The 72,089-nt window shown below is 42.4% G+C and overlaps 1 protein-coding gene across 1 annotated transcript; it reads right to left on the bottom strand.

The window, feature by feature from the left end:
* Nucleotides 1–17,259: 17,259 nt before the first annotated feature.
* On the bottom strand, nt 17,260–36,232 carry LOC115177967 (myosin heavy chain, fast skeletal muscle). Its single transcript, XM_029738969.1, has 41 exons — nt 36,179–36,232; nt 35,664–35,709; nt 35,302–35,529; nt 34,809–34,955; nt 34,442–34,598; nt 33,932–33,959; nt 33,559–33,667; nt 33,313–33,405; nt 32,814–32,874; nt 32,342–32,440; nt 31,914–32,017; nt 31,381–31,519; nt 30,999–31,117; nt 30,697–30,846; nt 30,432–30,602; nt 28,201–28,504; nt 27,399–27,463; nt 27,216–27,303; nt 26,982–27,099; nt 26,691–26,814; nt 26,117–26,253; nt 25,389–25,644; nt 24,936–25,178; nt 24,412–24,588; nt 24,170–24,315; nt 23,900–23,990; nt 23,205–23,594; nt 22,957–23,083; nt 22,653–22,771; nt 22,233–22,429; nt 21,913–22,096; nt 21,638–21,803; nt 21,346–21,470; nt 20,877–21,185; nt 20,562–20,765; nt 20,295–20,420; nt 19,986–20,156; nt 18,490–18,594; nt 18,301–18,396; nt 17,756–17,887; nt 17,260–17,392 (listed from the first exon to the last, which is right to left on the bottom strand). The coding sequence occupies exons 3-41, from the start codon at nt 35,515–35,517 to the stop codon at nt 17,372–17,374; spliced, it is 5,814 nt and encodes a 1,937-aa protein (XP_029594829.1). The 5' UTR covers nt 35,518–35,529; nt 35,664–35,709; nt 36,179–36,232; the 3' UTR covers nt 17,260–17,371.
* Between the last annotated feature and the right edge of the window lie 35,857 nt (nt 36,233–72,089).

Below are 72,089 nucleotides of genomic sequence, written 5' to 3' on the forward strand. Positions count from 1 at the left end.
CTGATCTGTGAATGAACATCAATCCAGGCATTGTGAGATCTGGCATGCTTCTCCAATGTAGTCAGCATAGAGGGGGGTCATTGTGTTTAAGAACCACAGATTTCACAAAACCTGCAACTAAAGTAATCTGACAGAGTAGGTAACTGCTCACTGCTCCATGACTGCCTTCTGACACCATGTATCTAGTCTGTGGTGGCTGACTGTTTGGCCTTCATTCCATCCTCTCCCGCCACTATGGATTCTATTTATAGCCTGCTCATAAAACTGTGAAGCCTCCGTTATGTGTTTGATAGGCCTATGCTGACAAAGATATCTAGCATCTAACTCATTGCAATTTGAACACTCTGGTAAATGTGGATAAGTGTAACATTACCGAACACATGAAATGCTTTTTTCCTAAACGGGTATAGACTTATTGCTTGTCTAATAATATATTATTGAATTATTGTAAGCAACCCTACGCAACAACCAAGCCACCCTCTGTGAAAAAGTATTGGTGTTGCCACTGCGTCACATGCTATCTACTCCTTTCAATACACCAATGGTAACGTATTAAAAATATTATCTTACCAAATTTAAATATCCACCACCTTGTAACCATCATCACTAGGTACTGTAGTCTACTGGTGTGAAAACCTGACTGTAGGGTGTTAGCAAAGATACTTTGCAAAGATAGCAAAGATACAGTGAGGGGGAAAAGTATTTGATCCCCTGCTGATTTTGTACGTTTGCCCACTGACAAAGAAATGATCAGTCTATAATTTTAATGGTAGGTTTATTTGAACAGTGAGAGACAGAATAACAACAAAAAAAATCCAGAAAAACGCATGTCAAAATTTGTATTAATTGATTTGCATTTTAATGAGGGAAATAAGTATTTGACCCCTCTGCAAAACATGACTTAGTACTTGGTGGCAAAACCCTTGTTGGCAATCACAGGTCAGATGTTTCTTGTAGTTGGCCACCAGGTTTGCACACATCTCAGGAGGGATTTTGTCCCACTCCTCTTTGCAGATCTTCTCCAAGTCATTAAGGTTTCGAGGCTGACATTTGGCAACTCGAACCTTCAGCTCCCTCCACAGATTTTCTATGGGATTAAGGTCTGGAGACTGGCTAGGCCACTCCAGGACCTTAATGTGCTTAATGTGTATGATCTAATGAATTCTGAAGGCGCTTTTATTTGTCTCACATTTCAGTTGGCTAAAACAGTCCAGTAGGATTATTGTGACTTACATAACATCATACCAGTATTTCAATCATCTTATCCACTCACATTGCTGACATCGATATAACTCCCTCAAACTTTTATTACACTCTGAAGTTCACCGCTTAGCAGCTGGGTTGGCTTCAATAAAACTGATATAAAATGATTAGTTACAATACAGTAACAAATTCTTTTACATCAGGGGAGGCTGCTGAGGGGAGGATGGCTCATAATAATGGCTGGAACGGAGCAAAGGGAATGGCATCAAACACATGGAAACCATATGTTGGATGTATTTGATACCATTCCACCAATTCCGCTTCAGCCATTACCACAAGCCCGTCCTCCCCAATTAAGGTGCCACCAACCTCCTGTGCTTTACACTTACAATACGTTTAAATGAATCCTTTACATTACAGTGTTTATATCCTTCTAAAAGACAGCTCTAGCAACTTGTAGAGAAATTGGTTTATATCATTTTTAATACATGTAATTGAACACATTTCACATTCTTCAATGTTGATCAATGTTTTCAAACCTTTGCATTTAAAATTGTTGTTTAAATGCACTTTGTGTCTAATATGGTGCAGCTAAATTAATCTTTAATATGGTGAAACCTCAGAGAACGTTCAGATAGAAATGGATTGTGAAGAACAGATATGACTGTCTGTCAGGTAGAACAAGGAATCATGTCAGCTCTATTCAATACATTTCTATCAGCAATGTTCAGAACATTTCACCTTCCTGAATACACCCTGTTTGTTCAGGTTCAGTGTCCACCCAACACATCAGTACAAGAAGCCCCATATCTGCTGGATACACAAGTTGAGCAGGGTGACCATCTGGAAGGACCCCATTAAGGCCTTTTCATTTCTTGGACTGTGCTCTCATCTTCACTGCAGCCAAGGTTTATTGTTTGGTATATCTGCCAACACAGCCTAATTCTGGCACCGATGCCACTGTTATTAGACAATATATTTACTTGTCGTGTTTGTGGGTGGAGGGAACATTAGCACCATGCAGATATTCAAGTTATTTTAATGTGCAAAGATCTTGCATGATATATGACCTGTGTTTTTGTATTTGAGGGACATGTTTAGCTCCAAACTTTCTCTGGGCAGAAGTTACCCTCCGGGATATAACTGACCTTAGATCAGTGTCAGAGGAATATGTACAGCTGTCATACCCAACTAGACAACTGTGCATTTCCCCCCAAAGACCTCAACTGACTTTACAGCCATGGTCTCCTCACAATGCAGTGATCACTGTATCGAGATCAGGGCTGGGGTCATTCCAGGTCAATTCAGGAAGCGAACTGAAATTATTTCTCATTTAAAAGCCTAGTGAACATTTTTTATTTCAGTTTACTTCCTGAATTAAATTAATTGTATTTCTTCCACTTCAGCACCAACATACTGGACCTTATTTCAAGTAATTAAGGGCCAAATTGAATATTATGGTCAGTTGTAAAATGAAGGAAGTATTAAGATGTTTTCTATAGAACTGACTGGTTTAGGATTTCTGCTGCCACCATGGCGCATTGGTCAGAATGAAATACCTCTGTAACCCTATAAAATGGAATCGGCCATTTCAAATCGAATCAAATTGTATTGGTCACATACACATGTTTAGCAGATGTTATTGCGGGTGTAGCAAAATGCTTGTGTTCCTAGCTCCAACAGTACAGTAATATCTAACAATTTCACAACAATACACACAAATCTAAAGTAAAGGAATGGAATTAAGAATATACACATATGTGGACGAGCAATGTCGGAGCGGCATAGACTAAAATACAGTGGAATAGAATACATATGAGATGAGTAATGCAAAATATGTAAACATTATTAAAGTGACTAGTGTTCCATTATTAAAGTGGCCAGTGATTTCAAGTCTATGTATTTCGGGCAGCAGCCTGTGGTTGTGGGCGGTGCAGTTGCCATACCAGGTGGTAATACATCCTGACAGGATGCTCTCAATTGTGCATCTGTAAAAATTTGTGAGGGTTTTCGGTGCCAAGCCAAATTTCTTCAGTCTACTGAGGTTGAAGAGGCGCTGTTGCGTCCTCTTCACCACACTGTTTGTGTGGGTGGACCATTTCAGTTTGTCAGTGATGTGTATCCCGAGGAACTTGAAGCTTTTCACCTTCTCCACTGCTGTCCCATCGATGTGGATAGGGGGGTGCTCCCTCTGCTGTTTCCTGAATTCCACGATCAGCTCCTTTGTTTTGTTGACATTGAGTGAGAGGTTATTTTCCTGGCACCAGACTCCCAGGGCCCTCATCTCCTCCCTGTAGCCTGTCTCGTCATTGTTGGTAATCAAGCCTACTACTGTTGTGTCGTCTATAAACTTGAGGTTTGAGTTGGTGGCGTGTGTGGCCACGCAGTCATGGGTGAACAGGGAGTACAGGAGGGGGCTGAGCACACACCCTTGTGGGGCCCCTGTGTTGAGGATTAGCGAAGTGGAGTTGTTTCTTACCTTCACCACCTGGGGGCTTTCCCGTCAGGAAATCCAAGACATAGTTGCACAGGGCGGGGATCAGACCCAGGTCCCCAAGCTTAATGATGAGCTTGGAGGGTACTATGGTGTTGAATAATGAGCTATAGTCAATGAACAGCATTCTTACATAGGTATTCCTCTTGTCCAGATGGGATAGGGCAGTGTGCAGTGCGAAGGTGATTGCATCGTCTGTGGATCTATTGGGGCGGTAAGCAAATTGAAGTGGGGGCTTAGTTCAGTTACCTTTGCTTTCTTTTGTACAGAAACAATGGTGCACATATTAAAGCATGTAGGGATAGCAGACAAGGATAGAGAGAGATTACATATGTCTGTAAACACTCCAGCCAGCTGGCCTGCACATGCTCTGTGGACGCGTCTATGGATGCCTTCTGGGCCGTCAGCCTTGAGGATTAACACGCTTAAATGTCTTACTCACGTCTGCCACGGAGAAGGAGAGCCCACAGTCCTTGGTAGCTGGCCGGTGTCACTGTGTTATCTTCAAAGCGGGCTAAAAAGTTGTTTAGCTTATCTGGAAGCATGACGTCAGTGTCCACGATGTGGCTGGTTTTCCCTTTGTAGTCTGTGATTGTCCCCACCACATACGTTTTGTGTCTGAGCAATTGAATTGCGACTCCACTTTGTCTCTGTACTGACATTTTGCCTGTTTGATTACATTACGGAGGGAATAACTACACTGTTTGTATTCAGCCATATTCCCAGTAACCTTGCCATGGTTAAATGCAATGGTTCGCGCATTCAGTTTTGCGCGAATACTGCCATCTATCCACGGTTTCTGGTGTGGGTAGGTTTTAATAGTCACTTTGGGTATAACATCTCCTATACATTTCCTGATAAACTCAGTCACTGTATCCGGTCGATATCATCAATATTACTCTGAGGCTACCCGGGAACGTATCCCAGTCCGTGTGATCAAAACAATCTTGAAGCATGGATTCCAATTGGTCAGACTAGTGTTGAATAGTCCGTAGCACAGGTACTTCCTGTTTTGGGTTTCTGCCTATAGGAAGGGAGGAGCAAAATATCGTGATCCGATTTGCCGAAGGGAGGGCGGGGGAGGGCCTTGTAGGCGTTTCAAGAAGTTGTGCAGCAGTAGTCCAATGTTTTCTCAGAGCGAGTGCTACAGTCAATGTGTTGCTAGAAATTCATTGGCGTTTTCTTCAGATTTGCTTTGTTAAAATCCCCGGCTACAATAAATGCGGCCTCAGGATATGTGTTTTCCAGTTTGCATAGAGTCCAGTGTAGTTCTTTGAGGGCCGTCATAGTATCGGCTTGAGGAGAAATGTACACGGATGTGACTTTAACCGAAGAAAATTCTCTTGGGAGGTAATACGGTCGGCATTTGATTGTGAGGTATTCTAGGTCGGGTGAACAAAAGGACTTGAGTTTCTGTATGTTATCACACTCACACCATGAGTTAATCATGAAACATATTGGAAGCCATCTTCCCTCATTCTGTTGGGCCATGTGCTGTGTGTCTGTGGTTTTACGTGTCATGTTGGAAGGTAGGCCTTAATTCATCTGCAATTCTATTTGTATGATTGAGATTCTGTAATCAATGTATCTAACATGTCTTGTCATTTTCTAGATGTTGATGAACACTTTGGGACAGACTTGAGAAGCCTTGTTAAAGTAAAGACGACCTATTTGTATGTTTTCAAGTAAACTTTGACAGCTTTATTGTGATTAATGGTAAAGCTTCTTAAGGCATATTTTGTTATTGGGTTGAAGATAAAAAGGCAACTCCAGCCACTGTTCTTTGTCCATTGTTTTTAGTATAGAAACATCCCACTGGGCACAAACTGGTTGAATCAATGTTGTTTCCAACGTAGTTTGCCAAAGTCATCAATGTAAACTGTTGTTTTGAGAGTGAAATTTTAACCACAGGATTAATTCATCATTGTAACCAATTTTCAATGGTTAGTGTTAGGACATAGACAGTCACACTGTCCAGGTTCCACACCATTTCCCCGGGGGGCAGCAGCAACCTTACCCATGTGCTGAGCTGGTTGATAAGCACATCAGGTGCTGCCAATAAATGGAGCTACATGTAGAATTGTTGCACTGTAATTTCAGAAAATCTCCATCGTGCAGTAATAGTGAAATGATAGTGTTTTAGAATCTTCTTTCACCTCAAAAATGTTTTGATCCAATACAAAATCTCCTTCAAAAATGCAGACGTTCTATTTGACAACAAAAGCCAGACCGGCTTCTAGATGGGAAAACGGCACCCTTCCACTGCACCCTCCCTCTCGGCATCATTAAAAGGCGTGGTCATCTCCTCCTCGAGCACAACGAACAATGGCAGACTGGGTCAAGCGGCGAATGTAGAAATCGCTCTGCCATTTTCTGGTTGCTAAAATTCTGCACCACTTGTCGAAAAGGGTCCATATTTTGGGGATATCTTTACATGACCCATTTTTGATATTGTAGAGAATACAGACCATTTCCAATGTATATCTGTAGTTTTGTGGATTTGCACTGTATCCTGACAAATTCTGAATACAGATGTCTTTTAGACATGTACAATACTGGGAATACTCCGAATATCACACATGGACATTTCCTATGGCCGGATATGGACTCATTCAATATCCTGAGATATGTGACATCCTATTTTCTCTCTTCATGTTGAAAAATACTGACTGTATACATAACATAGCTGTATTTTCTCTGCACATTCAACGTGCAAAGCTATATTGAGTCCAGATATGCTGAGGTTCATACCCGGATCTTGATAAACTAAAATAAGGACGATTTCTAATGCATTTCTGAGTTTTTAGCACATGCTCAATAATTTGACAAATATGAAATCAAAAAGGTCTACATAGTATATTTTCTCAGCACATGTACAATGCATATTCTCTTGGCTGAGGTCTATATCAGGATTTTGATATGCATTTTGATATGGTAGCTAGGCTTGATAAAAATGTTCTTCCCTGAAGGGAATTTCGATATTTGTTAGCTAGCTAGGCTACCAGGTAGCTATACCCCTGTATCAAGCCTAACAAATATCGAAATTCCCTTCAGGGAATAACATTTTTACCCTCTATCAACCCTCAAGGTGACAGCTAATGTTTTAAAACATTTAGGCGTATTTTGTATTACTGCTTAATATAGGTTAACTAGCTGGCAACTTGGCTAGCTAGCTAGTTCCAGTTAGTTTTCTTGTCATGAATGAAGCAGGTAACATAAACTCACCCCATTCCGTACAAATGTGCGAAACTGCGACATTCAAACGAGGCTGCAAAGAAAACTAATGGGACTGTAGCGACCGTGTTGACTTCAAAATCTAGAGTGTGATCTACATTTCTATTCAAGCGTTGTTCGACATGGTAATGGCTCTATAGTATTGGAGAAAAGTTGAAAAAACTGACCCTCCGTTACATCGTGACGTGTCATGCCATAACGTACAGCACGCATAAAGCAACTATTTCTGTCTTACAATCTCTCTCCACCAGGTATAGCACTTCTCTCATCGTTTAAAAACAAGAAAGGGACAGTGACGGGGTAAGGGGGGGATACCTAGTCATTTTTTGTGTCATCACTGTAAGCGATCATGACTCTCAAAGCCGCTGTTTACTTCTGAAGATCACTTTAGCACCGCCCTAAAAACTGATTCAAATTCGACACAAACCTTCAAATGGGTATGTAATGACACATTATATAAACTGTTTATAGTGTTTTATTTACATTTTAGAGGCGATAAGGTGATAAGTTGGACAGATCGAGTGAAAAAAAGTTGTTTTCCCACACATATCCTCTCCTCACTACCACGCATTAGTTTCGCTTCCCCACCCGCCATTTTTAAAAAGACCCGACGGAGCTCATTGCCTTCTTGAATAATGCAGAAACGGGCAGCTTGGAGGTCATGTCATTAAATTTGTTGGAAAGCCGAGAAATTGTGCTTTACAAAGGTATTGACATTACAGTTGGTCTGGAAGTATTACGTTTTTGGGACGCTAAAATAAGGTCAATTGTACGGACCAAGGCAATGTACAAAAGTGAGTGAGTTTACGTTAGCTACCTTGTGGTATGGTTATGTGAAAATACAATATTTTCTTTCAAAATTGACACATTTTGATTTATGATTTATACATTGGATTGTTTACGGACATATTCAAACTTTCCCTATCCCAGTCTATTGTCCCCACTTGCTTCAAGATGTCCACCATTGTTCCTGTATCCAAGAAAGCGAAAGTAACTGAACTAAATTACTATCACCACATAGCAATTCTGTCATCATGAAATGCTATGAGGGGCTAGACCATATCACCTACACCTTACCTGACACCCTAGACCCACTACAATTTGCATACCGCTCCAACAGATCCGCGGAATCGCAATTAGGTCATATGTCTGAACCCCTTCCTGTGCAACTGGGTCCTAGACTTCCTGATGGGCCGACCCCAGGTGATGAAGGTAGCAAACAATACCTCCACCACTTTGATCCTCAACACAGGGGCACCACAGCGGTGAGGTCTCAGCCCCCTCCTGTACCCTCACATGACTTTGTGGATACGCACGACTCCAACTTAATCATCTAGTTTGCTGACGACACAACAGTGGTAAGCCTGATTACCAATAACAACAAGAGTACAGGGACAAGGCGAGCGCCCTGGCAGAGTGGTAATTGGAAAATAACCTCTACAGGAGACCGCAAAGGGAGCCCGCCTCCAAATCGGCGGGCACATCACTGAGTACTGGAAATGGTCCCTCTACCGCTACACCAAATATTCGGCTTGGTTCCTAAGAACCTCACAAACTTCTACAGATGCACCATCGAGATTATTCTGTTGGGCTATATCACTCCTTGGTAAGGCAATTGCACTGCCCGCAAGCACAGGGCTCTCCAGAGGGTGGTGCAGTCAAACCAACGCATCACCGGAGGCACACTGCATGCCCTCCGAGACATCTACAGTACCCGGTGTCACAGGAAGGCCAAGAAGATCAAGGACCTCAGCCACCCGAACCAAGGCCTGCTCACCCTGCTACCATCTACAGTGCCTTCTGAAAGTATTCAGACCCGTTGACTTTTTCCACATTTTGTTATGTTACAGCCTTATTCTAAAATGGATTAAATAAATAGAAAATCAGAGCCTTTGCTATGAGACTCTGAATTGAGCTCAGCTGCATCCTGTTTCCATCGATCATTCTTGAGATGTTTCTACAACATGATTGGAGTCCACCTGTGGTAAATTCAATTGATTGGACATGATTTGGAAAGACACACACCTGTCTATATAAGGTCCCATCATTGACAATGCATGTCAGAGCAAAAACCAAGCCATGAGGTCGAAGGAATTGTCCGTAGAGTTTCGAGACAGGTTTGTGTTAAGGCACAGATCTGGGGAAGGGTAATAAAAGCAGCATTAAAGGTCCCCAAGAAAACAGTGGCCTCCATCATTCTTAAATGGAAGAAGTTTGGAACCACCGAAACTCTTCCTAGAGCTGGCCGCCGTGGCAGAGCTCTAGAGTTCCTCTGTGGAGATGGGAGAACCAGAAGGAAGCCACTCCTCAGTAAAAGGCATATGACAGCCCGCTTGGAGTTTGCAAAAAGGCACCTAAAGATTCTCAGACCATAAGAAACAAGATTCTCTGGTCTGATGAAACCAAGATTGAACTCTTTGGCCTGAATGCCAAGCCTCACGTCTGGATGAAACCTGGCACCATCCCAATGGTGAAGCATGGTGGTGGCAGCATCATGCTGTAGGGATGTTTTTCAGAGACAGGGACTGGGAGACTAGTCGGGATCGAGGAAAAGATGAACGGAGCAAAGTACAGAGAGATCCTTGATGAAAACCTTCTCCAGAGTGCTCAGGATGTCAGACTGGAGCAAAGATTCACCTTCCAACAAGACAACGGCCCTAAGCACACAGCCAAGACAATGCAGGAGTTGCTTCGGGACAAGTCTCTGAATGTCCTTGAGAGGCCCAGCCAGAGCCCGGACTTGAACCCAATGAAACATCTTTGGAGAGACCTGAAAATAGCTGTGCAGCGACGCTCCCCATCCAACCTGACAGAGCTTGTGAGGATCTGCAGAGAAGAATGGGAGAAACTCCACAAATACAGCTGTGCTAAGCTTATAGAATCATACCCAAGAAGACTCAAGGCTGTAATCGCTGCCAAAGGTGCTTCAACAAAGTACTGAGTAAAGGGTCTGAATACTTACGTAAATGTGATTTTTCAGTTTTTAATGTTGTGTAAATTTGCAACAACAAAAAAAAAACTGATTTTGCTTTGTCATTATGGTGTGCAGATTGATGAAGGAAAAAAACTATTTAATACATTTTAGAATAAGGCTGTAACGTTCAATATGTGGAAACAGGTAATACTTTCCGAAGGCAATGTGGGTTACATCAGTGACAACAAGGCAGTGGAGGCATAAAACATTTGTAAAAATATCAAAATACATTAAGTTGTCATTTATGTTGCTTTATAATGCTAAGTGTTTAACTACTATAACTGTAAAAAAATCCCCTTGGCTAACATATGGCTGGTTATCTTTCATTTGGACAGACGAACATCCCAGAAATCATACATTTTAGTCCCAAAACCATACTTGACATATTTTTCGATATATTAGATGTTCGGTAGTGACACTACTGAAAAATACATGAAGATTTACAAACTTGCTCACAAATGTTCTCCAAAATGTTGGCAGACACACTACTCACGATGTGGCTATGCTGGAGTTTGTTTCAGATGTCATTAAGCAGTTGAGTAAACTGTCATTATAAAACTTATTATACATTGTTTACATATTTTAGCAGAGTATTGGAAGGATTGGATAGTAACTCTTGATCCAATACATTTTAAGGGTGCTTTAAACGACTCTGTCTGTGCTCACAAAGTAGTTTTATCACCAGGAGTTTGACCTGAGACACCCCAGCGCCTTGGCTCACATCAGAATTATTTTCATGATTCAATCCATTCAAATGTCACAGCCAGTAAAAATCTAAAACTGGATATGAAATGTCACATGCTGTGCCATGGATCCACAAAACAACCAATCTTGGCTCGGATAATTCAGATCTTATTTCCCAGGTCACATGTCTCGCTGTAAATGTATTATGGTGTCAGCAATATGAGGACCTCATGGTCGACTAATAAGGTCAAAATAATGTGATGGCCTGTATCAGATATCTCAGTATAGGTATGAGGTCTTCACTTTTCAGCTTACGGTGTGAAGTTAATGGAGGGCTAAATGTAATATTAATCTAATACATTTACAAGGAGAAACACTTGGATCAGATGGGGAGCTGTTGATCTACAGATCAACTCCAGTGAGATCTACAGATCAACTCCAAAAGTATTACCCCCTGCCAGTGACCTTTTCCAAACATGGCCTTGTTCCAAAACTGGGTGTCAGAAATACATGCAGCCTAAAGTAGTTTGGGATTGATTCATGACCCTGCGTCATAGAGATGGTATCAAACAACATCTGCTGAACTGTTCTTGAAACTCCAATTTGATCCCATACAGTCGATGGTAAAGTTACAAGAAGAGTGCCAAAGCAACACATAATTTACAATCCCAATATGGCCATGTTCAAAAACGGGTGTGTCCGAAATACATCCAGCTTCCACAGCAATATATCTCAGGTAATTTGTCATTGGTTTATTGGCAGATCTGATGCCATTTGAGCCGTATACCAGAGGATAAGACCATATAAGAAACAGATGTATAACTGATATGGCCATTAAATGGACCAGTCAAATACTGGAAATCCCACAACCTCCCTTCAGCTGTAGCTGTTGGATCACAAGCGTCTGGGGGAGCAGGGGACTCATTCTAGCCAAGCCTTTTGAAAGGTCAGGACAAGTGACAGCCCAATCCACTATATCCACCAACGATCATTGTTTAGAACAGGGTTGTTAAAAGTCACAAATGTTCCAACTTTAATGAATTAATTATGTTCTAAGATATAAATGTCCAATATATGTCAACAATCCTTCCTCCAAAGGACCCTTCTATGGATTAAATTATTTGAAAATTCCCAAATCTGTATTTTGTTGTTCTAGTTTGGTGAGGAACCACCCCAATAGCTTTCTAATAGCTACAATAATGTGGCATACAGACTGTGACTTTCTAGTTAACCTTCCTTTCTCAAGTAGTTAATGTTTCCTCTTTCAGAACCTATTCATAATCCACTTCATTTTTACGTGTTGAACGCTAAATATGTTCAAAATCACATTGAAGTGACGTTAGTGTGGAACCAATGTGTCTGATCAACTTTACCTCACACTCCATGACCCTGGGACAGGATCTTTCTCTTTAGGTCATATTGGATCATGATTCCAGAGTCTCTTATTGGTTGCGTTGCATCAACATATGGTTGCGCGCCACGTCAGATTGCTAAAACATATGATGTGGTTAGCTGATATGTTAATGAACATCAATCCAGGCGTTCTGGGATCTGGCATGCGTCTTCAATGTAGTCAGCATGGAGGGTGGCCATTGTGTTTCAGAACCACAGATTACCACAGAACCACAGTAATCTGACAGAGTAGGTAACTGCTCACTGCTCCAAAAACGACCTTCTGACCCCATGTATCTAGTCTGTGTTTGCTGACTGTTTGACCTTCATTCCAACCTCTCCCGCCACTGTAATTTATATTTATAGCCTTCTCATAAAACTGGGAAGACTCTGTTACGTGTTTGATAGGCCTATGCTGAAAAAGCTATCTTGCCTCCAAGTCATTGTAATTTGAACCCTCTGGTAAATGTGGATAAGTATAACATTACCGAAGACATTAACTGTTTTTTTTCTAAACGGGTATGGACTTGTTATTGCTTGTCTGATAATATATTATTGAATTATTGCAAGCACCCCTACTCAATGACCAAGCCAACCCTCAGGGAAATATTCCTGGTGCCGCCACTGCGTCACATGCTTTCTGCTCCTTTTAATACACCAATGGTAACATTAAAAATATTATCTTAACAAATGTAAATATGCACTGCCTTGTAACCATCATCACATGTCCGCAGAAGGCGTTGCTTATGTAGCTAGCTAGTCTACTGGTGTGAAAACCTGACTGCAGGATGTTAGCAAAGATACTGGTTTCCCCATATCTGTGCTGAATGGTGTAGTCATCACTGATTCATGAATTTAAACACTGAGTAATGTTACACATATCATGAAATGTATATTTTCTCATTGAATTGCACAATCTCTGTAAATATTTACATGTGTAACCTTAATTTAACTAGGCAAGTCAGTTAAGAACACATTCTTATTTGCAATGACAGCCTAGCCCAGACAACACTGGGCCAATTGTGCACCGTCCTATGGGACTTCCAATCACAGCCAGATGTGATGCAGCCTGGATTTGAACCAGGGATTACAGTGAAACCTCTAGCACTGAGATGCAGCACCTTGGACCACTACACCACTCAGGATGTTTAAGTGTTTTTAATAGTTATATGTTTAGGTATTTTGTTTTTGGTAACATGTAGTTTTTATTGCATATATCTGGTGGTTTTCACCCACAGATTTGCAGATTGTCTGGCAGGTTAACTCTTTATTGACCTCCTCTCTTCTCCAGACCATTTTCGGAGACCTTCTCCCCTACCTCACCTCGCTCATCAACTCATCCTTGACCGCTGGATACGTCCCTTACGTCTTCAAGAGAGCGAGAGTTGCACCCCTTCTGAAAAAACCTACACTCGATCCCTCCCATGTCAACAACTACAGACCAGTATCCCTTCTTTCTTTTCTCTCCAAAACTCTTGAACGTGCCGTCCTTGGCCAGCTCTCCTGCTATCTCTCTCAGAATGACCTTCTTGATCCTAATCAGTCAGGTTTCAAGACTGGGCATTCAACTGAGACTGCTCTTCTCTGTGTCACGGAGGCTCTCCGCACTGCTAAAGCTAACTCTCTCTCCTCTGCTCTCATCCTTCTAGACCTATCTGCTGCCTTCGATACTGTGAACCATCAGATCCTCCTCTCCACCCTCTCCGAGTTGGGCATCTCCGGCGCGGCCCACGCTTGGATTGCGTCCTACCTGACAGCTCCTACCAGGTGGCGTGGCGAGAATCTGTCTCCGCACCACGCACTCTCACCACTGGTGTCCCCCAGGGCTCTGTTCTAGGCCCTCTCCTATTCTCGCTATACACCAAGTCACTTGGCTCTGTCATATCCTCACATGGTCTCTCCTATCATTGCTATGCAGACGACACACAATTAATCTTCTCCTTTCCCCCTTCTGATAACCAGGCGGCGAATCGCATCTCTGCATGTCTGGCAGACATATCAGTGTGGATGACGGATCACCACCTCAAGCTGAACCTCGGCAAGACGGAGCTGCTCTTCCTCCCGGGGAAGGACTGCCCGTTCCATGATCTCGCCATCACGGTTGACAACTCCCTTGTGTCCTCCTCCCAGAGTGCTAAGAACCTTGGCGTGATCCTGGACAACACCCTGTCGTTCTCCACTAACATCAAGGCGGTGACCCGATCCTGTAGGTTCATGCTCTACAACATTCGCAGAGTACGACCCTGCCTCACACAGGAAGCGACGCAGGTCCTAATCCAGGCACTTGTCATCTCCCGTCTGGATTACTGCAACTCGCTGTTGGCTGGGCTCCCTGCCTGTGCCATTAAACCCCTACAACTCATCCAGAACGCCGCAGCCCGTCTGGTGTTCAACCTTCCCAAGTTCTCTCACGTCACCCCGCTCCTCCGCTCTCTCCACTGGCTTCTAGTTGAAGCTCGCATCCGCTACAAGACCATGGTGCTTGCCTACGGAGCTGTGAGGGGAACGGCACCTCCATACCTTCAGGCTCTGATCAGGCCCTACACCCAAACAAGGGCACTGTGTTCATCCACCTCTGGCCTGCTGGCCTCCCTACCTCTGAGGAAGCACGGTTCCCGCTCAGCCCAGTCCAAACTGTTCGCTACTCTGGCACCCCAATGGTGGAACAAGCTCCCTCACGACGCCAGGACAGCGGAGTCAATCACCACCTTCCAGAGACACCTGAAACCCCACCTCTTTAAGGAATACCTGGGATAGGATAAAGTAATCCTTCTAACCCCCCCCTTAAAAGATTTAGATGCACTATTGTAAAGTGGTTGTTCCACTGGATATCATAAGGTGAATGCACCAATTTGTAAGTCGCTCTGGATAAGAGCGTCTGCTGAATGACTTAAATGTAATGTAATGTAATGTTATTGCTAGCAAGCTGTCTTATGTTTTTGTTTGAAATGCATCTGGACACAGTACCAGCTTCTTGTTTCACCTGGCTGCTGGTTCCTTCATTTGAGGAGTCACCTGAAGCTTGAGAGGAATAGGAACTCCGGTAGGAATGCAGTGCTGAGGCACAGGGCTCAGTGAGGACGACTGGCTACTACTCTGAACTGTATATGTGGTGAGCTTTCTGGCACCCAGAGCTGCTGAGGAATCACCAAAGTGGGTGCTACACATTGCGAAGGAGGAGAATTCCAGTGGCTACATGACTCAGGCTGGTTCCCAGAGTAGCCCTCTACAAGGTCGTCACTAGACTCCATCTTCATCAACCATCTCTCTGACCACCTTCCTCTGATCAAGCCAGGAACTGTCTCTCTCCATGCATGCACCAAAAGACTTGGCCTCTATTGGTTGACCTAGCTAGCTATAGCTAGGATACTCATGATTGGTTGACCTACCTATGATGTATTGGTTGACCTAACTATCTATAGCTAAGCTACTCATGATTGTGTATTGGTTGACCTAGCTAGCATAGCTATACTACTCATGATGATGTATTGGTTGTTTGTTTCTTGCTCTTGAAGCACCTTAAGATTTCTTTCTGTTGAAAAATCGCTATAGAAGTTTAATATATTATTATTATTATTATTATTCATAATTATTACCCCTTTGCACTGCTCATGCTAATTAAGATTTTAAAAAACTGGGTGGGAAAATAATTCAATTTCCTTCTATGCACACACGTACAGCGGTGATCCCCTGTCTGTTTCTTAAAGAGCACACACACCACGGTAGACCATAAATACTGCCAGCCAGCCTAGGGGAAGCCCTTGCTGAGTAAAGCCGTGATCCCCAGTTTCCTAAAACACTCACACATGTTGTCTATAAATATGCTAGCCAACCAACTGTCAGGGAAAGCCCTCACTACATGCTGACTCTCAGACAGTCAGGGTGGAGAGGTTAACAGTGGTTATTATTAACCGTTTGTTTTGGCAATGCTTCAGGCTCCTCCGATTCCACAATGCTTTAGGCTCCTCTGATTACCCTCCAGGATCTCTGTCAGACACCTCCAGAAACTTTGCAGTGGCAGGCAAAAAAAGGCCCGTCATGTAGCTTCTTCTAACCTTGGTGTTTTAGTGCCCTCTATTGGAGAATAGTTATACTACAGGTGTTTGGAGATACTTGTAGACACCATAGACTTCCAGTCATTGTGCTAACGCTAGTTGGCATTGTCTTGCGAAACTCTAAGTTCCTTTATACTGGATGTATAGACATATTAATGGTATCCATGAGTCATTTGACTCTGGGGAAGTAGACAAAGTGCCTCATTATCAAAATTCTGAAGTATCCCTTTAAGTTGAGGTTTAGGGTAAGGGCAGGGGTCAGTCTCAGGGTTTAAGGCTGGAGTCAAGGTCAGGATAATGGTAGGGGTCAAGGTCAGGTTTAGGGTAGGGAAGTCCCAAGGATCCCGGATAGCACTGGCCTAAATAAGGCCCATGAGCAAGGTCATGTTCATTAGGGCATGCAACGAAACACATCTTGAATCATTTTGCAATGGAAAACAATAATTAGAAGGCAAGACCACTAGATTTCCACTAGAATGCTTACTTACAAGCCCTTAACCAACAATGCAGTTGTAAGAAAAATACGTGTCAAGAAAGTATTTAAAATAACAGATTTAAAAAACAGATAAAAATTCACCTTATTGAACAGCGGGGACTGTGAAGCAACACAACCATTGTCACAGACACATGATAATAGATTTTGTGTTGTAGATATGTGGTAGTAGAGTAGTGGCCTGAAGGCACACAGTGTGTTGTGAAATCTGTTATGAATGTATTGTAATGTATTTCAAATTATATAACTGCCTTAATTTTGACGGATGCCAGGAAGAGTGGCTGCTGCCTGGGCAGGAACAAATGGGGATCCATAATAAATACAAGTACAAAATAAATGGCTGGGGGTAAGGCTCAAAATTGACATGCATATTTAGCCAGTGTCAGATTTTTACACACTAGAGTCATTATTTCCAATGGCAATCTACCAGCATTACCTTGTATAAAGAAGCAGCTTAAATGCAGAGGCTGGCTGAACTACATTGAATTCAATAAATGTAAGACTCAGCAAGAACAAACTTGCTGTCTTTGCCTCCATAGCTCAGTCTGAGAATTTGAGAGTGGTTCAATTTCTCCAGCCTCATTCCTCATCTGTTTACTCAAAAAACGGACTGCTTTGTCGGGGTGACTTTTGCTGTTGGAATCCCAGATTTCTCCATTAATTAAAGTACAATATTTTATGGTATTAAAAATCTGTTTGCTGAGTAATAAGTCCACAGTCACAAAGGAAGTGTATGTCGGCCTACATGTTTTTAATCAATGCTCAACATTTCACCATGAAAATCATATTTTATGGAACACAGGAAAATGGTAAGACTTTGATCTTCAATACTTTGGTCTTGTTTATTCAGCAACTTCTTTTCCCTGTAAGAAGAAAGATAGAATATAATGGAACAGTAATAATAATGAACATGATAAATATATGGATATAATATAATGGATCAGCAATAATAATGAACATGATAAATATATGGATAGACTTGGGCAGAATATAATATATCAAGTATTTAATGCTCAGTGCTCAGCTTGGATTTTCAATTTTGAACTACCAACAGAATTAACCTTTCTTTTTTAGCAATTCTTGAAATGTGCTGCTTGGTGATCTTAAATACAGCTGAACAAGTGTAAAAGGTCTGTATTGACCTCTGAGAAGACTGAATCATAGGTGGTGTTGATGTGTTCATATCTGAACATGAGTCAGGTACAGGTTTAGCAGCAGTTCTGTACCTTTCCAGAGTCACGGGTCTTGGCTCTGAGCTTGTTGACCTGAGTCTCAGCGATGTCAGCACGCTCCTCAGCCTCCTCCAGCTCATGCTGAACCTTCCTGAACTTAGACATGTGCTGGTTTGCTGCTTCCTCCTGGGTGAGGAAAAGAGAGGGAGAGCAGAACATCCGCATTTCAAGTTTGAAGCTTCAGGTAGTAAATTAAAATATTATTTTTCACAAAACACATATTGGCAGATTTAGGATAGCAATGTATATTGGGAGATAGAAGATACTGCAGAGAAAGTGAGTGTCAGAACTGGGGATCAAACCGCTGCTTCCAGCACTACCACTAGACCAGCAAATTCATATTCAACCCCCTCTCCTTTAAGTTAGTAACACATAGGCATAGGAGGCACTCAGAAATGTGTGTAATTTCTTCAGCAATTACTTGTAATATCAATTGAGTCATTGTTTACTGGTGTGCTGTAGTAACACTTCAGCTAAACTGTATGGACATTACGTTTTGTAGAGAAAAACTACATTTTCGATTGCCCTCTGTGACTCACCGCTTCCTCAGAATGCCTCTTGTAGGCCTTCACTTTCATCTGCAGCTTATCTACCAGGTCCTGAAGTCTGTTAACGTTCTTCTTATCCTCCTCAGTCTGTGGGAGAAGATCAAAGAATCAATGTCCCATAGTTATATACACAAACCTGTCTGTTAGTGTCAAGTGTGTGAAGAAGGCACTTTCTCTTACCTGGTAAGTGAGCTCCTTGACTCTGCGCTCATACTTGCGGACTCCCTTTACTGCGTCTACACCTCTTCTCTGCTCTGCCTCCACCTCAGTCTCGAGCTCACGCACCTTTGTGGAGAAATACATTTAGGCATTTGTTTGAGGTGGTGAAACAAATCTTTGTAAAACAGAGGTAGAGTCTTCTACTCAGTCAAGTCATTTTATTATTTTAATTGAAGGGGTCTGTAATAATAACATCAACTTTTCAATATCTGGGTCAGTGGTTCTCAAAGTAAATCTAAATTTCAATGTGTTTATGAATTTTTATAGCAAGAACAGATTAAACAGCCAGGGATCTTTCAAACGTTTAGAGGGTGCAATACTGTACAATGTAATATTATTAATCCACAATTTATGTTATTAACTCTTAGATAAACAACGGGCCTGGGAGGCTCACAACTCAATTCTTCTTGTATTTGTAACATGACTATTTATCGATTTTGTCATGCGTTTAGTGGTGTATGGTGCAGTACCAGTAAGGCGACTAGAGGCCGCCACTCGCATGTTTTAATGTTGGGACATTTCCTCCATTATAGAGCTCGCGCTATGGTAGTTGAGAGTAGTTTGACCGAGTGAGCCAACAGCAAGAGAGAAGCACCGACATAAACACATATGTATATCTTTATTTTGAAAGTAAGCGACTGGAAAAGCACCATATTTAAGACGGTAATGTTTCTGGAGTGTGTACATATGTTTGTTAAGATGTTATGTTGTATTTTCAGGTTTTATGAACTCATTAAAGTCCGCTAGCCTACAAGCTAATTCAGCCATTAGCCCGCTAGCTGGTAGCCCCGCATAGCAACGCTAGCTTCCCTAGCAACGGCCAGTGAATGAGACGTAACAAGAGAGAAATTATTACTATGACATTAATCGGATGAATGTATATTATATTGTGTGTTGATATTCATTGTGAATTATTATTATGAATGAAATGGCAGATTAGAAGAAGTCTGCTGAGACAACAATTTAAGCCTGAAGGAAGCAACTAGAGTAATACATTTGCGTTTATTTAAAGGTCTTGGATCAACTCCACTAAATAAGTGTAAAATTGTTATAATTGGTTTTGTTGTGATCATGAATGCACTGTAATGTAAGCTTTAAAACTGCAACATTTTCTCTCTGATGCAAAGAGGGGGGACTTAAAATGTTTATTTCCCAGGGCCTGAGACTTGATTAGTCCAGTCGTGCACTGCAGAAATCACAGTAAATCTGAGTGGATGCTATTTTTATTGCACTTTAAAGTAGAAGTTGTGTTATGATATAATGAGGGGGGTCCCTGATGAATTCGCTATCACAAAAGGGGTGGTCCCCGATGCAAAGAAGTTTGGGAACCCCTGATCTAGGTGGGTTATTGAGATAAAAAGTAATTACAAAATGCTCCAGTGTATTTTTACATGATCAAATACATTTCCAGCAATCAGTCTTTCAATCCACCCTAATCCCCCCTGCTGATAACTCACCCTGGACTCCAGTTTCTGGAGCTGCTTCTTGCCTCCCTTCATGGCCAGATTCTCAGCCTCATCCAGGCGGTGCTGCAGGTCCTTGACTGTGACCTCCAGGTTCTTCTTCATCCTCTCCAGGTGAGAGCTGGTGTCCTGCTCCTTCTTCAGCTCCTCAGCCATCATGGCCGCCTGGAATAGTAGTTTGTTTAATTTATGCACCAATTGGCACCGATCATAACGTTCCTCTGAGATCTTTGTTGTTCTTAACCAGCCCAGCTACCATTGGCCCTTAGGGACAAATCAAGATGATGTATTTCAAGGACTCACATCAGTGATTGCCTTCTTGGCCTTCTCTTCTGCATTCCTGGCCTCCTGGACGATGTCGTCTACCTCTCCCTGCACCTGCACCAGATCAGTCTCCAGCTTCTTCTTGGTGTTCAGAAGGCTGGTGTTCTGAAGAAGGAAACAAGATGTTTGTCTCTCAAGAGAACTTGCAAGTCACAAGGCTGAAATTAGGAAAATCTAAGACACATTCCAGGTGTGTTTAAACTGTATGCTTGGTTGAGTTTCATTAGAAATGGCTTTGACCCATACCTGGGAGTGCAGCAGTCCAACACGCTCGCTGGCATCTACCAGCTCAGTCTCAGCCACTTTGCGGCCTCTCTCTGTCTGCTCCAGAGCAACTCTGAGCTCCTCGATTTCAGCCACCATCAGACCGTTTCTGCGCTCCACCATGGCTGCCTGCTCCTTCATGTCTTCTGCGACACGGATGGCGTCATCAAGGTGCAATTGGGCATCCTGTGGTTCACAATGACATACGTTCATTAGGACTTGTGGGAGTAGGGGTGATTCACAAACAAATCCCTAGCCATGTTCAGGTTGTTGAGCCTGATGTCCCAGTCCCTTTACCTTGAGCTGTCCCTGGACGTTCCTCAGTTGTTTCTGGGCCTCAGCGGCCTGCCTGTTGGAGTGGCTCAGCTGGATCTCCATTTCGTTCAGGTCTCCCTCCATCTTCTTCTTCACCCTCAGGGCATCATTCCTGCTCCTGACCTCAGAGTCCAGGGTGCTCTGCATGGAGTCAACCATCCTCTGGCTGTTCCTCTTGATCTGCTCCATCTCCTCGTCCTTCTCAGCGATCTTCCTGTCCACCTCACCCTTGATCTGGTTCAGCTCCAGCTGCACACGCAGAATCTTGGATTCCTCGTGCTCCAGTGTTCCCTGGATAAACAGAAGCAGTCAGGAAAGTTTTGTTCAGTACATTTGGATGTAGGAATTAAATATATATGACTACAATAAACACCAATACAGAGAGCCTTTCACTGTAGCTGGCATTGGTTAGTTAACACTGCTTTTCCCATCAAACAGCTGTAGTTTGTACCTCAGCCTCCTCCAGAGCGGTCTGGATCTCAGACTTCTCTGTCTCCACGGTCTTCTTGGCCTTCTCCAACTCATGGATGCTCTTGCCAGTCTCTCCAATCTGCTCAGTCAGGTCAGAGATCTCCTCTGCACACACACACACACACACACGAGCAGTTTAGACTTGGGGGATTTTAAGTGGATATGTCAATGTACTGAAGTTGATATTGAATCATGATTACACTTATTTAATTAACAGCAATTCATCTTGCTAATCAAACATAAGCCAAATAGAATCGCTGTCAAATAATCACGTTGCAGGTTCTTGTTCTCTCTCTTCAGAGTCTCCAGATGATCCAGAGCCTCCTCGTAGGAGTTCTTCATCTTGAAGAGTTCAGTGCTCATAGAGCGAGCCTCCTTCTGAGCTCCTTCCAGCTCAGCCTGGCCCTCCTCATACTTCTGCTTCCACTCTGCCAGAACCTAGGGGAATCCATGGGATTTTCATCAGAAGTCTTTGGTGAAGAGTTTTGAATTATAAATATGCAACAATTATAAAATTGATAAAAAATATAGCTTAATTCATTTTCACCTTGTCAAAGTTCCTCTGCTTCTTGTCGAGGTTGGCGGCCAATGCGTTGGCTCTCTCAACATCAATCATGAGGTCCTCCACCTCTCCCTGCAGCCTCTGCTTGGTCTTCTCCAGGGAGGCGCACTTGGAGTTGGTCGCCTCAATGGTCTCCTCGGCATCCTGCAGACGCTGGGCCAGCTTCTTCCTGTTGCACAACAGAGGGTGGTTTTGTGGAGTGGGAGATATGTTACAATACATATTGATGTAACATTTTGTCAGAGCCACCTACCACCCTCACCATCCACACCATATCTGAGTTTTTTCTGTTGCGTGTGACTCACTTGGCCTCCTCCAGCTCCTCTGTGCGCTGGATGGCATCAGTTTCATACTTAGTCCTCCACTGAGCCACCTCACTGTTGGCCTTGGACATGCCGCGTTGCAGCTCTGCCTTGGCCTCCTGCTCCTCCTCAAACTGCTCCCTCAGGAGGTCACAGTCATGGCGGGCAGACTGGACACCGTGGGCCAGTGCGTTTTTAGCCTGTGAGAGAGAAATACAAAGAGAGATTAGAGAGATAGTCAAACAAATTATGGTCGAAGTCTCTGAGGGTGGAGAGAAAATAGGAGTCTCTGAGGGTGGAGAGACAGTAGGAGTCTCTGAGTGTGGATAGACATTAGGAGTCTCAGGGGGTGGCGTAGTCACCGTCTACATGAAGATATAGCTCTAAACTCTGTGGACGTGGAGTCCGTTTTGGGTCCCTTACCTTGACCTCCTCCTCAATAGCCCTCTTCAGCTCCTCCACCTGCTGAGTGAAGGCCTGTTTTCCTCTGGTCAGCTGAGACACCAGGGCTTCCTTCTCCTCCAGCTGGCGACCAAACTCACCTGCAGGGACAGAGGGACATTTTGTTAATAGGGTCTCTGTTCTCTAAGATTGAAAATCTATTTTGAGGTATTGTAGGGCAATTGGGCAGCGAATAGTACAGTAGAATCTGTGTGGATACAGCCCACAACAAGTTTTGTTTTCTACTAAAGGAAAGCATTGTCTTGTTGTTCATTGTTGATGGTACCATTTTCTGTCAGGAGTCTGGCTCTCTGTCCGCTGATGTCGTTGACCTGGCGAACATTCTCATCATTCTTAGTCTTGAGCTCGCTCAGCTGGTCCTCAAGAGTACGGCACATCTTCTCCAGATTGCCCTGTTAGTGAAACATGTACCATCATTACTTTATATATGTGACTCCTGTCAACTTCAGTTCACTTGAATGGTAATGTAGTTGACCATCCTCAACACTGCTTGATCAAAACATTACTACTCACCTTAGCCTTGGCGACGGCCTCCATGTTGCTGGAGAGGTCATCAATCTCCATCTTGTACTCGCTCTTCTCCTTCTCCAGCTTCTGCTTGACGCGCTGCAGGTTGTCGATCTGCTCCCCGAGCTCAGCCACACTGTCGGCCTGCTTCTTGCGCAGAGCGGCAGCTGTGGCCTCATGCTGCAGGGTGGACTCTTCAAGATCACGACGCAGCTTCTGGAACTCAGCCTCACGCTTCTTGTTCATCTCAATCTGAGCAGCAGTGGCGCCTCCGGCCTCCTCCAGCCTCTCGCTGATTTCCTCAAGTTCCCTGGAGAGATCAGCCCTCTGCTTCTCAACCTTAGCCCTAGCAGCACGCTCAGCCTCAATTTCCTCCTCCAGCTCCTCAATACGGGCCTAGAACAGGGGTAGGAGCAGGGGGATGAACACTACAATATAGTTGAAACAATTGAACTTCACAAAATAATAATAGTATGTATATTTTGCATAAATGTTGTTTAATACGAAGCCAGTTACACTAATATATTCAGTAGACAGTGTCCCATGCAGGAGCCAAAACCACAATGTCAAGAAACACCATCTTCCAACCTACTCAGCTATCAGAAGCCACCTGGAAAAATGTGTGGTACCAGAATAATGTTTTTCAAGAAATGATTCAAGTCTGTGCTTTTCTGTACTGGAGCTTATATCCTCTACTGTACCTGGAGTTCCTTGATCTTCTTCTGCAGCTGAGCTCCCAGAGACTGCTCATCCTCAACCTTGCTGAGGAGCTGGGTGGTCTCAAACTCCTTCCTAAGAAACACAAACACGTTGACTGCAGAGTTGGTTTTGCTTTGATAGTGAAATGGCAGAGGATCATACCATTCACTTTGCTTTTAAGAATCACATGTAAATGCTAATTCATAATTACAAGAATTAGTCAAGAACAACCATTATAGCAGCTAATACTGTAGTCATTTGTTTGTGTTTACTTCTTGATTTTCTCATCAGCTTGCTGCTTGTCATTCTCCAGGTCCATTATGGACTCCTGGGCCAGTTTCAGATCTCCCTCCAGCTTTCTCTTGGATCTCTCAAGGTCCATACGGAGCTTCTTCTCTTGCTCCAGAGAACCCTCAAGCTAGAAGATAAAAACACACATATTGTTCAAATCTAAATAACTGAAGATAATATCATCTTACATGCTATCATGGCCAAAATGTCAAACTTCACTCACGTCGTCCACTTGCTGTTCCAGCTTGGTCTTGGCCTTGGTCAGAGTGTTGACTTTGTCCTCCTCTGCCTGCAGGTCATCCAGTGTCTGCTGGTGGGCCTCTTGGAGGGCTTTCTTCTCCTTGGTCAGCTTGGCAACACTCTCATCCATAGACGCCATCTCCTCTGTCAGGTTTTTAACCTGAAAACGGCAAAATTTGTCTTTTGTCACTTCACCGTAAATGGGAGGTTTAGTTTAATATACCATATATTGCATTAATTTCATTTAAATTAGAAATGTGTCAACAGTTACTGTACTATAGATTCAACACTAGATGGAAGTGTACACCATGCCAGTGTACTGAATTGATGTCATAAATGTGGGCTAGCAGAACATACAATGAATGTGGGGAGTACCCCGCAACTGAAATTCCACTATTTTGTCAGAATTTTTTCTGCACCCACAATACAACTTGAATTCCATTTCTGTTAAGCTATGTTTCGAGTTGATTATTGTTTGGTTAGACTGCCTATGGTAAGACACAAGACCTTGTTTTCAGTGGCATGCTTCTCCTTCTCCACTTTGGCCAGGGTGAGCTCCAGGTCATCAATGTCCTTCTTCAGCTCAGAGCACTCATCCTCCAGCTTCCTCTTCTTGGCAGTCAACTCAGCATTGATCTCCTCCTCATCCTCCAGCCTCTCGGTCGTCTCTTTGAGTTTGGCCTCCTGCTGGATCTTGCTCTTGATGAGCCCCTCGCACCTTTCCTCAGCATCGTTCAGACTCTCTCCTTCCTGGTTTCAGAACAGGAGAAATAAATCAGAGGCCTCACTTTGTGTATTGAAGGTCAGAGTAAATCAATAGAAATTCATGGAATATATAACATGAGCAATAAAAATGTGTTAAACACATGCTTCACAGTGTGTTCATATGGGTTTGTATGTATGTCTGTGTGTGGATTTGTGTGTGTAGATGTGCCCTTATGAAGCTTGTTGCTGTCTCACAGATGCTACTTGGAGCGCCAGGTCGTTCTTCTCCTGCGTCAGGGATACCAACTTCTCCTCCATTTGCTTCTTTGTGGCCAGAGCCTTGGCCAGGTCTGCTGTCATCTTATCATAGTTCTCCTTCATGTTGGCCAGCTCCTTCTCAGTCTCAGCGCTCTGCAGCAGGGGCTTGATCTTGAAGTACAACTTCATCCATGGCCAGGTTTTCACATTCATGAATGAGCGGATGTTGTACTGGATGGCGTAAATTGATTCTCTGGTCGACAGAAAGGATACAGTAGCATGGTGAGTGACATGCTTAAAGGTACATTCTGTGACTTGAAGAACAACATAATGGGGCCCCACACCACTGTTTGTTTACAGCTGAGGAATGGGGCTAGGGAAATGTAACCCCTATTAAATTCATAGTGAGTGACCTAGATGCAACGACTGACAGTCATGCTAAGCTCATGAGACATTTTATATTCTTCAACAATTAATGGATCAATACCACAAATGTAAATGCCAATTGAACAGCTAAATCCCAAACTGCAACTATAAAGCTAGAATCCTTAGTTGCTACATCCATTTCTGGACTTATAAATGAATTAACCCAAAAGCTTTAGTAGACCATTATAAGACGTACTTTCTCATTCTGAACAGCTCACAGCATATACAGTACGTAATCATAATGCATTAGATACAGCTGGTTGACAGAAAGCTTTGCCAAGATGTCTACTATTCCTCACCTCCTCTCCATCATCTTGCTAAACTCTCTCCTCATGAGGAATCCACGGCTGAGAGCCTGGACCATGCCGACTAGAGAGGCCAGCTTCTCATCTCTCATCTCCTCCAGGACACCCAGCAGACCGGCTTTGAAGAACACCTGAGACACAGGTTACCATGGTCAATGGAACCACAGATGGTGACAGACAGAAATGTTGAATCAAAAGAGGGGAACAACACAACTAGATTGATTTAAACAACATTAACTTTGCAATAGTTGCAAACATACCATGGGATATGTTGTTTCTAAGTTGTTAGTTATTGTACAGTTGTAGATTAATAATGTACACGGATACAGATAACTGCAGCCATACCACTCTAACACAATGTACATGATAATGAGTTTAGTTTCTCTCTTGTGATGAATGACTGAAGAAAAAAAAACTACAATGTTTTTCCACCTTTTCCATTAGTGAAATGAATAAGAAAGAACAAAAGGATGGATAGATCACCTGGAGAGATTTTATATGGTACGGGTTTAAATTATCATTGAAGTTGTGTTATGTTGTCAGCTTTTATTGGGGGTATTTAACTGACCTTGGTGTGTCCAAACTTGTAATCCTCGTGATTCACATCAATGGATCCAAGCAGCTTCTCAGAAGCCTTCTTGTTGTCCATGAACTGGCCCTCAGGGATGACACTGGCATTCAGTACTTTGTACCTGAATGAGGACAAATGTGTAACATATGTCAAGTTGTTTTTGTTTGGTTATATTACGTAAAAGGTAAGCCTATTCTGATGCTGGGAAAACCCTTGGAGCAGATATTTCTGTGGTTGTGTATGTATGTGTGTGTGTGTGTCAGTGTCTGTGTATGTGCGTGCGTGTACCTCTGCTTGAAGTCAGCATAGATGATTCTGCTGGGGAAGCCCTTTCTGCAGATCCTGATACCCTCCAGTACACCATTACACCTGAGCTGGTGGATAACCAGGAAGTTCTCCATCAGACCTGGTAAAACAAAACAAGTCTCTTTTAATACTCATAAACAGGTTAAAGATTGGAATGGTTAAGGTTACTGGTACTGTACTGATAAGATGACATATTTAACTCAATATTTATTGTACCTGGAGTCTTTGATTCGTTGGGGATCAGGCAGCGCACAAAGTGAGGATGAGTGCTCCTCAAGTTGGTCATCAGCTTATGTAAGTTCTCCTGTAAGAGGGTTACAAACCATTTTCTCAGACATACTGTAATTTATGATAATTGCACCTTTTGAAGGACTGAATCTACACATTTCAAAAGCTCACCCTGAACTGGGAGGACACAGTCTGCATGGAACCACCCTTCTTCTTGCCTCCTTTCTTGGCTTTATCTGTTAAAATGGGGAAAAGTTAAAGATAACTAGAAAAGTACATTTCCTAGAGTGGGTGGAATAAATAGAATAATAACACGATTATGTAAGAAATCTAGAGTGGTCTTGTCTTCAGCAAGCACACTAATTATAAACCAGAGAATCTCTGGTTATGTCACGACTACCTCCGAAATCGGCTCCTCTCCTTGTTCGGGCGGTGTTCGGCGATCAACGTCACCGGCTTTCTAGCCATCGCCGCTCCATTTTTCATATTCCCATTTGTTTTGTCTTGTTCCATACACACCTGGTTTTCATTCCCTAGTCACACTGAATGTATTTAGTCCTCTGTTCCCCTCCATGCCTTTGTGTGAAATTGTTTTGATGTTATGTGGGTATTGTTATGCGCCAGACTTTTGTCTGTGTTCCGTGTTTTGGACACGTTATATGTACTTATGTGCTTTCGTTTGGACCGGAATAAAAAGTGTGCCTGTTAACTACACTCTGCTCTCCTGCACCTGACTTCGCTTCCAGTACACACCCTTAACAGGTTAACTTCACACTTATCTAGAGGCAAATGCTGCCAATGTCATTGTGTAAAATAACATCTATTGTATGATTTGAAAAAAACAAGTGTATGAATAAATTAACCTGGTGAAAACACCCTGAGAAATTGGTATACATTCAAAGACTTTAAAGAACATTCGGTCTAAGTTATAAGTAGTGCTTAATTAAATAATTTGACGCGATGCTATTCTTACCCTCGGGTGGGGGAGCAGGATACAGGGCAGCCAGAATTTTGACTCCGGACTTCTGGTACAGCTGACAAACTGAGTCGTTCAGGGGGTCCTTGTTCTTCTCCAGCCAGCCAGTGATGTTGTAGTCCACAGTTCCGGCGTAGTGCACCAGGGAGAAGTGGGCCTCTGCCTTGCCTTTGGCAGGCTTGGGCTTTTCAAACGCCTTTGTTTTGCCAAGATGCTGGGCGTACAGCTTGTCCTTGAAGGTAGTGTCTGAAGACTTGGGGAACATGCACTCCTCTTCAAGGATGGAGAAGATGCCCAATGGCTTTACGAAAAGAGATGTATAACAAATTAGTGATATTTACATTTAGTTAACATGCTATTATAGGATTATATTCATTTAGGGACCCATTATAGGAAATATATTGAGTTCTCAACAGTCAGTGGCATATATTAATGGGTGCCAAGGGAAGCGAGGTTTCCCACAAAAATTGACATATAATATAATGTATGTTTCGTCTCGCTTAGCAAGAGGCTGAATGTGTCTCACCAGGTAAAGCAAAACTGCGCTCCTCTGTCTCTGTATTTGTAGCCTTTCTATCTGATGCTGTCTGGTCAAAAAGAGTATGATATTGTAGCATTGAATGCAAGAGAAGCCAGAGAGCATTTGGCCTCCATTTATATTTTTTTAGGATGACATTTATTCCATTAGTAAACATGCTATTATAGGATTATATTATTTTAGGGACACATAATAGGAAACATATTGAGTTCTCAACAGTCAGATAACTTGTCAGTGGCATGTATTCATGGGTGCCAAGTGAAGCCAGGCTTCCCCCCAAAAAATGACACGTTATTTTATATATTTCGTCTCGCTTAGCAAGAGCCTGAATGTATCTCACCAGGTAAAGCAAAACTGCGCCCCGCTTTCTCTGTATGTGTAGCTCTTCTATCTGATGCTGTCTGTCAAAACTAATATGATATTGTAACATTGAATGCATGGGAAGAAGACGACGAACATTTGGCCTCCGTTGATATTTTTTTTATACAATAACAGCGAATCAGAGTTGAGCTAAACTGAGTGAGCTTATCTGTGAATGGTCCTGGTGCACCAAAAAATTTGTGAAATGAAGCCAGTTTGAATTTGGCTTCACATCAATCCAAACATCATTGACAAAAAGAAAAACTTTAATTGTTGCATCTCATTGTTGTTGTCCTCCGGTGGATAGCTTGCTAGCTAAAATGGGCCCTTTCCTAAATTAGCCATGGATAGAGATAGGGATTTGTACTCAAAGTATTACTTAATTTGCTGTCCTGGCCAATGATTTTAACAGCAATTCTGATCCAACCATAAATTCATACATTGTTCTTTTGGTCTGAGAGTATGGAAGTTCAATATGTAGCAAGGTGTAGAAGGCGAATGTTAACTAGCTGGCTAATCGTTGCCCAGGAAAGGAAGTTAGAATAGCGAGCAATGGTTTTAGCCAGGTAGCCTAGGACAACAAAAATGTAAAGCGTGTACTGTATGACAGAGACTGTTTCAGCAACATGAAAGAGAGGAGGATGGTATTGGCGTTTCTCTACAAGTAGGGTGAGTCAACATGTTTTTTCTACTCGCATAAATTAGTACCATGGACACCCACATAATATTTAGCTGACATTGATTGGAATAAACTCGTTTTTGGAATCTTTTAGTTGTCACTGTATTAGACTAAGCATAGGTTATTTGATGACATTGAAAGGTTGAAGTTGAAATGGTGCCAGAATAGTGGAGGGAGGCAGGTCCTGTTTTCTTTGCAACTTGCAGTAACTCTCCGTGGTTCTAAATCAATAGATGTTTAGTGGTCCGAAAATGGCAGAGAAATGTACTTGACTGACCATGCTGTAGGTCATGTAACTGTTTGTTACATGCATTATGCTTTGTGGACTCCACGGGACAGATGTTGCTCTCCGGTTTTGTGATGAATCAAAGATGTGGTTGAATTTATTCTGCCACTGTGTCTTCTTATTGTCTCAGCCTTAGGCCTATATATCATGGTGGCAAGGCATATAAACTAACAGGTTATAGAGCAAACAATGCAATTATCACAACACATAGGTTGCAATATGGATTTATTTTGACTGGTTTGGCTTTCCCAGTAATTTAAACGTTACGCTGCTACTGTACGTTGTACCACAGTGATAATATATCACACAGTGCTCCATATGAGCTTTGCTGTTATGGTCCATTAAAATCCCCACAGACAGCTTACCTTCTCAATAAGCTCAATGCAGGCAGCCAAATCCATGCCGAAGTCAATGAAGGCCCAGACGATTCCCTCCTTCTTGTACTCCTCTTGCTCCAGGACAAACATGGTGTGGTTGAAAAACTGTTGCAGTTTCTCATTGGTGAAGTTGATGCACAGCTGCTCCATGCTGTTGTACTGTTGATGGAGTTTTCAAAGGGATCATTTCATCATACAAGACTATAATCAATCTGAATCACAACTAATTGTCTTGTTCTGGTCTCATACTCACATCAAAGATCTCAAACCCGGCAATGTCAAGCACACCGATATAGAACTGCCTTGGATTCTTGGTGTCCAACATCTCATTGATACGGATGACCATCCACAAGAACATCCTCTCATAGATGGACTTGGCCAGAGCCGAGACTGAGTTATTAACCTGCAATGATAATACCTCAAATTAATATGTGAGATATTGACCATGTCTAGTGATAAGGTGATACAAGCTTTGGAAAAACAAAAACAATGCACTCGCCCCAACAATAATTCCGGTGCTCAGAAAATGGTAGATTCTGTGTTTGGCCGCCTTACCTGAGGCACAGTCTGTCCTTTGGTCACATACTCGTTGCCGACCTTCACTCTTGGGTAGCACAGAGCCTTCAACATCTCAGCTGAGTTCAGGCCCAGCAGGTAGGCGATTTTATCAGCCACTGGAGAGAGAACCAACAACAACAGACTCAGGGACACAAGATCACTTGTTTCTGATTTCACACTGACAAAATAGTTTGGTTAATTTCTTTGTGGCTTAGGTTTTGATTTACCCACATTTGTGGAGGTTGTAATTTGTTCTCCAAAAATGATCTCCTGCCTCACTTTCATGTGGCACTGTCTGTCTTAGGTGTTCTATTTCTATGTTGGGGACTGGGAATGGGACTAATGCTCTACATATTGTATATCTATGAGTGGGACTCACCCTCTGTGCCATCTGGCTCGGCCTGCTCCTCACGCTGCTTCTGCTTGAATTTCAAGTTTCCATGGTGCAATACAGCTCCTGTCAGCTTGTAGATGCCAATCTTCTCTTCATTAGTGAAGCCCAGGATGGTAATGGCATCCTGGCATTAAAGAGGAAGTACAACAGTGATGAACTGAACGGTAGTTTGCTCAGTTACACTACATTTCTGTGCTGCTCACTGCAGAACAAATGGGATGGATAGATTTGACTGGCTTCTCTGTTCCACATGATAACACTTGGCAAACACATTAGTAGATGGCAGCACAAAATTAGTTTTACACAGTTCCACAGGGCACTTAGTGGTGCTCTCTTGTGGAAGGCACGAAGAGTTCCTTGAGGCACATGCCTTAACTAACAAGACATTTAGTATCAAACAAAAACATACATGAACATTCACAGCTGCCACCAAGTTGGAATTGCACAGTACATTCGGTGTGTATGGTGGTCCTATCAATTCCATATCTAGAGTTTGTTTAACCCTTTGTTTTACTCACATCTGTGGCATCCAGCTCTTCATTGTCATTGATGCTGGCCACAGTGATCTGTCCCTGGCTGCACATGGGGAAGTCGTAGGGGTTAGTGGTGATGAGCGCCATTTCTGTGGACAACAGAGAACAGCTTGTCAGTTAAATCTCTTAGAATTCTGCTGTCCTACCTTTACAGTATCTCTCCCTCCTTTACTAAGTAGATGGACTCAATGATACATGTAGTATATATTGAAGTATATATAGCATCAAAAGAGGAGACTGAGACTTGTGGACTAGTGCATCACATTGATAGATCTTTCCCAAAGACCTTCCAAATGTCTAGATGCCTTGTTACCTTGGATGTACTCATTGTAATATTATTATTATTAGTGTGGATTATGAATATTGTATATATATTCCATAAATGGGGATGGGAATAATTTCCTCTGGCGTACCAACTAGCTCAGGTTTGTGGCCTGTCATCATCTGGAAGAAGATGTGGTAGCCTCTTTCATCGGGCAGCTGGAAGGACACTCTGGACTTCTCCAGCAGGTCTGAGGGAGAGGGAGAGAGCGTGAATGACACAAATAGAAAGAGTAGAGACAGAATGACACAAAGAGAAAGAGTAGAGAGAGAATGACACAGAGAAAGAGCAGAGAGAGAAGGACACAAAGTGAAAGAGTAGAGAGAGAGAGAGAGAGAGAATGAGAGAGAGAATGACACAGAGAAAGTAGAAAGAGAGAGAGACACAGAGAGAGACACAGAGGGAGAGAATGACAAAGAGGAAGAGTAGAGAGAGAGCGAGAGAATGACACAAAGAGAAAGAGTAGAGAGAGAGAGAATGAGATCATTTGTTGGATATCATTACATTTAAATGTATCTGTGTGAATTTAGGAAAGCATTGAGAAACAGTCAAAACCAACTCACAGGTTTCAATGTCAGCTTTAGCCAGTTTGCCAGCTTGGAAGTGAATCCTGATGAATTTACCCTATAGTTGAGCATGGGGGTTAGAAATAGGTCAACAAATAAATCTAACATTTTACTTTGATAGACCCCTTTAAATGTTACAGTTTGTTGGACAAATGTTGGATCTATTGATACAGATGTAGGATATTGATGTAGGATCCAGTTTGCTACAGCAGGAAAACAAATCCTGCAGCATCAGGAAATGTGAATTATTATGTGGATTATAAATAATGGATTTGATGGTTCTTTTGTAGGGGTTGATGAAACAAAAATAATACAGCAAATCAAATCTGACATTTTAAAGAGGAAATTGCAAACTTTAGAACCTTGAAAACACAACAAGTTTGAATTTCAAATTTTCAGCAATGGAAAATATCTTAAATGTGTATAACAATAGGGAACTACTGAATAATAATTTTCCAATATAAGGTAACTTCCACAGTATGCCCTTCATACTTACAAAGCGAGACGAGTTGTCGTTCCTCACTGTCTTGGCATTACCGTAAGACTCCAGCAGAGGGTTAGCTGCAATGATCTGATCCTCAAGAGACCCCTGATTGAGACAAACACAAGTTGCTCAAAAACTGGTAACATTGTCAAGTTAGTTTCTCTCAATTGCTTGAAAGAGGATTCACCCCTGGAAAACAAGTTTACACAGCCAACCAAACTGAAATGTGCTAAAAAGGCAAACATAACAACAACCTACCTGCATTTTGCCAGGTTCTGCTTCCTTCTTGGCCCCAGACACTGCAATGGTGGCAAAGTACTGGATGACACGCTTGGTGTTGACAGTCTTTCCTGCACCGGATTCTCCACTGGTTTATATGGCAGAGAAAGAGGGGTTTTAGTGAAAGCCAATCTGACACTCAAACATGTAACTAAGAAATAGCATAGAACAATACACTGTTAACCTTTGTTCTGACACAAGTCTTTAACAAATACTCCTTCTCATCGACTCGTTATTACACATATCCTAATGCTCTAATCCATTCATATTGTCATGTATTTCATCACACCAAGTGACCCAACTTATTACAATAGAAATACTTTCTCAAGTGACATTTTAGTAAACAACTTACGTAATCAGGACGGACTGGTTCTCCTTATCTGGAACCAAAAAACACATTGCTTATCATACTCAAGCAACATTATGGGGACATTATTTAAGTCATAGCATCATCATGAATTTCACTTTGGAACATTTTCCATTCAAGGGTTAGTGAGATCAGATTTTCCCAGCAAACTGTTCTAACCTAGACTAGAAAACAGTAGATACCTCTCAAAAGCATATTTGAAATTTTATTGATACATACATCCATCTATAAGCACTTATGGACTTTGAGATCCATGCGCATTTATGGACATTCATCCCTCCCTCCCTCCCTCCCTCCCTTCCTCCCTCCCTCCCTCCCTCCCTCCCTCCCTCCCTCCCTCCCTCCCTCCCTCCCTCCATCCAATCATCTGTCCATCCATCCATCTGTCCATGCCTCCCTCCATCCATCCAATCATCTGTCCCTCCATCCAACCAACCATCCATCCATCCATCCATCCATCCATCCATCCATCCATCCATCCATGAGATATCGTACCAATCATCATGAACTGAAAGGCGTTGTCAGAGACGGAGAAGATATGGGGTGGAGCCTCCACTCTCTTCTTCCCTCTGTAGGCGTTGACAACCTCTGCGTCGTACACTGGGAGCCATTTGTAGGGGTTCACCGTGGCACAGAAGAGCCCAGAGTAGGTCTGGATGAAAGAATAATTAAATTAGGAGATTAACAAAGTCAGATGTTCTTTTACCTGGATTTATGTGAGGATGTGGGTGTACTTTGGTATACTAATGTGGGTCTACTGTATTGATATGTTTTGGTTTCTACCATTCATTTATGTGTAGTACTGTATGTGTGTATTTCTTATGTTCATGTATGTGTGTGTTTGTATGTACAGGTTTCTTACATAGATCATCCATGCTGCATAACGCTCTTTGAGGTTATACAACACAGAGGCTTCATTCAGGTAGGTCATCATGGCCATGTCCTCAATCTTGTCGTACTTAGGGGGGTTCATCTCATAGATGTCTGCATCTTTGAACTCTTTTCCTTCCTGAAACAGTCAGAAATCTAGATTACACGCAGATCAAACTGGACATGACAGAATACTTTTTGCTGACAGAATGTATATCCACATTAATCCAACTACTTAGTTATCACCCACTGACACACAACTGGTGGTTCTTGACTAGTCAACATTCTATGTCATTTTTAATTAGCAGCAATAACAATGATGTGTTTGAAGGTTATATAATGTCTGCAAAAAACAATTAAATGCTTCTTTATATATTTTCTATTAGTGATTTCTTATTGCCTATAGACATTGTTTGGATCATTTCAATGATTTTTCAAGAATTAGAGTAATTGCACAAACTTGAAACTTTTCAGATCAGACTTACCTCCTTACTGCCGTCAGGGTTGGTAACTGTCACAGTACACTTCCCGTCTGCCCTGGCAGTGACTAAACCCTTAAGGTACAGCTCCACCTTGTCTGCCACATAGCAGGCGTTCTTTGAATCAAAGGGTGCGGCTTGTGCCTCCATCCTCTCCTTCTCAGATTTACGGAGGTATATGGCAGCCTTGCCGTAGATTTGCATCTCAGCGTCCGTACTCATGGTGACGGATAACTAGGAAAGAGATGAAACAAGAAACATGATTTGACTCTGTGGTGCTTCCTCCCCAGTCAACAGAGTTAGGTGAGTGGTATCTCTAACAGAATATTCACATCACTTTTTATGTGAAGACTCAAACCATGTCTCACCTTCTTTTTCCCCTCCTACAGATGAATGTGTACTTCTTGGAGGACCCTGTGAAACATGAGAGTGTTGTGAAAACACACATATCTAAAGCCTTATCATTTATCCCCTAAAGGGCTAGAAAACATTGAACTAAATAATTACCGCCGTGTCAAATTCAAATACAGGTGTAACTGATAACCTTCGTTTTCCAAGTGGCAACTCACTTTACTACACACTCTGTAAATAATTCAAATAAATACCCCTGAAAACCCAGTTACATTCCAGAACACCACCTCAATTTACAAACAAGTGCAGGAGCACCACTTTTGACCATAAATGGAAGTCACAGATTTAAGGTAAAAAATATGTCATTTTTTTAATTCTTTACTTATTAAACCAATGGCACTTGATTGCATATTGTCAAATCTTACAAGAGACATGCAGAAGTCAATTCAAACAGTGCAGTTAGCTGCTGCCTCAGTTGCTGAGTGCAAAGATGAGACAAATATACAACTTTAAGGAGGTGGAGAGGTCTTACCACAGAGGAAGAAGGTATCTGACTTATGGATGCTGGGGCCTCAGCCTCCTTATATCTGGTTGGAAGTGCCAACCAAGCAAAAGTTAATTATGGACCACTCTGGGAAAGGAAATGAATTGCAGGAGAGACCTCTGTGTATCTGTCTCACTAGCACCTCCCACTTCCAGGAGCACCACACTCCCATTACATTACTTTTTAATGTCATATTTGTCTCTGAATTGAATTTCACTGAACTTTACGTAAATGAGAGATATCATTACTAATAATTATGACAATATCAAAGTTTGATTCATCCCAATGTTACTTCTACTGAACCTCATATACTGTAATGGAGTGAGTCCATGTTGCCCCACTACAACTAAAATAGTTTTCATTAAATCTAATCTGACTTTATTTAGTTCCATTTTAGTGGCATTAATCCTCATCAACAACTTTATATATATGTTCACCAGTTATTTCTATTATTTAGCTTGTAAACACATCTGAACTGTCTCCTCACCTCATAACATAGATGGCCATTACCTCGTGCTTTGCTCACTTTGATTTATCACTCTGGTGGAACCATATTAAATTCATATTTAAAATCTAAAACAGAAACATTTAGGCTTTCAGTAACAGCTTATAAAACTGTTACATCTAATGTGTTATTTATCTACAGTATCATCTAATGAATTCTGGAGGCGCTTTTATTTGTCTCACATTTCAGTTGGCTAAAACGGTCCAGTAGATTCTTATTACTTACATAACTCCAGTACAGTATTTCAATAATCTTATCCACTCATATTGCTGACAGTGATATAGCTGCCTCAAACTTTTATTACACTTTAAAGTTAACCACTTAGAAGCTGAGCTGGCGTCAATAAAACTGATATAAAATGAATAGTTACAATAAAGTCATTCCTTTACATTTACAATACATTTAAATGAATCCGTTACATTACAGTGTTTATATCCTTCTAAAAGACAGCTCTAGCAACTTGTAGAGAAATTGGTTTATATCATTTTTAATACATGTAATTGAACAAGTTTCACATTCTTCAGTGTCGATCCCATGTCTTCTGCTTTCAAACCTTTGCATTCAAATCATTGTTTCAATGCTATTTGGGTCCAATATGGTGCAGCCAAATTCATCTTTAATATGGTGAATCCTTACAGGACAACATTCAGATAGAAATGTATTGTGAAGAACAGATATGACTGTCTGTTAGGTAGAACAAAGAATCGTGTCAGCTCTATTTAATACATTTCTATCAGCAATGTTCAGAACATTTCACCTCCCTGAATACACCCTGTTTGTTCAGGTTCAGTGTCCACCCAGCACATCAGTGCAAGAAGCCCCATATCTGCTGGATACACTAGTTGAGCAGGGTGACCATCTGGAAGGATCCCATCAAGGCCTTTTCATTTCTTGGACTGTGCTCTCATCTTCACTGCAGCCAAGGTTTATTGTTTGGTATATCTGCCAACACAGCCTAATTCTGGCACCGATACCACTGTTATTAGACAATATATTTACTTACAAATTCATGTTTGTGGGTGGAGGGAACATTAGCACCATGCAGACATTCAAGTTATTTTAATGTGCGAAGATCTTGCATGATATATGACCTGTGTTTTTGTATTTGAGGGACATGTTTAGCTCCAAACTTTCTCTGGGCAGAAGTTACCCTCTGGGATATAACTGACCTTAGATCAGTGTCAGAGGAATATGTACAGCTGTCATACCCAACTAGACAACTGTGCATTTTCCCCCAAAGACCTCAACTGACTTTACAGCCATGGTCTCCTCACAATGCAGTGATCACTGTATCGAGATCAGGGCTGGGGTCATTCCAGGTCAGTTCAGGAACCAAACTGAATTTTTTTTCTCATTTAAAAGCCTAGTGAACATTTTTCATTTCAGTTTACTTCCTGAATTAACTGAATTGTATTTCTTCATCTTCAGCACTAACATACTGGACTTGATTATGATCAGTTGTAAAATGAAGGAAGTATTAGGATGTTTTCTATAGAACTGACTGGTTTAGGATTTCTGCTGGAGTTGGGGCTTGTAAAGGAAACATATACAACACTCCTTCTGTGGCCTCCAACTGCTCTTAAACGCTAGTACAACCAGCTGCATGCTTTTCAACCGATCGCTGCCCGCCCGCCTGACTAGCATCACTACTCTGGACGGTTCTGACTTAGAATATGTGGACAACTACAAATACCTAGGTGTCTGGCTAGACTAAACTCTCCTTCCAGACTCATATTACACATCTCCAATCCAAAATTAAATCTAGAATCGGCTTCATATTTCGCAAAAAAGCATCCTTCATTCACGCCGCCAAACATACCCTCGTAAAACTGACTATCCTACCGATCCTCGACTTCAGCGATGTAATTTACAAAATAGCTTCCAATACTCTACTCAGCAAACTGAATGCAGTCTATCACAGTGCCATCCGTTTTGTCACCAAAGCCCCTTTTACCACCCACCACTGCGACCTGTATGCTCTAGTCGGCTGGCCCCCGCTACATATTCGTCGCCAGACCCACTGGCTCCAGGTCATCTATAAGTCTATGCTAGGTAAGCTCCGCCTTATCTCAGTGTAACCGATGTGAAATGGCTAGTTAGTTAGCGGTGGTGCGCGCTAATAGCGTTTCAATCGGGTGACGTCACTCGCTCTGAGACCGTCACTCGCTCTGCAAGGGCCGCGGCTTTTGTGGAGCGTTGGGTAACGATGCTTCGTGGGTGTCAGTTGTTGATGTGTGCAGAGGGTCCCTGGTTCAAGCCCAGGTTGGGGCGAGGAGAGGGACGGAAGCTATACTGTTACATCAGCTCACTGGTCACGATAACAACACCCACCCGTAGCAAGCACTGGTCACCCCCAAAGCCAATTATTCCTTTGGCCGCCTTTCCTTCCAGTTCTCTGTTGCCAATGACTGAAACGAATTGCAAAAATCACTGAACCTGGAGATTTATATTTCCCTCACCAACTTTAAGCACCAGCTGTCAGAACAGCTCACAGATCACTGCACCTGTACATAGCCCATCTGTAAATAGCCCATCCAACAACCTCATCCCCATACTGTATTTAGTTATTTATCTTGCTCCTTTGCACCCCAGTATCTCTACTTGCACATTCATCTTCTGCACATCTACCATTCCAGTGTTTAATTGCTATATTGTAATTACTTCGCCACCATGGCCTATTTATTGCCTTACCTCCCTTATCCTACCTCATTTGCACATACTGTATATAGACTTTTTTCTCCTGTATTATTGAGTGTATGTTTGTTTATTCCATGTGTAATTCTGTGTTGTTGTATGTGTCGAACTGCTTTGCTTTATCTTGGCCAGGTCGCAGTTGCAAATGAGAACTTGTTCTCAGCTAGCCTACCCGGTTAAATAAAGGTGAAATAAAAAAATTGTATAGGATACAGTATATACATATGAGATGGGTAATACAAGATATGTAGACATTATTAAAGTGACTAGTGTTCCATTTATTAAAGTGGCTAATGATTTCAAGTCTATGTATATAGGCAGCAGCCTCTATGTGCTAGTGATGGCTATTTAACAGTCTGATGGCTTTGAGTTAGAAGCTGTTTTTCACTCTCTCGGTCCCAGCTTTGATGCACCTGTACTGAACTCGCCTTCTGGACGATATAAATCTCTTGGCTGAGGTCTATATCCGGATCTTGATATGCTTTATGATATGCTGACAATGAGGAGGATTTCTGAGTTTTCAGCACATGCTCAGTAATTTGACAAATATGAAATCAAAAAGGTCTACATGGTATATTTTCTCAGCACAATGTACAATGCATATGCTCTTGGCTGAGGTCTATATCAGGATCTTGATATGCATTTTGATATGGTAGATAAGGACAATTTCTGCTGCTTATTTGAGTTTTGAGGACATGCTCAATAATTTGACAAATATTACATCCAAATCATTCCTTCTAGATAAAGGTGCACGCAAACCGCAAGCTATAAGCAATGTAACTGATTTATACATTGGATTGTTAACGGACATATTCAATCTTTCCCTATCAAAGTCTGATGTCCCCACTTCAAGATGTCCACCATCGTTCCTGTATCCAAGAAAGCGAAAGTAACTGAACTAAATTACTATCACCAAGTAGCACTTCTGTCATCATGAAATGCTTTGAGAGGCTAGACCATATCACCTCCACCTTACCTGACACCCTAGATCTGCCATTTGGTCCTATGTCTGAACCCCTTCATGTGCTACTGGGTCCTAGACTTGCTGATGGGCCGACCCCAGGTGGTGAAGGTAGGCAACAATACCTTCACCACGCTGATCCTCAACACAGGGGCACCACAGCGATGAGTTCTCAGCCCCCTCCTGTACCCTCACATGACTGTGTGGATACGAATGAATCCAACTCCAATCATCAAGTTTTCTGACAACACAATAGTGGTAGGCCTGATTACCAAAAACGGCAAGAGTACAGGGACAAGGTGAGCGCCCTGGCAGAGTGGTGCTAAGGAAATAATCTCTCCCTCAACATCAACAGAATGAAGGAGATGATCGTGGACTACGGGAGACAGCAGAGAGTGCAGGACCTGAAATGGTCCCTCAACCCGACACCAAAATTCGGCTTTGTTCCTACTCACAGACTTCTACAGATGCACCATCGAGATTATTCTGTTGGACTGTATCACTCCCTGGTACGGCAACTTCCCCTCCCGCAACCGCAGGGCTCTCCACACACCACGCATTTATATCCCAGACTCTGACATTGCTAGTTCTGATTTTTCTTTTTCTTTTTTTCCTTGGGATTATTTGTGTATTAGTATTGTACTGTTAGACATTTACTGCTGGAGCTAGAAACACAATCATTTACTGCACTGCTGGAGCAAGAAACACAATCATTTACTGCACTGCTGGAGCAAGAAACACAATCATTTACTGCTGGAGCTAGAAACACAATCATTTACTGCACTGCTGGAGCTAGAAACACAATCATTTACTGCACTGCTGAAACATAATAATTTACTGCGCTGCTGGAGCTAGGAACAAAAGCATTTCGCTGCACTTACTTAAGCATCTGCCAATTTGTGTACACAACAAATAAACTTAGATTTTCATTTGATGGGATTTAGAAGACAACGAAACCAAAACAAACATTTTTTTCCATTGGAATTTGGTTGTCCTTTTTGATGCATAGTGATAACACATTGGGAATTCAACAAAATTCTGTCTGTGTTTTAGATTGGGCGAAAAGAGGTTGAAATAGTGTTACTCGACACCGGTGTTACCGTCACTGGTGTTACACAATAGACCATTACACATATCTGTTTTAAAGTAAATTATTGCTAATCAAAACATTTTCTTAATATTATCATTAACCTTTTCTGTCTTTGATTATACAGTGCCTTTACGTTATAGCCTTATTCTAAAATTGATTAAATTGTCTTCCATTTAATAATGATGGAGGCCACTGTGTTCTTGGGGACCTTAAATGATGCAGACATTTTTTTGGTACCGTTTGCCAGATCTGTGCCTCGACAATCCGAGACAGGATAAAATGAAATTCTTAAATGGAATTGTTTTGGAACCACTAAGCCTCTTCTTAGAGTTGGCAGAGTTCCTCTGTGGAGATGGGAGAACAGTCCAAAAGGACACCCATCTCTGCAGCACTCCACAAATCAGGCCTTTATGGTAGGGTGGCCAGACAGAAGCCACTCCTCAGTAAAAGGCACATGACAGCCTGCTTGGAGTTTGCCAAAAGACACCTAAAGGACTCTCAGACCATGAGAAACAAGATTCTCATGTCTAATGAAACCAGGATTGAACTATTTGGCCTGAATGCCAAGCATCATGTCTGGAGGAAACCTGGCACCATCCCTACGGTGAAGCATAGTGGTGGCAGTATCATGCTGTGGGGATGTTTTTCAGAGGCAGGGACTGGGAGACTAGTCAGGATCGAGGGAAAGATGAACAGAGCAAAGTACATAGAGATCCTTGATGAAAACCTGCTCCAGACCGCTCAGGACCTCAGACTAGGGCGAAGGTTCACATTCCAACAGGACAACGACCCTAAGCACACAGCCAAGACAAAGCAGGAGTGGCTTCGGGATAAGTCTCTGAATGTCCTTGAGTGGCCCAGCCAGAGCCCGGACTTGAACCCAATCGAACACCTCTGGAGAGACCTGAAAATAGCTGTGCAGTGACACTCCCCATCCAACCTGACAGAGCTTGCAAGGATCTCTAGAGAAGAATGGGAGAAACTCCCAAAATATACGTGTGCCATACCCAAGAAGACTCGAGGCTGTAATCGCTGCCAAAGGTGCTTCAACAAAGTACTGAGTAAAGGGTCTGAATACTTATGTACATTTGATATTTCAGTTTTTTATATTGTATACGTTTTAAAAAGAACGTTTTTTTGCTTTGTCATTATGGGGTATTGTGTGTAGATTGATGAAGGAAAATAACAATTTAATCAATTTTAGAAAAAGGCTGTAAGGTAACAAAATGTTTTAAAAGTCAAGAGGTCTGAATACTTTCCGAAGGCACTGTAGGTTACATCAGTGACAACAAGGCAGTGGAGGCATAAAACATTTGTAAAAATATGAAAATGCATTATGCTTTCATTTATATTGTTTTCTAATGCTAAGTGATTAACTACTGTCATTTTGTAAAGAATCCACTTGGCTAACATACGGCTGGCTATCTTTCATTTGGACAGTTAAACATCCCAGAAAGCATACATTTTTTGTCCCAAATCCAATCTTGAAATATTTTTTTTAGATATATTAGATGTTCGGTAGTGGCACTACTGAAAAAAAACATGAAGATTTAACAACTTGCTCACAAATGTTCTCCACAATGTTGGCAGACAGACTACTCACGATGTGGCCATCCTGGAGAGGGATCAAATCCCATCACCTTTTGATATTTGTAGGGGCGTGGCTTAAGGCACATTCATTCGACAGTCTTTTAATGTTTGTTTCAGTAGTAACATCAAAAGGGGACAGCATTTTTTTTTTGAAATATGTTACTAAATAAACAAACTATTAATAAGATTAGTATCTTTCAATGTAATAATAGAACAGTCCTGTAGGAGTGGCATGACCCTTCACAACAGGTTGATTCAGTTGGAGCCGCTGTGTTAGTGCTGGGGTGGAACAAGAGCCCTGCACACCATGTAGATGGGCTGTCCAGAGCAGGAGTTGAAGGCCCCTGATATACTGTTAACTGCCAGATGTCATTAAGCAGTTGAGTAAACTGTCATTATAAAATTGTTATTGTACATTTCTTTACTTATATTAGGGTATTGGAAGGATTGGACAGTAACTCTTGATCCAATACATTTTTAAGGGTGCTTTAAACAACTCTGTCTGTGCTCACAAAGTAGTTTTATCACCAGGAGTTTGACCTGAGACACCCCAGCGCCTTGGCTCACTTCAGAATTATTTTCATGATTCAATCCATTAAAATGTCACAGCCAGTAAAAATCTAAATCTGGATATGAAATGTCACATGCTGTGCCATGGATCCACAAAACAACCAATCTTGGCTTGGTTAATTGAGATCTTATTTTCCAGGTCACATATCTCACTATAAATCTATTACGGTAGCAGCAATGTGAGGACCTGCTGGTCGACTAATAAGGTCAAAATAATGTGCTGGCCTGTATCAGATCTCACTGTGGTCTACAGTATAGGTATGAGGTCTTCACCTTCAGCATGCAGTGTGAAGTCAATAGAGGGCTAAATGTAATATTAATCTAATACATTTACAAGGAGAAACACTTGGATCAAATGCGGAGCTTTACAGATCTTTAGACAAACAACTCCAACATTATTACCCTGTCAGTAACCTTCTCCAAACATGGCCGTGATCCAAAACTGGGTGTCAGAAATACATGCAGCCTAAAGTCGTTTAGGATTGCTTTATGACCCTCCGTCATAGAGATGGTATCAAACCTGCTGAGCTGTTCTTGAAAGTCCAATTTGATCCCATACAGTCAAAGATAAAGTTTCAAGAAGCGAGCCAAAGTAAGACATTATTTAAAATCCAAATATGGCCATGTTGAAAAACGGGTGTGTCAGAAATACATCCAGCTTCCACAGCAATATATCTCAGGTAATTTGGCATTGCTTTATTGGCAGATCTGATGCCATTTGAGCTGTGCACCAGAGGATATGACCAAATACAAAACAGACTTATACCTGATATGGCTATTAAATGGACCAGTCAAATACTGGAAATCCCTCAACCTCCCTTCAGCTGCAGCTGTTGGAACACAACCGTCTCTGGGGGAGCAGGGGACTCGTCCTAGCCAAGCCTTTTGAAGAGTCAGGAGTGACAGCCCAATCCACTAGATGACCCCATCAACGATCAATGTTTAGAACAGGGTCGTTAAAACCTCTTGTGGGGGCCCCCCGAGTGGCGCAGCGCTCTACGGCACTGCATCTCAGTGCTAGAGGTGTCACTAAAGACCCTGGTTCGATTCCAGGCTGTATCACAACCGGCCGTGACTGGGAGGCTCATAGGGTTTAGTCGGGGAAGGCCGTCATTGTAAATAAGAATTTGTTCCTTACTGACTTGCCTGTTTAAATAAAATAAAAAGTCAGAATTTTCCAACTTTTATTCATTATTTATCAATTATGCTTTAAGATATAAATGTCAAATATATGTCAACAATCCTTCCTCCAAAGGACCCTTCTCTGATTTGAAAATTCCCAAATCTGTATTTTGTTGTTGTTGTTTGGTGAGGAATAACCCCAATAACATTCTAATAGCTACAATAATGTGGCATACAGACTGACTTTCTAGTTAACCTTCCTTTCTACATTACATTACATTACATTTTAGTCATTTAGCAGACGCTCTTATCCAGAGCGACTTACAGTTTCTCAAGCAGATAATGTTTCCTCTTTCAGAACCTGTTCATAATCCACTTCCCTCTTCCTATGTACATGTTGAACACTAAATCTGTTCAAATTCACAACATTGAAATGACGTCAGTGTGGAACCAATGTGTCTGATCAACTTTCCCTCACACTCCATGACCCTGGGGCAGGATCTTTCTCTTTAGGTTATATAGGATCATGATTCCAGAGTCTCTTATTGGTTGCGTTGCATCAATGAATGGTTAAGTGCCACGTCAGATTGCAATACCATATGACGTAGTTAACTGATCTGTGAATGAACATCAATCCAGGCATTGTGAGATCTGGCATGCGTCTTCAATGTAGTCAGCATAGAGGGGGGTCATTGTGTTTCAGAACCACAGATTTCACAAAACCTGCAACTAAAGTAATCTGACAGAGTGGGTAACTGCTCACTGCTCCATGACTGCCTTCTGACACCATGTATCTAGTCTGTGGTGGCTGACTGTTTGGCCTTCATTCCATCCTCTCCCGCCACTATGGATTCTATTTATAGCCTGCTCATAAAACTGTGAAGCCTCCGTTATGTGTTTGGTAGGCCTATGCTGACAAAGATATCTAGCATCTAACTCATTGCAATTTGAACACTCTGGTAAATGTGGATAAGTGTAACATTACCGAACACATGAAATGCTTTTTTCCTAAACGGGTATAGACTTATTGCTTGTCTAATAATATATTATTGAATTATTGTAAGCAACCCTACGCAACAACCAAGCCACCCTCTGTGAAAAAGTATTGGTGTTGCCACTGCGTCACATGCTATCTACTCCTTTCAATACACCAATGGTAACGTATTAAAAATATTATCTTACCAAATTTAAATATCCACCACCTTGTAACCATCATCACTAGGTACTGTAGTCTACTGGTGTGAAAACCTGACTGTAGGGTGTTAGCAAAGATACTTTGCAAAGATAGCAAAGATACAGTGAGGGGAAAAAGTATTTGATCCCCTGCTGATTTTGTACGTTTGCCCACTGACAAAGAAATGATCAGTCTATAATTTTAATGGTAGGTTTATTTGAACAGTGAGAGACAGAATAACAACAAAAAAATCCAGAAAAACGCATGTCAAAATTTGTATTAATTGATTTGCATTTTAATGAGGGAAATAAGTATTTGACCCCTCTGCAAAACATGACTTAGTACTTGGTGGCAAAACCCTTGTTGGCAATCACAGGTCAGATGTTTCTTGTAGTTGGCCACCAGGTTTGCACACATCTCAGGAGGGATTTTGTCCCACTCCTCTTTGCAGATCTTCTCCAAGTCATTAAGGTTTCGAGGCTGACGTTTGGCAACTCGAACCTTCAGCTCCCTCCACAGATTTTCTATGGGATTAAGGTCTGGAGACTGGCTAGGCCACTCCAGGACCTTAATGTGCTTAATGTGTATGATCTAATGAATTCTGAAGGCGCTTTTATTTGTCTCACATTTCAGTTGGCTAAAACAGTCCAGTAGGATTATTGTGACTTACATAACATCATACCAGTATTTCAATCATCTTATCCACTCACATTGCTGACAGCGATATAACTCCCTCAAACTTTTATTACACTCTGAAGTTCACAGCTTAGCAGCTGGGTTGGCTTCAATAAAACTGATATAAAATGATTAGTTACAATACAGTAACAAATTCTTTTACATCAGGGGAGGCTGCTGAGGGGAGGATGGCTCATAATAATGGCTGGAACGGAGCAAAGGGAATGGCATCAAACACATGTATTTGATACCATTCCACCAATTCCGCTTCAGCCATTACCACAAGCCCGTCCTCCCCAATTAAGGTGCCACCAACCTCCTGTGCTTTACACTTACAATACGTTTAAATGAATCCTTTACATTACAGTGTTTATATCCTTCTAAAAGACAGCTCTAGCAACTTGTAGAGAAATTGGTTTATATCATTTTTAATACATGTAATTGAACACATTTCACATTCTTCAATGTTGATCAATGTTTTCAAACCTTTGCATTTAAAATTGTTGTTTAAATGCACTTTGTGTCTAATATGATGCAGCTAAATTAATCTTTAATATGGTGAAACCTCAGAGAACATTCAGATAGAAATGTATTGTGAAGAACAGATATGACTGTCTGTCAGGTAGAACAAGGAATCATGTCAGCTCTATTCAATACATTTCTATCAGCAATGTTCAGAACATTTCACCTTCCTGAATACACCCTGTTTGTTCAGGTTCAGTGTCCACCCAGCACATCAGTACAAGAAGCCCCATATCTGCTGGATACACTAGTTGAGCAGGGTGACCATCTGGAAGGATCCCATCAAGGCCTTTTCATTTCTTGGACTGTGCTCTCATCTTCACTGCAGCCAAGGTTTATTGTTTGGTATATCTGCCAACACAGCCTAATTCTGGCACCGATGCCACTGTTATTAGACAATATATTTACTTGTCGTGTTTGTGGGTGGAGGGAACATTAGCACCATGCAGATATTCAAGTTATTTTAATGTGCAAAGATCTTGCATGATATATGACCTGTGTTTTTGTATTTGAGGGACATGTTTAGCTCCAAACTTTCTCTGGGCAGAAGTTACCCTCCGGGATATAACTGACCTTAGATCAGTGTCAGAGGAATATGTACAGCTGTCATACCCAACTAGACAACTGTGCATTTCCCCCCAAAGACCTCAACTGACTTTACAGCCATGGTCTCCTCACAATGCAGTGATCACTGTATCGAGATCAGGGCTGGGGTCATTCCAGGTCAATTCAGGAAGCGAACTGAAATTATTTCTCATTTAAAAGCCTAGTGAACATTTTTTATTTCAGTTTACTTCCTGAATTAAATTAATTGTATTTCTTCCACTTCAGCACCAACATACTGGACCTTATTTCAAGTAATTAAGGGCCAAATTGAATATTATGGTCAGTTGTAAAATGAAGGAAATATTAAGATGTTTTCTATAGAACTGACTGGTTTAGGATTTCTGCTGCCACCATGGCGCATTGGTCAGAATGAAATACCTCTGTAACCCTATAAAATGGAATCGGCCATTTCAAATCGAATCAAATTGTATTGGTCACATACACATGTTTAGCAGATGTTATTGCGGGTGTAGCAAAATGCTTGTGTTCCTAGCTCCAACAGTACAGTAATATCTAACAATTTCACAACAATACACACAAATCTAAAGTAAAGGAATGGAATTAAGAATATACACATATGTGGACGAGCAATGTCGGAGCGGCATAGACTAAAATACAGTGGAATAGAATACATATGAGATGAGTAATGCAAAATATGTAAACATTATTAAAGTGACTAGTGTTCCATTATTAAAGTGGCCAGTGATTTCAAGTCTATGTATTTCGGGCAGCAGCCTGTGGTTGTGGGCGGTGCAGTTGCCATACCAGGTGGTAATACATCCTGACAGGATGCTCTCAATTGTGCATCTGTAAAAATTTGTGAGGGTTTTCGGTGCCAAGCCAAATTTCTTCAGTCTACTGAGGTTGAAGAGGCGCTGTTGCGTCCTCTTCACCACACTGTTTGTGTGGGTGGACCATTTCAGTTTGTCAGTGATGTGTATCCCGAGGAACTTGAAGCTTTCCACCTTCTCCACTGCTGTCCCATCGATGTGGATAGGGGGGTGCTCCCTCTGCTGTTTCCTGAATTCCACGATCAGCTCCTTTGTTTTGTTGACATTGAGTGAGAGGTTATTTTCCTGGCACCAGACTCCCAGGGCCCTCATCTCCTCCCTGTAGCCTGTCTCATCATTGTTGGTAATCAAGCCTACTACTGTTGTGTCGTCTATAAACTTGAGGTTTGAGTTGGTGGCGTGTGTGGCCACGCAGTCATGGGTGAACAGGGAGTACAGGAGGGGGCTGAGCACACACCCTTGTGGGGCCCCTGTGTTGAGGATTAGCGAAGTGGAGTTGTTTCTTACCTTCACCACCTGGGGGCTTTCCCGTCAGGAAATCCAAGACATAGTTGCACAGGGCGGGGATCAGACCCAGGTCCCCAAGCTTAATGATGAGCTTGGAGGGTACTATGGTGTTGAATAATGAGCTATAGTCAATGAACAGCATTCTTACATAGGTATTCCTCTTGTCCAGATGGGATAGGGCAGTGTGCAGTGCGAAGGTGATTGCATCGTCTGTGGATCTATTGGGGCGGTAAGCAAATTGAAGTGGGGGCTTAGTTCAGTTACCTTTGCTTTCTTTTGTACAGAAACAATGGTGCACATATTAAAGCATGTAGGGATAGCAGACAAGGATAGGGAGAGATTGCATATGTCTGTAAACACTCCAGCCAGCTGGCCTGCACATGCTCTGTGGACGCGTCTATGGATGCCTTCTGGGCCGTCAGCCTTGAGGATTAACACGCTTAAATGTCTTACTCACGTCTGCCATGGAGAAGGAGAGCCCACAGTCCTTGGTAGCTGGCCGGTGTCACTGTGTTATCTTCAAAGCGGGCTAAAAAGTTGTTTAGCTTATCTGGAAGCATGACGTCAGTGTCCACGATGTGGCTGGTTTTCCCTTTGTAGTCTGTGATTGTCCCCACCACATACGTTTTGTGTCTGAGCAATTGAATTGCGACTCCACTTTGTCTCTGTACTGACATTTTGCCTGTTTGATTACATTACGGAGGGAATAACTACACTGTTTGTATTCAGCCATATTCCCAGTAACCTTGCCATGGTTAAATGCAATGGTTCGCGCATTCAGTTTTGCGCGAATACTGCCATCTATCCACGGTTTCTGGTGTGGGTAGGTTTTAATAGTCACGGTGGGTATAACATCTCCTATACATTTCCTGATAAACTCAGTCACTGTATCCGGTCGATATCATCAATATTACTCTGAGGCTACCCGGGAACGTATCCCAGTCCGTGTGATCAAAACAATCTTGAAGCATGGATTCCAATTGGTCAGACTAGTGTTGAATAGTCCGTAGCACAGGTACTTCCTGTTTTGGGTTTCTGCCTATAGGAAGGGAGGAGCAAAATATCGTGATCCGATTTGCCGAAGGGAGGGCGGGGGAGGGCCTTGTAGGCGTTTCAAGAAGTTGTGCAGCAGTAGTCCAATGTTTTCTCAGAGCGAGTGCTACAGTCAATGTGTTGCTAGAAATTCATTGGCGTTTTCTTCAGATTTGCTTTGTTAAAATCCCCGGCTACAATAAATGCGGCCTCAGGATATGTGTTTTCCAGTTTGCATAGAGTCCAGTGTAGTTCTTTGAGGGCCGTCATAGTATCGGCTTGAGGAGAAATGTACACGGATGTGACTTTAACCGAAGAAAATTCTCTTGGGAGGTAATACGGTCGGCATTTGATTGTGAGGTATTCTAGGTCGGGTGAACAAAAGGACTTGAGTTTCTGTATGTTATCACACTCACACCATGAGTTAATCATGAAACATATTGGAAGCCATCTTCCCTCATTCTGTTGGGCCATGTGCTGTGTGTCTGTGGTTTTACGTGTCATGTTGGAAGGTAGGCCTTAATTCATCTGCAATTCTATTTGTATGATTGAGATTCTGTAATCAATGTATCTAACATGTCTTGTCATTTTCTAGATGTTGATGAACACTTTGGGACAGACTTGAGAAGCCTTGTTAAAGTAAAGACGACCTATTTGTATGTTTTCAAGTAAACTTTGACAGCTTTATTGTGATTAATGGTAAAGCTTCTTAAGGCATATTTTGTTATTGGGTTGAAGATAAAAAGGCAACTCCAGCCACTGTTCTTTGTCCATTGTTTTTAGTATAGAAACATCCCACTGGGCACAAACTGGTTGAATCAATGTTGTTTCCAACGTAGTTTGCCAAAGTCATCAATGTAAACTGTTGTTTTGAGAGTGAAATTTTAACCACAGGATTAATTCATCATTGTAACCAATTTTCAATGGTTAGTGTTAGGACATAGACAGTCACACTGTCCAGGTTCCACACCATTTCCCCGGGGGGCAGCAGCAACCTTACCCATGTGCTGAGCTGGTTGATAAGCACATCAGGTGCTGCCAATAAATGGAGCTACATGTAGAATTGTTGCACTGTAATTTCAGAAAATCTCCATCATGCAGTAATTGTGAAATGATAGTGTTTTAGAATCTTCTTTCACCTCAAAAATGTTTTGATCCAATACAAAATCTCCTTCAAAAATGCAGACGTTCTATTTGACAACAAAAGCCAGCCTGGCTTCTAGATCGGAAAACGGCACCCTTCCACTGCACCCTTCCTCTCGGCATCATTAAAAGGCGTGGTCATCTCCTCCTCGAGCACAACGAACAATGGCAGACTGGGTCAAGCGGCCAATGTAGAAATCGCTCTGCCATTTTCTGGTTGCTAAAATTCTGCACCACTTGTCGAAAAGGGTCCATATTTTGGGGATATCTTTACATGACCCATTTTTGATATTGTAGAGAATACAGACCATTTCCAATGTATATCTGTAGTTTTGTGGATTTGCACTGTATCCTGACAAATTCTGAATACAGATGTCTTTTAGACATGTATAATACTGGGAATACTCCGAATATCACACATGGACATTTCCTATGGCCGGATATGGACTCATTCAATATCCTGAGATATGTGACATCCTATTTTCTCTCTTCATGTTGAAAAATACTGACTGTATACATAACATAGCTGTATTTTCTCTGCACATTCAATGTGCAAAGCTATATTGAGTCCAGATATGCTGAGGTTCATACCCGGATCTTGATAAACTAAAATAAGGACGATTTCTGATGCATTTCTGAGTTTTTAGCACATGCTCAATAATTTGACAAATATGAAATCAAAAAGGTCTACATAGTATATTTTCTCAGCACATGTACAATGCATATTCTCTTGGCTGAGGTCTATATCAGGATTTTGATATGCATTTTGATATGGTAGCTAGGCTTGATAAAAATGTTCTTCCCTGAAGGGAATTTCGATATTTGTTAGCTAGCTAGGCTACCAGGTAGCTTTACCCCTGTATCAAGCCTAACAAATATCGAAATTCCCTTCAGGGAATAACATTTTTACCCTCTATCAACCCTCAAGGTGACAGCTAATGTTTTAAAACATTTAGGCGTATTTTGTATTACTGCTTAATATAGGTTAACTAGCTGGCAACTTGGCTAGCTAGCTAGTTCCAGTTAGTTTTCTTGTCATGAATGAAGCAGGTAACATAAACTCACCCCATTCCGTACAAATGTGCGAAACTGCGACATTCAAACGAGGCTGCAAAGAAAACTAATGGGACTGTAGCGACCGTGTTGACTTCAAAATCTAGAGTGTGATCTACATTTCTATTCAAGCGTTGTTCGACATGGTAATGGCTCTATAGTATTGGAGAAAAGTTGAAAAAACTGACCCTCCGTTACATCGTGACGTGTCATGCCATAACGTACAGCACGCATAAAGCAACTATTTCTGTCTTACAATCTCTCTCCACCAGGTATAGCACTTCTCTCATCGTTTAAAAACAAGAAAGGGACAGTGACGGGGTAAGGGGGGGATACCTAGTCATTTTTTGTGTCATCACTGTAAGCGATCATGACTCTCAAAGCCGCTGTTTACTTCTGAAGATCACTTTAGCACCGCCCTAAAAACTGATTCAAATTCGACACAAACCTTCAAATGGGTATGTAATGACACATTATATAAACTGTTTATAGTGTTTTATTTACATTTTAGAGGCGATAAGGTGATAAGTTGGACAGATCGAGTGAAAAAAAGTTGTTTTCCCACACATATCCTCTCCTCACTACCACGCATTAGTTTCGCTTCCCCACCCGCCATTTTTAAAAAGACCCGACGGAGCTCATTGCCTTCTTGAATAATGCAGAAACGGGCAGCTTGGAGGTCATGTCATTAAATTTGTTGGAAAGCCGAGAAATTGTGCTTTACAAAGGTATTGACATTACAGTTGGTCTGGAAGTATTACGTTTTTGGGACGCTAAAATAAGGTCAATTGTACGGACCAAGGCAATGTACAAAAGTGAGTGAGTTTACGTTAGCTACCTTGTGGTATGGTTATGTGAAATTACAATATTTTCTTTCAAAATTGACACATTTTGATTTATGATTTATACATTGGATTGTTTACGGACATATTCAAACTTTCCCTATCCCAGTCTATTGTCCCCACTTGCTTCAAGATGTCCACCATTGTTCCTGTATCCAAGAAAGCGAAAGTAACTGAACTAAATTACTATCACCACATAGCAATTCTGTCATCATGAAATGCTTTGAGGGGCTAGACCATATCACCTACACCTTACCTGACACCCTAGACCCACTACAATTTGCATACCGCTCCAACAGATCCGCGGAATCGCCATTAGGTCATATGTCTGAACCCCTTCATGTGCAACTGGGTCCTAGACTTCCTGATGGGCCGACCCCAGGTGATGAAGGTAGCAAACAATACCTCCACCACTTTGATCCTCAACACAGGGGCACCACAGCGGTGAGGTCTCAGCCCCCTCCTGTACCCTCACATGACTTTGTGGATACGCACGACTCCAACTTAATCATCTAGTTTGCTGACGACACAACAGTGGTAAGCCTGATTACCAATAACAACAAGAGTACAGGGACAAGGCGAGCGCCCTGGCAGAGTGGTAATTGGAAAATAACCTCTACAGGAGACCGCAGAGGGAGCCCGCCTCCAAATCGGCGGGCACATCACTGAGGACTGGAAATGGTCCCTCTACCGCGACACCAAATATTCGGCTTGGTTCCTAAGAACCTCACAAACTTCTACAGATGCACCATCGAGATTATTCTGTTGGGCTATACCACTCCTTGGTAAGGCAATTGCACTGCCCGCAAGCACAGGGCTCTCCAGAGGGTGGTGCAGTCAAACCAACGCATCACCGGAGGCACACTGCATGCCCTCCGAGACATCTACAGTACCCGGTGTCACAGGAAGGCCAAGAAGATCAAGGACCTCAGCCACCCGAACCAAGGCCTGCTCACCCTGCTACCATCTACAGTGCCTTCTGAAAGTATTCAGACCCGTTGACTTTTTCCACATTTTGTTATGTTACAGCCTTATTCTAAAATGGATTAAATAAATAGAAAATCAGAGCCTTTGCTATGAGACTCTGAATTGAGCTCAGCTGCATCCTGTTTCCATCGATCATCCTTGAGATGTTTCTACAACATGATTGGAGTCCACCTGTGGTAAATTCAATTGATTGGACATGATTTGGAAAGACACACACCTGTCTATATAAGGTCCCACCATTGACAATGCATGTCAGAGCAAAAACCAAGCCATGAGGTCGAAGGAATTGTCCGTAGAGTTTCGAGACAGGTTTGTGTTGAGGCACAGATCTGGGGAAGGGTAATAAAAGCAGCATTAAAGGTCCCCAAGAAAACAGTGGCCTCCATCATTCTTAAATGGAAGAAGTTTGGAACCACCGAAACTCTTCCTAGAGCTGGCCGCCGTGGCAGAGCTCTAGAGTTCCTCTGTGGAGATGGGAGAACCAGAAGGAAGCCACTCCTCAGTAAAAGGCATATGACAGCCCGCTTGGAGTTTGCAAAAAGGCACCTAAAGATTCTCAGACCATAAGAAACAAGATTCTCTGGTCTGATGAAACCAAGATTGAACTCTTTGGCCTGAATGCCAAGCCTCACGTCTGGATGAAACCTGGCACCATCCCAATGGTGAAGCATGGTGGTGGCAGCATCATGCTGTTGGGATGTTTTTCAGAGACAGGGACTGGGAGACTAGTCGGGATCGAGGAAAAGATGAACGGAGCAAAGTACAGAGAGATCCTTGATGAAAACCTTCTCCAGAGTGCTCAGGATGTCAGACTGGAGCAAAGATTCACCTTCCAACAAGACAACGGCCCTAAGCACACAGCCAAGACAATGCAGGAGTTGCTTCGGGACAAGTCTCTGAATGTCCTTGAGAGGCCCAGCCAGAGCCGGACTTGAACCCAATGAAACATCTTTGGAGAGACCTGAAAATAGCTGTGCAGCGACGCTCCCCATCCAACCTGACAGAGCTTGTGAGGATCTGCAGAGAAGAATGGGAGAAACTCCACAAATACAGCTGTGCTAAGCTTATAGAATCATACCCAAGAAGACTCAAGGCTGTAATCGCTGCCAAAGGTGCTTCAACAAAGTACTGAGTAAAGGGTCTGAATACTTACGTAAATGTGATTTTTCAGTTTTTAATGTTGTGTAAATTTGCAACAATAAAAAAAAACTGATTTTGCTTTGTCATTATGGTGTGCAGATTGATGAAGGAAAAAAACTATTTAATACATTTTAGAATAAGGCTGTAACGTTCAATATGTGGAAACAGGTAATACTTTCCGAAGGCAATGTGGGTTACATCAGTGACAACAAGGCAGTGGAGGCATAAAACATTTGTAAAAATATCAAAATACATTAAGTTGTCATTTATGTTGCTTTATAATGCTAAGTGTTTAACTACTATAACTGTAAAAAAATCCCCTTGGCTAACATATGGCTGGTTATCTTTCATTTGGACAGACGAACATCCCAGAAATCATACATTTTAGTCCCAAAACCATACTTTACATATTTTTCGATATATTAGATGTTCGGTAGTGACACTACTGAAAAATACATGAAGATTTACAAACTTGCTCACAAATGTTCTCCAAAATGTTGGCAGACACACTACTCACGATGTGGCTATGCTGGAGTTTGTTTCAGATGTCATTAAGCAGTTGAGTAAACTGTCATTATAAAACTTATTATACATTGTTTACATATTTTAGCAGAGTATTGGAAGGATTGGATAGTAACTCTTGATCCAATACATTTTAAGGGTGCTTTAAACGACTCTGTCTGTGCTCACAAAGTAGTTTTATCACCAGGAGTTTGACCTGAGACACCCCAGCGCCTTGGCTCACTTCAGAATTATTTTCATGATTCAATCCATTCAAATGTCACAGCCAGTAAAAATCTAAAACTGGATATGAAATGTCACATGCTGTGCCATGGATCCACAAAACAACCAATCTTGGCTCGGATAATTCAGATCTTATTTCCCAGGTCACATGTCTCGCTGTAAATGTATTATGGTGTCAGCAATATGAGGACCTCATGGTCGACTAATAAGGTCAAAATAATGTGATGGCCTGTATCAGATATCTCAGTATAGGTATGAGGTCTTCACTTTTCAGCTTACGGTGTGAAGTTAATGGAGGGCAAAATGTAATATTAATCTAATACATTTACAAGGAGAAACACTTGGATCAGATGGGGAGCTGTTGATCTACAGATCAACTCCAGTGAGATCTACAGATCAACTCCATAAGTATTACCCCCTGCCAGTGACCTTTTCCAAACATGGCCTTGTTCCAAAACTGGGTGTCAGAAATACATGCAGCCTAAAGTAGTTTGGGATTGATTCATGACCCTGCGTCATAGAGATGGTATCAAACAACATCTGCTGAACTGTTCTTGAAACTCCAATTTGATCCCATACAGTCGATGGTAAAGTTACAAGAAGAGTGCCAAAGCAACACATAATTTACAATCCCAATATGGCCATGTTCAAAAACGGGTGTGTCCGAAATACATCCAGCTTCCACAGCAATATATCTCAGGTAATTTGTCATTGGTTTATTGGCAGATCTTATGCCATTTGAGCCGTATACCAGAGGATAAGACCATATAAGAAACAGATGTATAACTGATATGGCCATTAAATGGACCAGTCAAATACCGGAAATCCCACAACCTCCCTTCAGCTGTAGCTGTTGGATCACAAGCGTCTGGGGGAGCAGGGGACTCATTCTAGCCAAGCCTTTTGAAAGGTCAGGACAAGTGACAGCCCAATCCACTATATCCACCAACGATCATTGTTTAGAACAGGGTTGTTAAAAGTCACAAATGTTCCAACTTTAATGAATTAATTATGTTCTAAGATATAAATGTCCAATATATGTCAACAATCCTTCCTCCAAAGGACCCTTCTATGGATTAAATTATTTGAAAATTCCCAAATCTGTATTTTGTTGTTCTAGTTTGGTGAGGAACCACCCCAATAGCTTTCTAATAGCTACAATAATGTGGCATACAGACTGTGACTTTCTAGTTAACCTTCCTTTCTCAAGTAGTTAATGTTTCCTCTTTCAGAACCTATTCATAATCCACTTCATTTTTACATATGGTTGCGCGCCACGTCAGATTGCTAAAACATATGATGTGGTTAGCTGATATGTTAATGAACATCAATCCAGGCGTTCTGGGATCTGGCATGCGTCTTCAATGTAGTCAGCATGGAGGGTGGCCATTGTGTTTCAGAACCACAGATTACCACAGAACCACAGTAATCTGACAGAGTAGGTAACTGCTCACTGCTCCAAAAACGACCTTCTGACCCCATGTATCTAGTCTGTGTTTGCTGACTGTTTGACCTTCATTCCAACCTCTCCCGCCACTGTAATTTATATTTATAGCCTTCTCATAAAACTGGGAAGACTCTGTTACGTGTTTGATAGGCCTATGCTGAAAAAGCTATCTTGCCTCCAAGTCATTGTAATTTGAACCCTCTGGTAAATGTGGATAAGTATAACATTACCGAAGACATTAACTGTTTTTTTTCTAAACGGGTATGGACTTGTTATTGCTTGTCTGATAATATATTATTGAATTATTGCAAGCACCCCTACTCAATGACCAAGCCAACCCTCAGGGAAATATTCCTGGTGCCGCCACTGCGTCACATGCTTTCTGCTCCTTTTAATACACCAATGGTAACATTAAAAATATTATCTTAACAAATGTAAATATGCACTGCCTTGTAACCATCATCACATGTCCGCAGAAGGCGTTGCTTATGTAGCTAGCTAGTCTACTGGTGTGAAAACCTGACTGCAGGATGTGAGCAAAGATACTGGTTTCCCCATATCTGTGCTGAATGGTGTAGTCATCACTGATTCATGAATTTAAACACTGAGTAATGTTACACATATCATGAAATGTATATTTTCTCATTGAATTGCACAATCTCTGTAAATATTTACATGTGTAACCTTAATTTAACTAGGCAAGTCAGTTAAGAACACATTCTTATTTGCAATGACAGCCTAGCCCAGACAACACTGGGCCAATTGTGCACCGTCCTATGGGACTTCCAATCACAGCCAGATGTGATGCAGCCTGGATTTGAACCAGGGATTACAGTGAAACCTCTAGCACTGAGATGCAGCACCTTGGACCACTACACCACTCAGGATGTTTAAGTGTTTTTAATAGTTATATGTTTAGGTATTTTGTTTTTGGTAACATGTAGTTTTTATTGCATATATCTGGTGGTTTTCACCCACAGATTTGCAGATTGTCTGGCAGGTTAACTCTTTATTGACCTCCTCTCTTCTCCAGACCATTTCCGGAGACCTTCTCCCCTACCTCACCTCGCTCATCAACTCATCCTTGACCGCTGGATACGTCCCTTCCGTCTTCAAGAGAGCGAGAGTTGCACCCCTTCTGAAAAAACCTACACTCGATCCCTCCCATGTCAACAACTACAGACCAGTATCCCTTCTTTCTTTTCTCTCCAAAACTCTTGAACGTGCCGTCCTTGGCCAGCTCTCCTGCTATCTCTCTCAGAATGACCTTCTTGATCCTAATCAGTCAGGTTTCAAGACTGGGCATTCAACTGAGACTGCTCTTCTCTGTGTCACGGAGGCTCTCCGCACTGCTAAAGCTAACTCTCTCTCCTCTGCTCTCATCCTTCTAGACCTATCTGCTGCCTTCGATACTGTGAACCATCAGATCCTCCTCTCCACCCTCTCCGAGTTGGGCATCTCCGGCGCGGCCCACGCTTGGATTGCGTCCTACCTGACAGGTCACTCCTACCAGGTGGCGTGGCGAGAATCTGTCTCCGCACCACGCACTCTCACCACTGGTGTCCCCCAGGGCTCTGTTCTAGGCCCTCTCCTATTCTCGCTATACACCAAGTCACTTGGCTCTGTCATATCCTCACATGGTCTCTCCTATCATTGCTATGCAGACGACACACAATTAATCTTCTCCTTTCCCCCTTCTGATAACCAGGCGGCGAATCGCATCTCTGCATGTCTGGCAGACATATCAGTGTGGATGACGGATCACCACCTCAAGCTGAACCTCGGCAAGACGGAGCTGCTCTTCCTCCCGGGGAAGGACTGCCCGTTCCATGATCTCGCCATCACGGTTGACAACTCCCTTGTGTCCTCCTCCCAGAGTGCTAAGAACCTTGGCGTGATCCTGGACAACACCCTGTCGTTCTCCACTAACATCAAGGCGGTGACCCGATCCTGTAGGTTCATGCTCTACAACATTCGCAGAGTACGACCCTGCCTCACACAGGAAGCGACGCAGGTCCTAATCCAGGCACTTGTCATCTCCCGTCTGGATTACTGCAACTCGCTGTTGGCTGGGCTCCCTGCCTGTGCCATTAAACCCCTACAACTCATCCAGAACGCCGCAGCCCGTCTGGTGTTCAACCTTCCCAAGTTCTCTCACGTCACCCCGCTCCTCCGCTCTCTCCACTGGCTTCCAGTTGAAGCTCGCATCCGCTACAAGACCATGGTGCTTGCCTACGGAGCTGTGAGGGGAACGGCACCTCCATACCTTCAGGCTCTGATCAGGCCCTACACCCAAACAAGGGCACTGTGTTCATCCACCTCTGGCCTGCTGGCCTCCCTACCTCTGAGGAAGCACGGTTCCCGCTCAGCCCAGTCCAAACTGTTCGCTACTCTGGCACCCCAATGGTGGAACAAGCTCCCTCACGACGCCAGGACAGCGGAGTCAATCACCACCTTCCGGAGACACCTGAAACCCCACCTCTTTAAGGAATACCTGGGATAGGATAAAGTAATCCTTCTAACCCCCCCCCCCTTAAAAGATTTAGATGCACTATTGTAAAGTGGTTGTTCCACTGGATATCATAAGGTGAATGCACCAATTTGTAAGTCGCTCTGGATAAGAGCGTCTGCTAAATGACTTAAATGTAATGTAATGTAATGTTATTGCTAGCAAGCTGTCTTATGTTTTTGTTTGAAATGCATCTGGACACAGTACCAGCTTCTTGTTTCACCTGGCTGCTGGTTCCTTCATTTGAGGAGTCACCTGAAGCTTGAGAGGAATAGGAACTCCGGTAGGAATGCAGTGCTGAGGCACAGGGCTCAGTGAGGACGACTGGCTACTACTCTGAACTGTATATGTGGTGAGCTTTCTGGCACCCAGAGCTGCTGAGGAATCACCAAAGTGGGTGCTACACATTGCGAAGGAGGAGAATTCCAGTGGCTACATGACTCAGGCTGGTTCCCAGAGTAGCCCTCTACAAGGTCGTCACTAGACTCCATCTTCATCAACCATCTCTCTGACCACCTTCCTCTGATCAAGCCAGGAACTGTCTCTCTCCATGCATGCACCAAAAGACTTGGCCTCTATTGGTTGACCTAGCTAGCTATAGCTAGGATACTCATGATTGGTTGACCTACCTATGATGTATTGGTTGACCTAACTATCTATAGCTAAGCTACTCATGATTGTGTATTGGTTGACCTAGCTAGCATAGCTATACTACTCATGATGATGTATTGGTTGTTTGTTTCTTGCTCTTGAAGCACCTTAAGATTTCTTTCTGTTGAAAAATCGCTATAGAAGTTTAATATATTATTATTATTATTATTATTATTCATAATTATTACCCGTTTGCACTGCTCATGCTAATTAAGATTTAAAAAAACTGGGTGGGAAAATAATTCAATTTCCTTCTATGCACACACGTACAGCGGTGATCCCCTGTCTGTTTCTTAAAGAGCACACACACCACGGTAGACCATAAATACTGCCAGCCAGCCTAGGGGAAGCCCTTGCTGAGTAAAGCCGTGATCCCCAGTTTCCTAAAACACTCACACATGTTGTCTATAAATATGCTAGCCAACCAACTGTCAGGGAAAGCCCTCACTACATGCTGACTCTCAGACAGTCAGGGTGGAGAGGTTAACAGTGGTTATTATTAACCGTTTGTTTTGGCAATGCTTCAGGCTCCTCCGATTCCACAATGCTTTAGGCTCCTCTGATTACCCTCCAGGATCTCTGTCAGACACCTCCAGAAACTTTGCAGTGGCAGGCAAAAAAAGGCCCATCATGTAGCTTCTTCTAACCTTGGTGTTTTAGTGCCCTCTATTGGAGAATAGTTATACTACAGGTGTTTGGAGATACTTGTAGACACCATAGACTTCCAGTCATTGTGCTAACGCTAGTTGGCATTGTCTTGCGAAACTCTAAGTTCCTTTATACTGGATGTATAGACATATTAATGGTATCCATGAGTCATTTGACTCTGGGGAAGTAGACAAAGTGCCTCATTATCAAAATTCTGAAGTATCCCTTTAAGTTGAGGTTTAGGGTAAGGGCAGGGGTCAGTCTCAGGGTTTAAGGCTGGAGTCAAGGTCAGGATAATGGCAGGGGTCAAGGTCAGGTTTAGGGTAGGGAAGTCCCAAGGATCCCGGATAGCACTGACCTAAATAAGGCCCATGAGCAAGGTCATGTTCATTAGGGCATGCAACGAAACACATCTTGAATCATTTTGCAATGGAAAACAATAATTAGAAGGCAAGACCACTAGATTTCCACTAGAATGCTTACTTACAAGCCCTTAACCAACAATGCAGTTGTAAGAAAAATACGTGTCAAGAAAGTATTTAAAATAACAGATTTAAAAAACAGATAAAAATTCACCTTATTGAACAGCGGGGACTGTGAAGCAACACAACCATTGTCACAGACACATGATAATAGATTTTGTGTTGTAGATATGTGGTAGTAGAGTAGTGGCCTGAAGGCACACAGTGTGTTGTGAAATCTGTTATGAATGTATTGTAATGTATTTCAAATTATATAACTGCCTTAATTTTGACGGATGCCAGGAAGAGTGGCTGCTGCCTGGGCAGGAACAAATGGGGATCCATAATAAATACAAGTACAAAATAAATGGCTGGGGGTAAGGCTCAAAATTGACATGCATATTTAGCCAGTGTCAGATTTTTACACACTAGAGTCATTATTTCCAATGGCAATCTACAAGCATTACCTTGTATAAAGAAGCAGCTTAAATACAGAGGCTGGCTGAACTACATTGAATTCAATAAATGTAAGACTCAGCAAGAACAAACTTGCTGTCTTTGCCTCCATAGCTCAGTCTGAGAATTTGAGAGTGGTTCAATTTCTCCAGCCTCATTCCTCATCTGTTTACTCAAAAAACGGACTGCTTTGTCGGGGTGACTTTTGCAGTTGGAATCCCAGATTTCTCCATTAATTAAAGTACAATATTTTATGGTATTAAAAATCTGTTTGCTGAGTAATAAGTCCACAGTCACAAAGGAAGTGTATGTAGGCCTACATGTTTTTAATCAATGCTCAACATTTCACCATGAAAATCATATTTTATGGAACACAGGAAAATGGTAAGACTTTGATCTTCAATACTTTGGTCTTGTTTATTCAGCAACTTCTTTCCCCTGTAAGAAGAAAGATAGAATATAATGGATCAGTAATAATAATGAACATGATAAATATATGGATAGACTTGGATAGAATATAATGGATCAGTAATAATAATGAACATGATAAATATGTGGATAGACTTGGACAGAATATAATATATCAAGCATTTAATGCTCAGTGCTCAGCTTGGATTTTCAATTTTGAACTACCAACAGAATTAACCTTTCTTTTTTAGCAATTCTTGAAACGTGCTGCTTGGTGATCTTAAATACAGCTGAACAAGTGTAAAAGGTCAGTATTGACCTCTGAGAAGACTGAATCATAGGTGGTGTTGATGTGGTCATATCTGAACATGAGTCAGGTACAGGTTTAGCAGCAGTTCTGTACCTTTCCAGAGTCACGGGTCTTGGCTCTGAGCTTGTTGACCTGAGTCTCAGCGATGTCAGCACGCTCCTCAGCCTCCTCCAGCTCATGCTGAACCTTCCTGAACTTAGACATGTGCTGGTTTGCTGCTTCCTCCTGGGTGAGGAAAAGAGAGGGAGAGCAGAACATCAGCATTTCAAGTTTGAAGCTTCAGGTAGTAAATTAAAATATTATTTTTCACAAAACACATATTGGCAGATTTAGGATAGCAATGTATACAGGGAGATAGAAGATACTGCAGAGAAAGTGAGTGTCAGAACTGGGGATCAAACCGCTGCTTCCAGCACTACCACTAGACCAGCAAATTCATATTCAACCCCCTCTCCTTTAAGTTGGTAACACAGGCATAGGAGGCACTCAGAAATGTGTGTAATTTCTTCAGCAATTACTTGTAATATCAATTGAGTCATTGTTTACTGGTGTGCTGTAGTAACACTTCAGCTAAACTGTATGGACATTACGTTTTGTAGAGAAAAATTGATTGATTTCGATTGCCCTCTGTGACTCACCGCTTCCTCAGAATGCCTCTTGTAGGCCTTCACTTTCATCTGCAGCTTATCTACCAGGTCCTGAAGTCTGTTAACGTTCTTCTTATCCTCCTCAGTCTGTGAGAGAAGAGCAAAGAATCAATGTCACAATAGTTTTATACACAAACCTCTCTGTGTTAGTGTCAAGTGTGTGAAGATGGCACTTTCTCTTACCTGGTAAGTGAGCTCCTTGACTCTGCGCTCATACTTGCGGACTCCCTTTACTGCGTCTACACCTCTTCTCTGCTCGGCCTCCACCTCTGTCTCGAGCTCACGCACCTTTGTGGAACAAATAAACGTAGGAGTTTGTTGGAGGTCATGAAATCAGACGTAACAAATATTTGTAAACGTTTTCCAAAGATCCCTGGCTGTTAAATCTGTTCTTGCTAGAAATATACATAAACAAATTGAAAGGTAAATTCCACTTTGAGAACCACTGACCTAGATAATGAAAAGTTGTTGTTATTATTACAGACCCCTTCAATAAATGTTTTAAACGAATACATAGGAACAGATAACAGTTGTGCCCCCTTGACTGGATAGAAGACTATACCTTGTTTTGATCATAAATTCACTGTAATTTAAGCTTTAAAACTGCAATATTTTCTCTCTGATGCAAAGAGGGGGGACTTAAAAATGTTATTTCCCAGGGCCTGAGACTTGATTAGTCCAGTCGTGCACTGCAGAAGTCATAGGAAATCTGCGTGGATGCTATTTTTATCGCACTTTAAAGTAGGAGTTGTGTTCTGATATTAAGAGGGGCGTCCCTGATGAATTCACTATCACAAAAGGGGTAAGAAGTTTGGGAACCCTTGATCTTGGTGGGTTATTGCGAGAACAAGTCACTAAACAATGCTCCTGTGAATTTGTATATGATCAAATACATTTCCAGCAGTCAGTCTTTCAATCCACCCTAATCCACCCTGCTGGTAACTCACCCTGGACTCCAGTTTCTGGAGCTGTTTCTTGCCTCCCTTCATGGCCAGATTCTCAGCCTCATCCAGGCGGTGCTGCAGGTCCTTGACTGTGACCTCCAGGTTCTTCTTCATCCTCTCCAGGTCAGAGCTGGTGTCCTGCTCTTTCTTCAGCTCCTCAGCCATCATGGCCGCCTGGAATAATAGTTTGTTTAATTTAATGACCAATCATAACGTCCCTCTCAGATCTTTGTTGTTCTTAACTAGCCCTACTTTCTTTGGCACTTGGGGACAAATCAAGTGCATGTAATTCAAGGACTCACATCAGTGATTGCCTTCTTGGCCTTCTCCTCTGCATTCCTGGCCTCCTGGACGATGTCGTCCACCTCTCCCTGCACCTGCACCAGGTCAGTCTCCAGCTTCTTCTTGGTGTTCAGAAGGCTGGTGTTCTGAAGAAGGAAACAAGATAATTTGTTCGACTCTCAAGAGAACTTGCAAGTCACAAGGCTGAAATTATGAAAATCTAAGGCAAGCACTGTCAAATTCCAGGTGTGTTTAAACTGTATGCTTGGTTGAGTTTCATTAGAAATGGCTTTTGACCCATACCTGGGAGTGCAGCAGTCCAACACGCTCGCTGGCATCTACCAGCTCAGTCTCAGCCACTTTGCGGCCTCTCTCTGTCTGCTCGAGAGCAACTCTCAGCTCCTCGATTTCAGCCACCATCAGACCGTTTCTGCGCTCCACCATGGCTGCCTGCTCCTTCATGTCTTCTGCGACACGGACGGCATCATCAAGGTGCAATTGGGCATCCTGGGGTTCACAATGACATACATTCATTAGGACTTGTGGAAATAGGGGGGATAGGATCAATCAGTGATAGAAATGTTCATTGGTAAGAATTTCCCCAGTATCGCTACCTTTAGTACATAAGCCACTCTATTCAAATCCTCTGTTGTATTATTTTCTACAGATTCAAAAACAAATCCCTCTCCATGTTCAGGCTTTTGAGCCTGATGTCCCAGTCCCTTTACCTTGAGCTGTCCCTGGACGTTCCTCAGCTGTTTCTGGGCCTCAGCGGCCTGCCTGTTGGAGTGGCTCAGCTGGATCTCCATCTCGTTCAGGTCTCCCTCCATCTTCTTCTTCACCCTCAGGGCATCATTCCTGCTCCTGACCTCAGAGTCCAGGGTGCTCTGCATGGAGTCAACCACCCTCTGGCTGTTCCTCTTGATCTGCTCCATCTCCTCGTCCTTCTCAGCGATCTTCCTGTCCACCTCACCCTTGATCTGGTTCAGCTCCAGCTGCACACGCAAAATCTTGGATTCCTCGTGCTCCAGTGTTCCCTGGACAAACAGAAGCAGTCAGGCCAATTGTGTTCAATACATTTGTATGTATATAACAAAAGGACGTAAATATATATATGTATATATATATATATATATGACTACAATAAACATCATTACAGGGATCATTAGACTGTAGCTGGCGTTGGCTAGTTTAACTCTGCTTTTCCCATCAAACAGCTGTAGTTTGTACCTCAGCCTCCTCCAGAGCGGTCTGGATCTCAGACTTCTCTGTCTCCACGGTCTTCTTGGCCTTCTCCAGCTCATGGATGCTCTTGCCAGTCTCTCCAATCTGCTCAGTCAGGTCAGAGATCTCCTCTGCACACACACACACACACACACACACACACAAGAGCAGTTTAGACTTTGGACAGTTTTAGTTGATATTGCCAATCCACTGAAGTTGACATTGAATCATAATAACAGTGAATTAATTAACAGAAATTAATATTGCTAATGAAACATGAGCCAAATAATATTGCTGTCAAATGCTCACGTTGCAGGTTCTTGTTCTCTCTCTTCAGAGTCTCCAGATGATCCAGAGCCTCCTCGTAGGAGTTCTTCATCTTGAAGAGCTCCATGCTCATAGAGCGAGCCTCCTTCTGAGCTCCTTCCAGCTCAGCCTGGCCCTCCTCATACTTCTGCTTCCACTCTGCCAGAACCTAGGGGAATCCATGGGATTTTCATCAGAAGTTATTGATGAAGAGTTTTGAATTAGAAATATGCTACAATTATACTACATTTGATCATCTTTCAGACAGTAAATATCAGACTAAGGTGAGGTTTATTCATTTTCACCTTGTCAAAGTTCCTCTGCTTCTTGTCGAGGTTGGCGGCCAATGCGTTGGCTCTCTCAACCTCAATCATGAGGTCCTCCACCTCTCCCTGCAGCCTCTGCTTGGTCTTCTCCAGGGAGGCGCACTTGGAGTTGGTCGCCTCAATGGTCTCCTCGGCCTCCTGCAGACGCTGGGCCAGCTTCTTCCTGTTGGACAACAGAGGGTGGTTTTGTGGTGTAAAAGATATGTTACAATTGTCATGACGTTGGCCTCTTTGGGTACAGGAAGGACAGTTGACCCCCTCCCCTTTGTACCATCACCCAACCTACCTTCCCCCCAACCCAGGGTTGTAAACATTCCAAGAGGAGAATCTACTACAACATGTTTCATAGAGAGACAAAGGAAATTCTTCCAACTCATAGAATTGGAGAACCGAGCGACATGTGTTTTCTAGAGAGGATATGGAAGATTGATGAGGACTCCAGCTACGAACTGGTCCGCTTGGTACCATTTTGTGATACTCAGAAGAGACAATATAGCCATATTACCTTAAAACTGTTTATATAATAGCCTCAGCGATGAGACTGGCATCATAATGGTTGTATAAAATGTATTAATAAGGATAAAGCTATTTGTAATACATTGAGATGCTATGTACTGACGTTAATGTGATAGAATTGTATTTCTGTAACCAAGTCTAACTCAGTCATAGGCACGCCCCCAGGGACACATACAGGACCAGGCGTCATTTGACAAGCCTGTTCTATGGGCACTATAAAACACCCCCTGATTTACATTTCTAGAGACCAGGCCTCCACTCCATGGCCATTAGGTTTTATCATCCAAGTACTCTACTGAAAGTGAACCATACCACGTGGTTAACTTTTAGACTATCGATATCGACAGAATAAGAACAAGTCTTTGATATTAATTATTAGTCTGCAGCTAAGTAAATTATATCATCGAACGCGAAGACCAACCACATCCATTCTATGACGACATTAATGAATGTCGCTCTGAAAGATCCATTCTAACCGAGAGAGAGAGAGAGAGAGAGAGAGAGAGAGAGAGAGAGAGAACGCGGACAAAACTCTCCATAAGAACATAACTCTTCAAAAGGGATCCCGACGACACATGAGCGTAAATATATATTGATTGCAATTGTTCCCGAATGAGTGAGCCTTCAATTGTCAATTGTTAATATTAATGAACTCCGTGTAACTTCTCAGCTTACCGTTTATGACCCATTGACTGGGTAGAAGACCAGCCATGCTTGTTAGCCATTAGGGCACATTACTATACCAATCCTTTGTGACGATAATTACTGTTTGTATGTTTTCTGTTAATTACTTAGTGTAGTAAATAAATGATTTTAAGACAATTGATGTATGGATGATTTTAGTAAAGAATGGGTTCGTGCAGATACAACAATTTACGACGTTTGGGAATGAGACTGGACGCGAGGTAAAATACACCATTCAAACCAGAAGATAATCGGCCTATATTATAATATAGGAAAGTTATATTAGGAAAATTATAACTTTGTAATCTGAATATTTTTTCTTGGTGCCCCGATCTTCTAGTTAATTACAATTAAACGATTAATCAGTTTAATCGCGTGATAATAATTACAGGGAGTTAATTGATAAACCTATCTTCAGTTTAATGGTACCCAAAGACACGACACAATACATATTGATGTAACATTTTCTCAGAGCCCCCTACCACCCTCACCATCCACACAATATCTGAGTTTTTTTCTGTTGCGTGCGACTCACTTGGCCTCCTCCAGCTCCTCTGTGCGCTGGATAGCATCAGTTTCATACTTAGTCCTCCACTGAGCCACCTCACTGTTGGCCTTGGACATGCCGCGTTGCAGCTCTGCCTTGGCCTCCTGCTCCTCCTCAAACTGCTCCCTCAGGAGGTCACAGTCATGGCGGGCAGACTGGACACCGTGGGCCAGTGCGTTTTTAGCCTGTGAGAAAGAAGACAAGGAGAGATGAGTGAGATAGTCAAACAAATTATGTGGACTTGTTTACGTGAAGCTATGTGGTTTGTTGCTATCGTTATTTTGCTACCTGCCAAAATTACGTTTTTACTTTTTAATTACCATTTTGTATTTACATTTTTTCCCTCGCTCGACTTTTTACATTCAACTTTTTCACCCCTGACGCTTTATCTGGACATGGTTCTACACTACCTCCACCAGCCAAAGCTAAGTAGTAACATTAACATTATGCCTTCTAATTGCAGTCGCTGTACTCATAATATACAGGAGAACGATCGCCTTATGGTGAGGTGCTGCAAGTGCTGCAAGCCCAGCTTCAGACACAATCGTTAGGCAAGGGTAATTTAAGTGTAGGAAAGGATGAAACAGCGTCTGTGCCACCAATAAGTACAGATAGTAGTATAAATCCCCTCGCACAGTCCCCGCAGCCGGACATTTTCTCATGGCTTCTGAAAGGAAATGCTGTAGGAATGCTAAACCAGTGTCACTCATTCAGCCGACAGAAACTTTAAACCGTTTTCCCCCATTAAAATAAGCAATGAGTCAGAGTCGGAGGCCGAGCCTTCTCTGGTCTCTCCTCCACCCGTTACGGGGTCTGAGCCGACGAAGCCTCCCACCATTAGCTTTGACAAATTGAAAACCCTAGTCATTGGTGACTCCATTACCCGCAGTATTAGACTTAAAAAGAATCATCCAGCGATCATACACTGTTTACCAGGGGGCAGGGCTACCGACGTAAAGGCTCATCTGAAGATGGTGCTGGCTAAGGCTAAAACTGGTGAGTGTAGAGAGTATAGGGATATTGTTATCCACGTCGGCACCAACGATGTTAGGATGAAACAGTCAGAGATCACCAAGCGCAACATAGCTTCAGCGTGTAAATTAGCTAGAAAGATGTGTCGGCATCGAGTAATTGTCTCTGGCCCCCTCCCAGTTAGGGGGAGTGATGAGTCTCACAACTCAATCGCTGGTTGAAAACTTTTTTCTGCCCCTCCCAAAAGATAGAATTTGTAGATAATTGACTCTCTTTCTGGGACTCACCCACAAACAGGACCAAGCCTGGGCTGCTGAGGAGTGATGGATTCCATCCAAGCTGGATGGGTGCTTTCATCTTATCTATGAACATAGACAGGGCTCTAGCTCCACAATGAGATAGGGTGCAGGCCAGGCAGCAGGCTGTTAGCCAGCCTGTCAGCTTAGTAGTGTCTGCCTCTAGCACAGTCAGTGTAGTCAGCTCAGCTATCCCCATTGAGACCGTGTCTGTGCCTCGATCTAGGTTGTGCAAAACTAAACATGGAGGTGTTCGCTCTAGCAATCTCACTGGAATAAAGACCTCCTCCATTCCTGTCATTATTGAAAGAGATTGTGATATCTCACATCTCAAAATAGGGCTACTTAATGTTAGATCCCTCACTTCCATAGTCAATGAACTAATCACTGATCATAATCTTGATGTCATTGGCTTTGACTGAACATGGCTTAAGCCTGATGAATTTACTGTGTTAAATGAGGCTTCTCCTCCTGCTTACACTAGTCTCTGAGGGTGGAGAGACAGTAGGAGTCTCTGAGGGTGGTGTAGTCACCGTCTATGTAAAGATATGGCTCTAAACTCTCCATTTTGGGTCCCTTACCTTGACCTCCTCCTCAATCACCCTCTTCAGCTCCTCCACCTGCTGGGTGAAGGCCTGTTTTCCTCTGGTCAGTTGAGACACGAGAGCTTCCTTCTCCTCCAGCTGGCGACCAAACTCACCTGCAGGACAGAGGAACATCCTTGTTAATAGGGTCACTGTTTTTCTAAGATTGAAAATGTATTTTGAGGTATCGTAGGGCAATATTAGTTTCTACTGTACTATTCACCACCTATGTGGATACAGCCCACAACATGTATTGTTTTCTACTAAAGGTAAGCATTGGCTTGTTGTTCATTGTTGATGGTACCATTTTCTGTCAGGAGTCTGGCCCTCTGTCCGCTGATGTCATTGACCTGGCGAACATTCTCATCATTCTTAGTCTTGAGCTCACTCAGCTGGTCCTCAAGAGTACGGCACATCTTCTCCAGATTGCCCTGTTAGTGAAACATGTACCATCATTACTTTATATTTGTGACTCCTGTCAACTTCAGTTCACTTGAATGGTTATGTAGTTGACCATCCTCAACACTGCTTGATCAAACATTACTACTCACCTTAGCCTTGGCGACAGCCTCCATGTTGCTGGAGAGGTCATCAATCTCCATCTTGAATTCGCTCTTCTCCTTCTCCAGCTTCTGCTTGACGCGCTGCAGGTTGTCGATTTGCTCCCCGAGCTCAGCCACACTGTCGGCCTGCTTCTTGCGCAGAGCGGCGGCTGTGGCCTCATGCTGCAGGGGTGGACTCTTCAAGATCACGACGCAGCTTCTGGAACTCAGCCTCACGCTTCTGTTCACCTCAATCTGAGCAGCAGTGGCGCCTCCGGCCTCCTCCAACCTCTCGCTGATCTCCTCAAGTTCCCTGGAGAGATCGGCCCTCTGTTTCTCAACCTTAGCCCTGGCAGCACGCTCAGCCTCAATTTCCTCCTCCAGCTCCTCAATACGGGCCTAGAACAGGGGCAGGAGCAGGGGGGATGAACACTACAATACAGTTGAAACAATTGAACCTCACAAAGTAATAATAGTATGTATATTTTGCATAAATGTGTTTAATACAAAGCCAGTTACACTAATATATTCAGTAGACAGTGTCCCATGCAGGAGCCAAACCCTCAAAGGTAAGAAGTTAGACAGAGGACTCTAGATGGATATAAAGCCATTTTAATATGGATATTGTCATTGAGGGCTGAAGGGGGGATAGTAAGAGGCAACCAACAAGAAACACCATCTTCCAACCTACTGAGCCATCAGAAGCCACCTGGAAAACTGCTGCCAGAAAAAGTGTGCTTTTTTTAAAGGAAATTATCAAGTCTGTGCTTTTCCTGTACGGAGCTTATCATGTACTGTACCTGGAGTTCCTTGATCTTCTTCTGCAGCTGAGCTCCCAGAGACTGCTCATCCTCAATCTTGCTGAGGAGCTGGGTGGTCTCAAAACTCCTTCCTAAGAAACACAAAGACGTGATTGCAGAGTTGGTTTTGCTTTAATGTGTAAAGGGGGAGGATCATACCATTCACTTTGCTTTTAAGAATCACATGCACATGCTAATTTATAATTACAATAATTAGTCAAGAACAACCATTATAGCAGGTAATACTGTAGTCATTTGTTTGTGTTTACTTCTTGATTTTTTCATCAGCTTGCTGCTTGTCATTCTCCAGGTCCATTATGGACTCCTGGGCCAGTTTCAGATCTCCCTCGAGCTTTCTCTTGGATCTCTCAAGGTCCATACGAAGCTTCTTCTCTTGCTCCAGGGAACCCTCAAGCTAGAGGATAAAAATACATATATTGTTAAAATCTAAACAACTGAAGATAATATCATCTTACATGCTATCATGGCCAAAATGTTCAACTCCACTCACGTCGTCCAACTTGCTGTTCCAGCTTGGTCTTGGCCTTGGTCAGATGTGTTGACTTTGTCCTCCTCTGCCTGCAGGTCATC

Source organism: Salmo trutta, chromosome 38 (genome assembly GCF_901001165.1).
Source record: "Salmo trutta chromosome 38, fSalTru1.1, whole genome shotgun sequence".
NCBI lineage: Eukaryota > Metazoa > Chordata > Actinopteri > Salmoniformes > Salmonidae > Salmo > Salmo trutta.

Excerpts from the sequence above, each read along its gene's own strand:
- LOC115177967 (XM_029738969.1), bottom strand. The coding sequence starts at position 35,517 with ATGAGTACGGACGCTGAGATGCAAATCTACGGCAAGGCTGCCATATAC. Across the intron at positions 31,520-31,913 it reads AAGAGCTGGATGCCACAGAT|GATGCCATTACCATCCTGGG; the intron begins GTGAGTAAAACA and ends CTTTAATGCCAG. Across the intron at positions 31,118-31,380 it reads CGAGCCAGATGGCACAGAGG|TGGCTGATAAAATCGCCTAC; the intron begins GTGAGTCCCACT and ends TTCTCTCTCCAG.